Source organism: Barbus barbus (genome assembly GCF_936440315.1).
Source record: "Barbus barbus genome assembly, chromosome: 48".
NCBI classification, from domain to species: Eukaryota; Metazoa; Chordata; class Actinopteri; order Cypriniformes; family Cyprinidae; genus Barbus; species Barbus barbus.
In genome coordinates, this window is record NC_136726.1 from 2,994,501 (window position 1) to 3,066,589 (window position 72,089).

The 72,089-nt window shown below is 39.0% G+C and overlaps 2 protein-coding genes across 3 annotated transcripts; both read left to right on the forward strand.

Annotated features, from left to right (window-relative positions):
- The first annotated feature begins 3,817 nt into the window (after nt 1-3,817).
- Nucleotides 3,818-38,338, forward strand: LOC306866430 (anoctamin-5-like). Of its 2 annotated transcripts, XM_079411644.1 has the most exons (20): nt 3,818-4,075; nt 6,900-6,961; nt 16,570-16,677; nt 18,322-18,390; nt 18,504-18,788; nt 18,898-19,008; nt 19,126-19,241; nt 19,823-19,957; nt 20,179-20,284; nt 20,386-20,446; nt 20,954-21,105; nt 25,163-25,237; nt 26,856-27,084; nt 27,616-27,785; nt 28,035-28,132; nt 28,323-28,453; nt 30,420-30,625; nt 33,272-33,474; nt 33,573-33,678; nt 35,960-38,338. In XM_079411644.1, exons 1-20 carry the CDS (start codon nt 4,009-4,011, stop codon nt 36,194-36,196), a joined length of 2,727 nt encoding a protein of 908 aa, XP_079267770.1. In that variant the 5' UTR covers nt 3,818-4,008; the 3' UTR covers nt 36,197-38,338. The 2 variants fall into 2 exon arrangements, with proteins under 2 accessions (XP_079267770.1, XP_079267771.1); XM_079411645.1 differs by lacking the exons at nt 3,818-4,075; nt 6,900-6,961 and adding an exon at nt 13,443-13,551.
- A 9,075-nt stretch (nt 38,339-47,413) lies between these two features.
- On the forward strand, nt 47,414-62,340 carry LOC306866443 (vesicular glutamate transporter 2.2-like; the record flags this gene model as incomplete). Its single annotated transcript, XM_079411662.1, has 12 exons — nt 47,414-47,499; nt 48,881-49,136; nt 49,393-49,511; nt 50,582-50,696; nt 53,192-53,279; nt 53,358-53,444; nt 53,536-53,678; nt 54,890-55,039; nt 57,746-57,878; nt 57,985-58,095; nt 58,223-58,350; nt 61,993-62,340. The coding sequence occupies 12 exons, from the start codon at nt 47,414-47,416 to the stop codon at nt 62,338-62,340; spliced, it is 1,764 nt and encodes a 587-aa protein (XP_079267788.1).
- Nucleotides 62,341-72,089: the final 9,749 nt, after the last annotated feature.

Consider the following 72,089-nt stretch of genomic DNA (forward strand, 5'->3'; position numbering starts at 1 on the left):
CATAAAAAAGTTTATTCAAATTTATTTTTAAAATAGCCTTATGAAATATTTTCTTTTTCCTCATAAATTCTGTGTTCTGTATCTGGTTTTCAAATGAAGGCATAAAACATGAATTCCATTTATCTTAATTATTGAAAATGAAACTTTTATTTATTTTGTCAAACAAAGGGGGTTTACTATTAAAATTAAAACCTGGAAGAAATGTTGAGTGATCCTTACTTAAAAAAAAAAAAAAGTTTTAATAATTTTATTAGTAGCCTAGTAGTAGCAGTATCACTGTAAAAAAAAAAAAAAGTTGAGCCAACTTAAAATTTTAAGGCAACCAGCTTCAGCAGATTTTTGAGTTCTCTTTAACATTTTAACATTTTATTAAAAAGTGTTCCAACATTTCCGGAATTCAGGTTGTACATAGTTATTTACATCCTTACACTGTTTCTGTACTCCAAAATGAATGTATATATATATATAAATATATATATATATATATATAAATATATATATATACGTATATATATATATATATATATATATATATATATATATATATATATATATATATACACAGTGCCCTCCAAAAGTATTGTAACAGTAAGGCCAATTCCTTTATTTTTGCTGTAGACTGAAACATTTGGGTTTGACATCAAAAGATGAATATGAGATGAGAGATTATCATTTCAGCTTTTATTTACAGGTATTTTCATCTGGATCTGATACACAACTTAGAAGATAGCACCTTTTGTTTGAACCCAACCATATTTCATGTTACCAAAAGTATTGGAACAGATAGAATTAACAGATTAAAGTGAAAAAGACTTAATATTTAGTTGCAAATCCTTTGCTTTCAATAACTGCATCAAGCCTGTGACCCATTGATCACCAAACTTTTGCATTCTTCTTTTGTGATGCTTTTCCAGGCTTTCACCGCAGCCTGTTTCAGTTTTGGGGGGTTACTCCCTTCAGTCTCTTCTTTAGCAGGTAAAATGCATCCTCTACAGGGTTTAAGTGTGGAGATTGACTTGGCCAGTCTAAAACCTTCCACTTCTGCCCCTGATGAACTCCTTTGTTGTTGTGGCACTATGTTTTGGGTCATTATCTTGCTGCATGATGAAGGATCTCCCAATCAATCAGTTTGGTTGCATCTTTCTGTAAATTGTCAGACAGAATATTTCTGTAGACTCCTGAGTTAATTTTGCTGCTGCCATCATGTGTTACATCATTAATGAAGACTAATGAGCCTGTCCCAGAAGCAGCGATGAAAGCCCAAGGCATTACATTACTTGTGTAATGTGTACTATAATGTACACCTGTGTACACTGTGTTTCAGATGAGCTTGTATGTTTGGGATCATGAGCAGATCCTTTCTTTCTCCAAACTTTAGCCTTTCCATCACTTTGGTCCATAAAATCAGTCCATAAAACCTTGTCCCAGAATTCTTGAGGCTCGTCTCCTATTCTTCTTGCTAATGAGTGGTTTGCATCTTCTGGTGTAGCCTCTGTACTTTTGTGCATGAAGTCTTCTGCGAACAGTAGATTGTGATGCCTTCACTCCTGCCCTCTGGAGGTTGTTGCTGATGTCACTAACAGTTGTTTTAGGGTCTTTCTTTACAGCTGTCACAATGTTTCTGTCATCAACTGCAGATGTTTTCCTTGATCTACCCGTTTGAGGTGTTACTCAGTACACCAGTGGTTTCTTTCTTCCTCAGGAGATGCCAAATGGTTGTACTTGCTATTGCCAGTGTTTGTGCAATGGTTTGATTGATTTTTCATCTTCTCTCAGCTTCACAATTGCATGTTTTTCACCCATAGACACCTCTCTGGTTTTCATGTTGGTTACACGTCTAACTAACTATAAATGCAGTCTGCACGGATCTGAAACTGAGCGCAGACATTCAGTGCTATTTATTGTTTGAATAATCAATTAATAGGACACACCAGGGCAACAAAACACACCTGTCAGCCACATGTTAACATACTTCTGGTAACATGAAAAATGGGTGGGTTCAAACAAAAGGTGCTATCTTCTAAGTTGTGTATCAGATCCAGATGAAAATACCTGTAAATAAAAGCTGAAATGTTAATCTCTCATCTCATATTCATCTTTTGATGTCAAACCCAAATGTTTACAGTCTACAGCAAAAATAAAGGAATTGGCCTCACTGTTCCAATACTTTTAGGGGGCACTGTATAAATAAGGCTGGCCTAATCTTGTTACTTCTCAGTATGAATGTCTTATAATTTACAAGTTACTGGTTTGACGTTTCACTGGCTATCTAATTATGTGAGCTCAAATGACACATCTCACAATCTCCTCTGTAATCTTATGATTAAACATAATCTGCTCTTGTCCTATTACTTTGGTCCCACCCCTACAGACCATATAGGCCTCAGAAAGGAGGCTCCCACCCCATGCGTCTACCACCTTCACATACGGCTGACGAATGATGAATCTCAGATTGCAGACGGTAAGGTTTGGGAAATAGGCAGCTATGTTTCTGTCCCACTGCCACACCCGGACAGAAGTGCATGTGTAATTGCTAGAGTGAAGGGCTGTGGTAACCACTCGAAGGGTGGCCCAGGCCAGAAGAGTCTATATTGGGCTACACAGGCTCGTTTAGTTACACGCCTGGTGGGGCTGGAACAAGCCAACAGACGTGGAGAATTATTTGCAAGCAGCTTTAGTAAAAGCATTTTCTCCTGAAAAGCTGTGTGTGAGAGTATATTTTTTTATGACATTCAGACGATTAACTGATATATTAGCTTGTCTTTGTGCTACAAAACCCAGCTGATAAACAAGTCATATAATGTCTGTCCAAAATCCACTGACAACTTTGTTAATGACCCCTGCACATTTTCTGTTGTCATATTTTTGTTCTCGTAATTTCAGCGGTCTCTCCACTCTCAATACCATGACTGAGGTGAGACCCTTGAGCAAGGCACTGAACCCCCAACTGCTCCCCGGGTGCTGCAGCATAAATGGCTGCCCACTGCTCCGTGTGTGTGTTCACGGTGTGTGTGTGCACTTTGGATGGGTTAAATGCAGATCACGAATTCTGAGTATGGGTCACCATACTCGGCCATATGTCACATCACTTTCATATATACATACATATATATATATATATATTTGGGTTAGTGTGTATGACTGACATTATAAATATGACCCAGCTCTAGTTATTGGTCTCAGAATTGGCCATTAAAAAACCAATAGTGATCAACCACCAATGCAAACAATAAATGCTCAACAGAATGTTAAACATAGTTTCATATGGTGAACTGTATTTTTGTTGTTTAACAGTTCTGTAATGTCAGAGACTATCGACACATTCTTATTTTTCAGTCCTTGAAAGGACAGGAAGGCAGTGCTTATCTTCGGTTCATCTCAAACAACTTAATTCCTTTATGAAGAGTCTCCAGAGCCTGCACTACAAGGAACTTGTACTTCTATTACTTTTATACTGACCAGGTGACCAAACAATATTTTCCAACCTCTAACCCTAAACCCAGCCCCTTACAGAAAAACATGTGTATAAGATACACCATAAGATAGAAAATGATTTTAAAAAGGCTAAAGCAGTCACTTATATTAAGCTGTTCTTCAAGCTTTAAGAGAAGGTAAAGAATCATGGGCATCTCTTTGTAGTTTGCCGACAAAATTGCGGTCATTTTATCTCACTCCCCTTTAAAGCGAGAGAGCGCGTTTCCGAATCCAACTACGTGGAAGGTTTGGCTCATGAATATTAAAAATCCCTGCTTTTAATATTAATTATTCAATGATGACGTTTTGTTTAACCGTCCAATAGCGAAGTCCCTGTTCCTTCATATTAATGAGGAGGTATTCTCATAGCCATAGTAGGGATCGTAATTTCTCGGCGGAGACCCAAGACAAACCCGAGTGGGCAAATCACGGTCATTCCTCGCAGGGCGTGGGCTCGGACTGAGCCCGGCGGAGACAGCTACAAATATAACACATTCACATTTAATAAAGGCTATAACAGGACACTTTATTAAAATGAATCGTGGAAAGTCGAGTGATGAGACGCTTATAGAGATGGACCGAACTGCTTGGTCCGGAGGAGGTAAGTGTCCGTAACGCCTTTACGCGCTTCCACACATGGCTATTGTTTAAAAAATACTCACTAATGCTCAGCTTTGTGTTTCTTTCAAAAGTTAGCACCACTTTTGTTTGTCATTTATCTTATTCAAAATGAGTTAATGGCCTGAAGAATATTTTACAAATGCGCACATGCGTTGAGTCTGAATTGTTTTTTTTACGCTTGAATTTATTTATAGTAATAGTTTTAAATGAAGTTTAAACTAGTACTGTATGAATTAGTTCGTGTTTCTGAAGTTTACATTGCATTACAGTCAGTGAAGTTCAATATGTGAACTTCAAAATATGTGTATAGCTGTTAATCAGCAGGGGACTAAATATACACATTGATATAAAAGTTATACTGTAATATAGTATGATTTATCATTAATTAATAATTCTGTTTTAAATATGAGTTGTGGGTGGACAGACACTCTCATGAACTCTTACACAGCTGTTGTGTCTCTGTTAAACAAAGTAGACTGAGATACTTGTCAACTTCCCCTTTAAAATCCTTGATTTGAAGTTTCTCCTTAAAATGGTCATGTACTTTCCCTTCACTCTGTCATAATCTCTGTGCATGCCAACAGCCAAAGCAGTTGTTTTCAGGGAAGATGATGGCTACAGAACGAATACGAGACTCGCTGAACAGCTCAAATCTCTGAGGCTGGACTGTGGTCAGATAAAAACACTGGCGTATAATAGGTTTTAAACAGCTTGATGATGACTTTGAACAGGTCAAGTGTGTGTAAAAAATCATAGTATGATTGATAGTGAATCCAAATATGACTTGTCACATTTGCATATCACAGCCTGTCTGAATGTAGCTCACTTCAGTTTGTCTTCTTTTCAGGAGATCCCTGATAAGCTGATAAATTATCCCTTCTGCTACTTTTATGTTTCCACGTTAGTTACATGCCATTTGACCCGATGCAAGATTAAGTAGTTTTATTAATCTATAGATGTTTTTTTGTGTTTGTTTGTTTTTGGCACTTGAAGTATATAAAGACTAACCACAACACGTGTCGCATGTGCTTCGTGTTCATAGTTTCCTGTGTCGGCACACATTCTCACCAACAGTTTCACATCCTGCTGTACCTAAAATGACTTGTTTTGTTGCAGCGATCAAGAAAAAAAGATCTTGATTACCTGGTTCAAATGTAGATCTCTAGAAACATCACAACGTGTACGATTTCTGTTTCTCAAGAGCATGGTGCTAGCAACAAAGGTCATGGGTTCAGTTCACACAGAACATAAAATACTATACCTTCAAAACAATCCAAGTCACTTTGGATAGATATAATGCAATTCAATGTCAATCAAAAGTAAGTAATCTTAAATATTATTAGGCAGCTTCATTTGAAATGAATCCTGGCTTGTTTGAAAGACCATGTCACAAAGGCTATAGCTGCACACAGTTATAAACCGTTATCTGAAAGTGTGTATAAATCATTGGTTTGATAACACACGCTGTTACATGATTTTATGAGTTCTGTCAAAGCTGTGATCAGCTGCCTTTCTTCTGAATGAGAGACAGAAACAGTGTCTGCTTAATGTGGACAGGAGATACACAAAGAAGATTAGTGACAACATTCTCGTATTGTTCAGTGAATCACGTCTTTTGTGTTTGAGATTGATTTGAGTAGTGAAGGAAATAATTAAAAATTAAGTTTTGATATATTTAGACAATTTACAAAATATCTAAATGGGACATGAATCAATCATTTTGACATTGTATTTTTGGCTGTTGCTACAATTGTACCCCAGCGACATATAAGACTGGTTTTGTGGTGAAATAGCCTATGATGCTGACATGGCATTAAATAAATATACTACTACTCTAATACTATATGTGCCATAAAAGCCTCTTGTATGATTATTTTGTCTAAATGTTCAATAAACTGCTCCATTTCAAGAAACTGTTCATGTAGGTTTTGTATGTACGAAAATAAATATGCAGCTAAAATATCTCCTCAGATGTCTCTGTTTAGAAGGTCCAGCATGTTATTAGCTCTGGTGTTCAAGACTGTAGGGAGTTCACCGTGGTTTACAGGAAACCCGTCTTATACACGAGCTGGGCCTGCAGTCATTTTAGCCAAATCTGACGAGAAACCTTCTAGTATTCCAACTGTATTTAGACGCAAGAGCTGTTTTCAGACTGTGTGGCTACATACTGACAGCTGTATTTACTATTAAGTGTGATTTGACAATTGAACAACAGACATAAGTACAACTTTTTATTTCTTCATGGAGACATAACCATAGTATCACTTTTCAAGATGCTCCCACTGTGTTAATCCTCTTCTGTATATGGTCTTAAATTCGTATGATACAGTATAAAACAATATAATATTCTATGATATCAACAATAATAATAATAATAAACTATACAAATGTGTTGGTCATTATGGAAAAGATCAGCCGCAGAGTTTTCCGCTCCCATCGGCGCTTTTATGGGATGCTGTTGCACTAATTCGCCCTGTTTAATAAATCTGGCTCCTTACTTGTTAATTTGATGATAAGTGATATTTGGTTTAGTGTGAGGAGAAGCTAAACAAGGGTTTGTTGTATGAGATAAGTCAGCATGTCTGTTTGGACAATTGAGACAGTCACCTGATTTATTTTATCCCCAAAAGTGTGACAAAATGGCAAATGGTTGCGGAACAGTTCATTTTTTCTTAGTTTTATCAGAAGGAATTTACACTGATTTCACAACAGCTCTTTTTTTTGAAGACACAACTAGACACAATTTGCTGAAGTCAAATGAATATCTATTAACACCCTATATATTGTAATTGTTTCTGTTCCAGAAGAAAACAACGGCTTCCATTCCAGTTCGGATAAGGAGACTCTTCAACTTGAAAATGCAGAGGTAAAAACCCTTAAACATTCAGTCCTTCTGTGCCTCAGTTTCTTGAATAATTTGATAGTGCTAATAGTCTCAATACCGTCACAACCCAGTATGAATTTCCATGCCGGTCCAGGCTGATTTATGCTGGTTAGTGGTGGTTTCGTGCCGGTCTAGCTAGTGGTTGCTATTTACCGCCAGATAATCTGGTCAACCCTCATGGTCTTTATAGTCTTAACTTGAATCACCAAGGAAATCTCGCTGGTTAAGGAGCCTGCTGGGAATACCAGCTTTAAAAAACACAACACGACCAGCAATGCTGGTGTTTTTAGCAGGTGAATGTTTCTCTAACCTCATTAAGATGTTAAAAACTCCATAGACTTACATTAAAGATATACAACATCCTTGTAACAGCATAGCAACAAACTTATGAAACCTCAGCAACAGCAAAGCAATGCCCTGGGCAACCACCCACAACACACTGGCATTGCTTTTAATCTAATATTGTACATCCCAATCAATAGAAATCAGAAGCAGGTGTCATATAGCAGGTTATGTGCTAATTACACAAGTCTGTGCATTATTAAAAAAAAATCCAGCATTGTTGAGATGAATAGATAAACAGATATGCTGATTTTCAAAGAAATGCATTTATATATGTCCTGTGAACAAAGTGTGTATTATCAAAGGATATTGCGTTAATAAAGAGCTGCTTATGTTAATTATATGTACATGACACAGGCAGACAAACAGTGCATGGAATTTCATAAATATCCACATATACTTTATGAGCGCATATTGATGCTCAGTGGTCAGATTGTGTTTGTCAAGACAGGTGCTCTACTATCATGACACATTCATTCAAATCAGCTCAGGTTTCCCCATACACACCTATTAGTTTGCATATGAAAAACAAGGTGTACTCGTTCCCAGGTTTGTTAAACCTTGTTCTGGTTTACAGTTTTAAAGTTTGCTTTCAGAAACTTTCTTTCAGATCTACTTTAGATGGTTTAGTTCATCCAAAAATCAGCATTCGTTTGCTCATCCACATGCTGTGAAACTTCACAGAGCCATATGAAGTGCCACACGATGTTCATGCTGCTGTTTTGCATGGAATGAAAGTGATTGTGGCTCTGAAAAGGACAAAACGGCAACATAAAGTTAAATTTTGATCAGTTTCTTAGAAGACTTGGAATATGAGTTGAATTGACTAATCTTATCAGACTGTTATTGTGCTTTTTCCCCTTTTGGAGCTTAACAAACCACCATTCACTTTTATTCATTCACTTTCATTGTATGGAAATGAGCAGAGTGAACATTCCTCAACATTTCTCCATTTGTGTTTCACAGAAGAAATAAAATAATGCATTAAGGTGCAGATATAAGTATTTTGGCTGAACTATTCGGTTAACTGTTCCCCCTTCTCAAATTCCTCTCAGATGAAATAGTTTGAGTTTTGCTGATGTCAACAAGAAAGACTGAAGTTCACTCCACATTGCCTGTTATCTGTCCACCACCCTTTTCCTGGCCTTTATGTTTTTATGATTTAACCTTCTTAGACTCCCATCAGTTTTAATAACATCAAAACACACCGAATCAAGATAAGCACACCCCGGTGCTCATCTGTGACTGTTGCCCTTTCTCTTCTCTCTATCTCTGTACTCTCTGTGTAGTCCATGCTGAGTGTTGTGTCTGAATGCACAAGCGCTGTGTCTGTTTGCTCAAGTCATTCTTCAGTGACTGCGTGTGAACAGTGTGAGAGAGAACACACTGAACCACAGCAGCACCTCACCAGCTTTAAAGGGGTAAGAAGGGAGTGTGTTTGTGTTGTGAGTCAGTTTGAAGTGTGTCTTAAAGGGGCCATAGCATGAAAACCAATCGATATATATATATATATAAGTAAAAAAAAATAGCACAGATGGAATGAAGGAGCAGATTGTGAAATGCAGTTATACAATTGTGAATTGTAGGCCAACGATATGAAGATAAACAACAGCTGTGTCCAAAAATGCTGGGTTAAACACAACACAACTTTGGTTATTTGGCAACTCAGCGCTGGGTAAATATTGGACAGAACACATGCTGGGTTATTTTGACCCAGCTGGTTGGATTAAACATTTTACCCACCATGCTGGGTTGTTTAATTTAAGTCATCTATCGTTTAAAAATTATTATATCGCTGGCTTATAATGGGCTGGAAATTAAAAATCACACACATAATAATTACTTTAGGCAACAGCAATAATCAAAAGATGAGCATTTGTTATTAAGCAAGAACACACATGGACAAAATACAATGCGGTATTGATAAATGCAATGAATTAATGTAGGCTAATTAATTAGTCTTAATGTTTAAATAAAAATGTTTCCAGCATACATTTTACTACATATGCCATTTACAAACCTTTAGTAACATTTTAAGTGGACTTATAAGATGTACAATATGGCCCCTTTTAAAAACGCGTTTGCATGCCCTGTGACTTTAGATGCTCAAAGTGATGGGCGTTCACGCGCTGCTGCTTTTGTTGATGACTTGTACCAAAGGTGTCATGCAGATAAGACGATCTGTGTTCTTGAAACTTAATGCATGGGACCGTGGTAATATTATTATATTGCTGCTGATAACATGCTTATCAGATAATTTTTTTATTTAGGGAGTTCATCTGGATTCATTATTACAATATCAAATGGACTTTCTCCTGGATGGTTTATTGTGTCGTGTGAGCAGATGCCATAGACCTGTCATTGACATTTGTGTGCTTGTGTGTGTATTTCAGTGTCTTTATCCTCACAACATGCTCAATTCATCCACAGATCTGGAGAAAGAGAGCTTTATTTCTGAAGTACCGCTCTAGGGTACGCCACGGTAAAGAGGGCTGAACTGTGTCCGTGTGTGCTTGCTGTGTGTGGTCATATCAGATTTTATTATGTTATTGTGTTGTTGTGGGCAACATGAAACGCATGGCAACACGACTGGTTTCTGTAATGTGACTTACGAGTGAAAAACGGAATATTATGTGGGAAATAATGTAGAATAAATGAATAAAGGTGACTAGGGTGGGACCTAATTTTATCCATCTGTATGTATTGGGTTGATCGTGTTTGCTAAGTGGTGTTTACTATTGTTAATGCTAATACTTAGGATTAGAGGCTTGCTTAAATAACTAACCTTAAGTATTAAACTTCAGGTTGTAACTCGTTCTGCACCATTTGTGCTACATGCATGAATAAATGAAGTCATGTGGCTTTTTAAGGAAAATGCTATGACTATGACTTGAGGAAGAAGTGTGCTATAATTTTTAGTAAAATTAAAGGGGTCATGACTGGGGAAATCAGATTGGCCTTGATCTTTTGTTCACAAATAAACATTTGTTAAAAGATGAAGTGGTACCAGATCTGACTGCAGCTACATCACAAACCCATGGGCAGTTGTGGCCTAATGGATAGAGAGTTGGACTTGTAACCTGAAGGTTGTGGGTTCGAGTCTCGGCCCGGCAGGGATTGTAGGTGGGGGGAGTGAATAACCAGCACTCTCTCCACCCTCAATACCACGACTGAGGTGCCCTTGAGCAAGACACCGAACCCCCAACTGCTCCCCGGGCGCCGCAGCATTGCCTGCCCGCTGCTCCGGGAGTGTGTTCACTACTGAGTGTACACTTGGATGGGTTAAATGCAGAGCACTAATTCTGAGTATGGGTCACCATACTTGGCCACACACCACTTCCCTTTCCCTTAAGTAAATGATTTCATAATGCTTTGTCTGGAAATGATCTTTTTTTATCCTGTTGTCTAAACACTCACATGCAATAGCAAGGGGGCGTCGATACTGTTTCCTATGCAATGACGTTAGCCAATCATAACAGTGGCTGATACATGAGAAGCCTTAAAGGACCTGTCCCTTAAAACAGGTTGTTTCAGAGAGGTCATTATATTTACATTTAGTCATCTGGCAGACACTTTTATCCAAAGCGACTTACAATTGGGGAATACAAGAGGCGATTCATCTTGAAGAGGCAGAGGTCATAATGAGGGTTGAAAATAATCATTTTTATTTATTAACATTATAACTGAAACTCAAGGAACATATAAAAAAAATCCATGTCATGACCCCTAAATATTTAGAAAACTCTATAAATACACATTTTAAACCCACAATTTTATCCCAAAGCTTGGTCAGGCTAACCTAATAAAGTTGTCCGAGCAAACAGTTTGATATTGAAGAATCTTAATATATGCTTTCCCATTACTAAAAACAGCTGAGAGATTAAATTGGTTTATTTTACCTTGATTTTTGAAACTTCCTTAACATTGAAGATTAGTGGCTGCATGAGAAACACGAGTTTCTAAATAAAGACTATGTTTCTTCCCCTGTATGAACATTAGCTGTCTGAGTCTCTAATTGTGTCACGTTATATAATTATATATCTGTGTTTGAGATACAGTTTTTTGTGGATGAAGACTGTGCAGCTCAATCGGTCCCAGCTCCATTTACTAAACCGCACATATACTTACTCTATATGTCAGCGCAGGAGTGTACGGCTATTATTGCCTGCTTTTTCTAACATATGTTCATGTGTATGATCTCCAGCTTGTAATTACAGGAAATGAAAGAGGGAGAGACCTGTAGCTCTGCCAGGTCAAACAGACTCCTGCTCGCATAGAGAGACAGCGGGGTGTTATTTTAGAAGATGTTTGCGCAGAAGAGTATTTCTATGTGTGCCAGTGAGATTTGTTTATAAAGAGATCAGGCTATGTCGCTCTTAAAGGGGCAGTTCCCCCCAAAAAATACATTTCTGTCATCATCTGTTTCACCACGGCAGGAAGAAATTCGTACAGATTGTGAACAACATGATGCGAGTGTGTAAATAATGCCAGAATTTGAACTAAAAAGACGTTGGAAAAGTACAAGACAGATGTGAGGTGAATGAGATTCAATTTACATGCTGCTGTGACTCTGTGATGCTGAGGTTTGGTGCTTTTGGAAATGTCACGATCTGTAAATGGGTTTTATGTTTGACATGCAAATGACAGTAGAGATAGCATGGCTGTGGAAAATTTCATTGCTCAGCTCATTGCTTTCATAGCTCAGCTTAATAGGCTTGTTGTACTAGATTTGACTGTTCTGTCCATTTTACTGACTTGCTTAATCTATCATGTAAATTGGAAAAAGAAAGAATGAATCCCCCAGATTTACATTTGGTATATCATTGCCTTGAAGGTGGGCTTTTTAGCCCAATGCCATAGTAGCCATAAAACAATTGCGTTGCTCAAAACACCTTAGCAACCGCATAGCAACGCCCTAACAACCACCCCTGCATCCACATAGAAGGCAGGGCATGTGTATTCATATAGCGCACAACACACAATAGTAATTCAACTTGATTTAACTGTCACGAACATAGAATGCATTATACTTAAATGCTTGTAATTCATGAACGATTTGAAATACAGACCTAAGATCGGTCTCTTTTTAAAGAAGATAATCAGAGAATGATTGCTGAAGTAAAAGCATTTTTAAAAATGGTGTAAAAATGCATATAAGTTTAGGTTTACTGCTTGAAAATGTTTTATTTATATAAAATAAATATTGCTATAAAAGCCTCAATTACATAAAACAAAGTCATGTGTCCAATTAAGCTATATTCCAAATTTGAAGTTGATATCTCAAAAATTGAGGATTTTGTATTATTATTATTATTATTATTGTTGTTGTTGTTTTTGTCGATACTATTTTAATAATTTTCCTGTCACAAATTTATACATTTCTCTCACAATATTTCTTCAGTAACAAACTGGTGACCCAAAATGCAATCTTGAGACTCTTCGAACTCTATCTGTTTTGTCAAGATTAGAAAAAGCTTTTATTATAAAATATTGTAGTGTATTTTGAAATATGACACTTGACACCGCACACTAAAAAAAAAGATTTAAAGGGATAATTCACCCAAAAATTAAAATTATATCATCATTTATTCACCCTCAAGTAGTTCCAAACCTGTATGAATGTCTTTGTTCTGAACACAAAGGAAGAGATCCTGAAGAAAGTTTGTAACGAGGCCGTTTGGGGCACCATTGACTTCCATAGTAGGACAAATTCAAACAGGTTTGGAACTACTTGAGGGTGAATAAATGATGATAGGATTTTAATTTTTGGGGTGAACATGTGAAGGGGAAAAAGACAATAAAAAGAGCTAGTGGGATGCTGACAGTTATATGGTTAAAGAAAAAGATAAGAACATAAACCAAACAGTACCCTAGCAACTCCATAGCAACGGGCTAAAAAAAAAATGTAAGGGCACCTCAGCATCCACACAGCAGTAGCAAACCACAACACTCCAGCACCGCCCCTGTTTCTTCAGAACATGTTTGAATCTAGTTTAGCGTTGTGTTTACATTAGCAGGACAGCGCCCGCCCTGCTGGCACGATTATGAAGTCATCTCTGTGAGCCCCCTGCTCTCTGTCTCTCTCTATCCGCTCTGTTAAAGACGGGGCGCGCGTGTGTGTGTGTGTGTGTGTGTGTGATTAGCTGGACTGCTGGAGGAAGGGAGGTGGTCTCCGCCTCTGGAGACTCCCAGAATCGTGAATGATGCAGCACTTGATAGACGGATTGGAGGTAAAGTCTTTCTCTTTTATCCGTTTCATCTCCCGTCTGCTGTTTATGGAATAATCCCTGGGAAATTTGATACTCAGGGGTCCTGCCATTACTATGGATGTACTAATGGATGTTGGTGTGTATTACTTTAGCAGGGAAGCGCCAGCCGTAGGCTGCTGGTAGTCATCTGGAGGTTTTGTTTGTAGGAGCGGCCTAAGAAAATCAGCGGTGTTAGCCTTGTTTGGCTTGGTCACATCTCTGGAAGTGGCCGTGAGAGAATGTAGAGGTGTTTTACGCCCCGGCCTGGCTTTGTGGTCACTGGCGGCATTTGTTTGTGTTATGCATTGTGTGTAAGTTATTTTTAGCTGCTGGTGAACAGCTGCAGACTGACAGGCCTGGAGCAGCACTGCACTGCTGTTCCTGCCGAGGTATTTTCCTGGCTCCGGCTTGTTTAGCTTTGGCCAATGTCATTGCTATAGCCTCTCTCAGGGCTGATCTGAGGTCAGTGCTGTCATGCACCTAGTAGACTGTGATTAACATACAGTTTAAGAAAGATTTTCAAGACTCTTGTCTGGTGTAAAAGACGTGTATCTCTGAAGAGGCTTTATGTGTTTTTATTGATAGACAGTCAGACGGTCCTGAACACTAGGTGGCAGCAAACTGTATAACTGCTGTATAATTCACTACTTTGAACTGTAGAAGAGGAAGGCTGTGCCATTTCAATATAATTCAACCCAGGGGTTCTCAAACTTGTCAAGGGTGTATATTTGCTTTTGACATTATGGGGACATAACAGCAGAACTGCACATGCTCTTATTTCAGTGTTGTTTTTAATAGTGCTGTCAAATGATTAATCGCATCCAAAATAAAAGTTTTTGTTTGCATAATAAATGTATGTGTACTGTGTATATTTATTATGTTTATATAAAGACACACACATACAGCATATATTTTGAAAATATTTACATGTATATATTTATATTCATATATATTTAATATATAAACGTATATTTTTCTTAAATATATACATGCATGTGTATGTGTATATTTATACATAATAAATATGCACAGTGCACACATATTATGTAAAAAAATATATATTTTGGATTAATCGCGATTAATTGTTTGACAGCACTAGTTTTTAATTTTGTGGATATTTCAGCTAACACTTTGCTTTGTAGGCCTACCTTTAATTTAACATTTGATCGCTGTTTAAAATCCTGCAGCACCACAGAGCGCTACTCGCATATACTTGTCCATAAAATCACAATATGTGTCCTAAATTATTGTTTAATGTACATAATGACTTCATCCTTTAGGCTGGAAGTCTGTGTGTGCATCTTTCAGCAAAACATTGTGCAGGCAACGCTGTATATAGCCTAGAGAGCTAACCCCATACTTCAAACTCATCGACTCACTTTGTTAATTCCTGAAGTGATCTTTTAAATGAACTGTTTTGGACTGCTGTGTTTAACTCGGTGCAATACCTGTGAGGCTTTTCACCTTACATTCTTACTCTGCTAATGTATTAAATATGCATCCTTGAAAGCGCACAGTCTTCTAACGTGTTTAACTTCTTAGGTAATATCACTTGTTTAATAAATTCAGATTGCATCTGAAATGACAAAAACATAACTGTTTGATCAAAGAAATCGCTAGGGATAATTTGGTAGTTGCTGGATATGGTATTGGATATTTGTGCTGTGCACATTGAGGACCACTAATTCAACCTAATTCTTCAGCATCACATTAAAATATGTGTCATTTTTGTCACTCACCGACTCAAGTTATTCCAAACCTGTACAAGTTTCTTTCTTCTGAACACAAAATAAGATCATTTGTAAAATGTGTAATCAAACTGGTCCACATGGAGTATTTCCAATGTTAACCCACATTCTTCAAAATATCTTTATATATCAATTATTATTTTGCACATTTCTACCTCCGGATGCTGTTAAGGTCATATATAAACATATACTACTACATACCTCACTGTATAATGCACCTTCTGTTTATACTTCCTTACAACCTAAGATGCATGTACAGTCATTTGCACTGAGCTAGTCTCTACCCCTCTACCTCATAACTTGCACTATATGTCATAAAACTTAATACACATTTTTATATTTATTTATATACTTTGTTATCTGCACTTCTGGTTAGATGCTAACTGCATTTCATCGGCTCTGTACTTGTACTCTGCACAGTGACAATAAAGTTAAATCTAATCTAATCTTAATATATAAATAAAGAAATTGCCAAATTGCCATCGACAGCCGATCAGAATCAACCTAATTTTAAAGAGCTTGATATTTAAAGCGACAGACGCAGTAACCACAGCTCAAAACAGAAGAAATGTGAATAGGCGTTTAGTTCTTGCACGACCTCTAATGGACCTTGAAAGCTTTTCAGACACAAATGCTTCATCATTTGAGTAAAGGTGCGGTCACATTAGGGGGATTTGACAGGTAAAAATACGGCCATGCATGAAGCACAGCTCATATAGAAGTCACGCGAAATTACGTGATCCACTTAAAACTGTTGCAAAAGCTGCAAATCTTTCCAACCAGAATTCCCATTTTTATACAGTTCAATTGAAATGACTGGATTTCACCCACAAAAATGAGCTGAACATCAGTGACCAGGATTTATACATGCTTTAAGCATGGATGTGTGTGTGTGTGTGTGTGTGTGTGTGTGTGTGTGTGTGTGTGTGTGTGTGTGGCAGGATGCTGGTGTTGTTTTTGTGGAAGTTAGACAACATGAACTGGTTTGAAATATTGAAACTGCATTAAGACGGCCATGTTTAATTCTGAATAAGCCCTCATGACATAAAAAAGATCTCGGTGTCTGAACATGCATCCAGCTGTGTTTCCAAATATCCGTTAAGGTGATGATATTTTATATATATCTTAATATTATGTATGGATTAGCTTTACTACCTTTTCAAGACATTTGAGAGTTAAAAAAACATTATGAAGCTTCAGTACTTCACAGAAAATCTTGACTTTGTGCCAATAAATGCTCATGCGTGTGCAGGTGGATAAGCAGCAGCAGAGTAAGGACTCTGTGTGCTTCAGAGATGGCGTGCGGAGGATAGATTTCGTTCTGTCTTACATCGACGACAAGGATGGAGAAAAGAAACAGGTGTGTCATCCATTCAGTTTTATAGTTTTATATTCATATGATAACAATTTCTGTTTTACAGGTTTATATTCATATGATAACATTTGGCATCCTTCTGTGAGTTGTGAGATAATTAAAAAAAAAATAATAATTTGCCTAAACAAATTACTAAGTCATAATAGCCATCCTTCAAAACTATTTTTCCTATCCCTTAGAAGTGGTAATTTGCATCGAGTCAGAGCCGCTTATGTAAGAACTTGTTAGCAAATGTAACTTATCACGGGTCAAATGAGTTGCTGTGTGGTTTAATCTCTCGATAGATCTGTTGAAAGCTTATCTGATTGTGCATCCCTTCACACACTGCTGATAATAACACTAGCTGTCATAAAACTGAAGGCGTCCTAGATATGTTTATCTTCCACAAAGGTAGTTGATGTTGTTGTAGGAGTTAGATTTGGTCTATTAAAACTTGTATGTCATGTATTTGTAATTACTCATTATAATTAATGATAGAGTTGCAATTTAGCACATTTAAAATTAGTGCTGTCAAACGATTAATCGCGATTAATCAAATCCAAAATAAAAGTTTTTGTTTGCATAATATATGTGTGTGTACTGTGTATATTTAAACACACACACATGCATGTATATATGAAAATATGTTACGTTTATATATTAAATATGTTTATATATTAATATAAATTTGTACATGTAAAACGTAAATATTTTCAAAATGTTTGTGTATTTATAAATGCATAATAAATATATAGAATACACGCACATGTATTATGTAAACAAAAACGTTTATTTTGGATTAATCGCGATTTTTAAAAGTGCTTCTTTAAATCATAACAAAATATTTAAATGTACTTTAAAGTAAAACTTTTAATTTGACATTATTACAAATTGCACTTTTTAAAAGTACTTTAAAAGGTGAAACATGAATGGCACTTTTACACGTTTAACAATGTAAGCATGTGTGGGGAAGTTGTGGCCTAATGGTTAGAGAGTCGGACTCGTAATCCAAAGGTTGTGGGTTCGAGTCTCGGGCCGGCAGGGATTGTAGGTGGGGGGAGGGAATGTCCAGCGCTCTCTCCACCCTCAATACCACGACTGAGGTGCCCTTGAGCAAGGCACCGAACCCCCAACTGCTCCCCGGGCGCACTTTTCACGTCACTTTCACTTTCACCGGCATTGTGCTCTGACAAGTCTCGCACTGCTTTGTATGTATGTATGTGTGTGTGTCAGAGGTGAGAGTCTGTATGCATTTCCAGGTTCTTGTCACTCACAAAGTATGTGCTTTACCAGGCCTGGGCAGGAAGTCACACACACATGCAGCTCTGCAGACACAAATATTGATCTCCAAAAGCTTTACAGTCTGTTTGTCTGTCATAAACAGACTTTCCTGTTGCTCAAATAGTAGAGCATGGTGCTAGCAACGCTAAGGTTATGGGTTCGATTCCCAGGGAAAGCAAGAGCTGATAAAATGTAAAAACTGTAACTTGAATGCAATGTAAGTCGCTTTGGATAAAAGTGTCTGCTAAATGCATTAATGTAAATGTAAATGTAAATAAACGGTTACCAGAAACCCTTCTTGTCCTGTGCACAGTATGCACTGCAGCAGAAGCACAAATCAGTCAGATGTGTTACTGATCTTTCATGCAGGATCGAAGGAAGGAGTTTGAGGCTAACTTAGAGAAAGCTGGACTTGAGCTGGAGACGGAGGACAAATCTGTGAGTGAAACATCTGAAATCACAAATGACTCCAGAAACCCCATCAGGACATTGATATATATTATCGATGAAACTGTATTAGTAACACTAGTCACACACGGTTGTCTTTCCAGGAGTCTGAAGATGGGATGACGTACTTCCTGAAGATCCACGTCCCCTGGGAAGTGCTGGCAACATATGCAGATGTTCTGAAAATCAAAGTGCCTTTTAAAACCAACGATATTCCAGATAAAAAAGACATGCCCATGAGCTGGCTCTGTACGCCCTACCGTCTGCCCGAGCATGTGATGCAACCTGAGCCCGACTACTTCACCACCACCTTTGACAAGAGCAAGACTGACTTCTTCCTCATCAATGATAAAGACACCTTCTTTCCTCCATCCACACGGAACAGGATTGTAAGAAAACTAGACCAATTGCCAAGAATATTAGAAGATGTTACATTATAGTAGCTTACATTTTACTGCCTTGTAACCAAAGGCTTGGTTTATTTTCTTCTCCATGTAGGTCTATTACATCCTTTCCCGATGTCCGTACAGTAAAGAAGACAAGGATAAGAAGGGCATCAAGAGGCTTCTGAACAACGGGACCTACGCAGCTGCCTTCCCTCTGCATGACGTAAGTCTTTAACCGAGTGCATCCAGTGGCACAATCCTATCGACTAGTAGATGTTTCTCTAGAGACTTATGATTCAGAAGGTTTAATAACAATAAAGTTAATGTCTGTTTTTTGTAGTGTAGATACTGGACCAGGTCTTGTGATGCTAACTGTGACAGCGAACGCTATTCCTTGTATAAATACTGGGCTCGTTTCAGCAGCTTTTACAAGGAGCAGCCGCTCAACCTCATACGGTGAGACCATTCCTTCATTCAAAAACACACAAAAAAAATGAGGCATCCTAGATAAATGTATATTCCAATGGTAAATTTTCCACCAAGGCAGTTATTGTTGCATGAGTTAGTTTTGGTCTATTAAAACGTATGTATGTCATGTATTCAAATGTATTGATAGAGTTGCAATATAGCACACTTAAAATATATTAACATTATATATGATATCAAATAACAAACTGCAGGTAAAATTGCAATCATGCCCCCCCCCCCCCCCCCCCCCCCCTCCATGTGTTTTAGTATGTTAGCTAACACATCAAAATAAGTTTACTTTTTAAGTGCTTTAAATCATGAAAATCACACATCTTGTCTAATGATGTATAGAGAAATTAATGGCATTTTGAAAACACTGCCATATTTTGTATCATTACTCAAATAGGTTGATGCATATTTTGCACTGTTTTTGTTGAAGAAATGAACTCAAGTTTAATTTTAAAATAAATGATCACTAAATAGATGAAATCTAGAGAATGTGAGGTGTTGCTGACACTTTGAGCAAGTAGATGGACGTTTCCTTGAAGATTGTGTTTCCTGTACCACAGGAAGTACTATGGAGAGAAGATCGGCATCTACTTCGCTTGGCTGGGTTTCTACACAGAGATGCTGTCCTATGCCGCAGTTGTTGGTCTGCTCTGTTTCATCTACGGTGTGGCCAGCTTCGACGAAAACGTCTGGAGGTGAGGATAAGACAAGAAAACTGAGCAGAGAAGACAGTGTTATAGCGCCCCTTGTGGCACTGCTAAGAATGCAATTAATGCATTTTGAATTCTCTGACATTTTTCAGAAACGCAATGACATGTGATCTAAGGCTTGAGGCCTACAACTCAAGTCAAGTGTAGTAATTTTGAGACTGGGTTCACAGAAACTATTTCTGAGCGCGCTTTGTTGTCTTATGCAGTAAAGAGATCTGTAATGACACCATTGGTGGACAGATTGTCATGTGTCCTCTCTGTGATAAGAAATGTGGCTACTGGAAGCTCAGCACAACCTGTAGCTCCTCATGGGTGAGTGAAAAAATAACTCCATCTTTTATTTATTTACTTATGGAGCATGATTTTGTGTATTTATTCACGTAAAGTTAAACCTTCGTCTGATTGCCTTTTAGCAATCGTATCTGTTTGACAACACAGCGACGGTGTTCTTTGCGATATTCATGGGAATATGGGGTGAGTAGAGCCTCTTGTAACTGTTCTAGAATTGTATCTGTTGTTGTCACCATTTGTTACATAATCCACATAATTAAACAATCGTAATATGCATATAATGCACAAGTGGGGCGTTTCAATAGAGAGCTGCATTGATTGTGTTTTTATAAACCAACCCAGAAGTCAGCATCACTTCTGTCGACAAAAACCATTAGACTTTGAAATATGCAGAAAATAAGCTCTGTGACCAACACAAGTTTACGATTCAGTGAAAGCTTTAAAAAAAAAAGAGGCTATTACTGATGTATTTTATGGTGTAGAATTAACATGAAAATATAAGCTGCTTATGTCAAACACAGACCTTATTTCAGACATTTATCAAAAAATACATAAAAAAAACCATTGACTTCAGGACAATGGGATCAGAATTGCTCAAATACAAAAATGCACCATCCTTGCAGTGCTCTATGCATCCAGGAAACAGACACTGTGTATGAGTTTTAAGTTGTAATTTTTCTCCGCCGTCAGTGACTCTGTTCCTGGAGTTCTGGAAGCGGCGTCAGGCTCGACTGGAGTACGAGTGGGATCTGGTGGACATGGAGGAAGAGCAGCAACATCTGCAGCTCAGACCTGAATACGAGACCAAGTGCACCCACCGCCGACTCAACCCCGTCACACAAGTACACATACATATCTAATGACCTTTTGACCCAGAGATTTTTCAGTGTGTACTTTCACCAGGAATAACTATGTTAAAGCAAATATTAGTTTTGATCATATAGAGTTAGGTTCTTCATTCCTGGTCTCCGAAAGATGTGTACCTTTACACCCCCTATTATGTATACATGACTGTATCAACAAGAGAAAGTAATGCAGCTGTTTTGGGAAAAATTAATAAAAGTTTAAAGATTATGGCCTGCCCGACAGAAACTCGAGTATCAAAATTAGGTATTAGTTTCCCAGTAGTAAATACTACTTGAGAGGCCGGTTTCTGACTAGGATAACTCATATTTACAATACTTACGTTTGCACATGAAGGCAGCATACACTCTGAAAGAAAACAGCTTTCAGGATCACGAATGTGGATCCTTGATATAAAGCATGAGTAATTGGCTTTTGTAATTCTACAGACAATTTTCAGCTTATTGTTTACTTATTATAAATGTTCATTGCAAAATTTTCTTGAATTACACCCTTTGTTCTGAATTTAATTGTTTGATAAACATATTATTTTATCTTACTTTTCTATTAGACCGTATTTCAAGTAAAGCAAGTCAAAAAGATTACTAGGCTAGTGAGAAAACGTTTATCTAGACTGAGTGGTTATGTGGCTCATATTGGACCCATTTTAGTTTAATATCAGTTGAGTTTTTTCATTCCAGTGTGCTACTTTTCCATTGTTTTTCTATATAAACATGCACTAGATGGACGTATGACCATTGCACTCACGTCTTGCATCTCGTGCAGCGTCTCACACATGAGCACCATATTTTTAAGACGGGAATTTCAACTTTTACACTCAGTGCCGCTCATCAATGTCAGCTCCAAACCAGTGGACCAATCAGAAGCCTGCAGAGGCGGGGCAAACAGTGCAAGATTTTGTTTAAATTAGCAAGTTGCCATTGCAACATTTTATTTGACAGCAACATGGCAGAAGAGGCATTCTGCCATGCGCTTTTTTAAAAACCATTCCTGAGTGCTGCGTCTCGCGTTTTTAGACACAAAGATATATTCTGTCTGAACAAGAAGTTCTAAGTAAAAAATCTGTACACTGCAAAAAATTATTTTCTTACTTAGTATTTTTGTCTTGTTTTCTATCATAAATATATAACAATTATTGTATCGAGATGAATTTACTTGACAAGTACAATGAGTTAAGATATTATGTCTTGTTATCTGAAGAAATTATTAAAATTTTGTTTAGTTTTAAAACAAGCAAAAATATCTGCCAATCACACATGTAAAATCATCTTGTTTAGCCTTTGAATTAAAATTATTTTTCTTACCCCATCGGCAGATACGTTTGCTTGTTTTAAGCAAAAACTAACACAATTTTGGTAATTTCTTTGGAAAAGAAGACATAATATTGCAACTCATTTTACTTAAGTAAATTTTACATTTACTCAAGTAAATGCATCAAATTTTTCGGACAGCGCTGCCTAGCATCCATCTAGCGAATCTCCTCTCTCTACCAAACAAAACGGACAAACTCCTTCTGCTCTCCCGGACAAATAAGGATTTTTCAAACTCTGCTGCTCTGTGTTTCATGGAAACCTGGCTGAGTGATGCCATTCCGGACAGCGCGTTAAGTCTGCAGTGCTTTCAGCTGTTCAGAGCGGACCACGACGCAGAATCAATGGGGAAAACGCGTGGCAGTGGCATGCTTTTACATCAAACAGTGTTAAAGAAGACGTGCTGTCCCGATCTAGATGCGCTTTTCATTAACTGTAAGCCGTTCTATTCGCCGCGGGAGTTTTGCTCGTTCATTCTCGTGAGTGTTTACATTCCTCAAGCGCACGAGAGCTCAGCTTTAAATAAATGCTCTGATCAGATCACAGTGACTGAACAACAACACCCGGACTCTGTTTTAATCATTTTTGGGGACTTTAATAAAGCAAATCTCTCCCCTGAACTGCCAAAATACAGACAGCATGTTACATGTCCCACCAGAAACAGTAATATGTTGGATCACTGTTAGACAGCAATAAAAGATGCATATCACTCTGTCCACGCTTTAGGACTCTGCTTTAGGACTCTGATCACTGTTTGGTTCATCTTATACCGACCTACAGGCAGAAACTGAAATCAGCTAAACCTGTTTTAAGATCTGTTAAAATATGGACTAATGAAGCAGAGCCGGATTTAAGAGCCTGTTTTGACCTCACTGATTGGATTGTTTTTGAAGCTGCTGCCAATGATCTGGATGAGCTCACAGAGACTGTAACATCTTATATCAGTTTCTGTGAAGATATGTGCATTCCTACCAGAACTCATCTAATTTACAACAACGACAAACCGTGGTTCACTGCAAAACTCAGACAGCTCCATTAGGCCAAAGAAGATGCTTACAGGAAATGTCTTGTATAAACAGGCCGAATACACACTGGAAAAGGAGATCAGAGTGGCAAAGACGAATTATTCTGAAAAACTAAGAATTCAGTTCACTTCCAGCGACTCAGCATCAGTATGGAAAGGTCTGAAAGACATCGCCAATTACAAGACACCTTTCCCTAGCACTGTGGAGAATAAACAACTGGCAGACGACCTGAATGAGTTCTACTGCAGGTTTGAAAAAACACCCCACACCCGCCCTGAACACCTCTCCACACAACCATTAACACCTCCAACAACCCCCCTCTCCCCCACACCTACACTTCAGATCAGTGAAGATAATGTGCGCCAGGCCTTCCAAAAGCACAAAAGGAAAAAAGCACCAGGCCCAGATTGTGTTACACCAGTCTGTCTGAAATCCTGTGCTGACCAGCTGGCCCCCATCGTCACACAGATCTTCAACAGATCGCTGGAGCCGTGCGAAGTCCCTTCATGCTTCAAACACTCCACCATCCTCCACATTCCAAAGAAATCCAAAATGTCAGGACTAAATGACTACAGACCTGTGGCTCTAACATCTGTGGTCATAAAGTCATTTGAAAAACTGGTGCTGGTCCACCTGAAGGACATTACTAGACCCTTGCTGGATCCTCTTCAGTTTGCCTACAGAGCAAACAGGTCTGTGGATGATGCAGTCAACATGGGACTGCATTATGTTCTGCAACATCTAGACAGACCAGGGACTTATGTGAGGATCCTGTTTGTGGACTTCAGCTTGGCCTTTAACCCCACTCTCCAAGAACTGTACTCATCCAGAATGAGCAAAGGGGCTGGCAATATCACTCTGGACATCTGGTCTGACGCTACAGAGCTCTGAGCACCAGAAGGGCCAGGCACAGAAACAGTTTCTTCCCTCAGGCTATCCATCTCATGAACACTTGTCAATAATTGTGGAACACACACTATTTATACACTTATACACTTATTTATCTAACACACATACTTAGTCTACATTTTAATTTGCACATAATATACCTGTACATACAAAAACCGTCTATTGTAATATACCTGTACATACAATTGTCAATTTGTATATTGTTATTCCTTATTTACTTGTCCTATTTTTATTATCTGTGTTTTTCTCCTGTCACTGTCATTCTGGAATTCCTCGTATGTGTAAACATACCTGGCAATAAAGCTCATTCTGATTCTGAATATGAATATGAAGCTACAGAGTTGCTTTAGGTGTTGTCATGTCACAAACGGAGGTTGGGTCGGTAGTCAATGTTAGTTTATCCAGCAGCCAACCGAGAAACTAGATAATATGCGTTTGTGTTTGGCTTTGTTCGTATTGTGTAGGAACTGGAGTGGGTTCTAGAACAGACCCCAGCTGATAAAGCAGGCAGGTTTATCCTGTGCTGGGCCACAGTTGTCTTGTGGGTAAGGCAGGCACAGGACGACGATACTCTAGATTGGATAGCTGTGTGTGTGAGAGTGTGTAGTATTAGCAGCCTGCTTGCAGTGTGATCGCAGCTTTTGAAAGGCTGTAGTCATAGAATTAATGACTCATTAGGAACAGGAAGAGTCCTCACAGACAGCCGTGTGGACCGTGCTAGATTAGGGCTCCTGTGCCAGGTGTGAGGTGGTGGTTGCTCATGATCCCTGCTTTGCTTGCTTGCTGTGTAGGAGATGGAGCCTTATTTACCTCTAACAACCAAGTGTGCTCGTTCAATACTGTCCGGGGCCACCGTCCTCTTCTGGGTGAGCATCAAAACTGTATTCTACTTTTAGTATAATAATTTCATTATATATATATATATATTAGTGCTGTCAAACGATTAATCACATCGATTTGGTTTACACAATATATGTGTATACTGTGTATATTTATTATTTATATATAAATACAAACACGTGCATGTATATATTTAAGAAAAATAAGTTATGTTTATATATATTTATATATAAAATATAAGAATATAAATATATAATTGTATATACATATACTGTACCGTATGTGTGTGTATTTATATATACATAATAAATATACACATACATATACTGTATTATTTAAACAAAAACTTCTATTTTGGATGCGATTTAATGGATTTAAAAACTTCTATTTTGGATGCGATTAATCGTTTGACAGCACTATATATATATATATATATATATATATATATATATATATAGTGAAGAACAAATGATGTCTTATTGTTAAGCTCCTTTTTATTTTAGCACATAATGCCAGCAATGTACAAAAATACAGTGGGGTCCACAAGTCCTAGACAACAATGAAGAACTTGAGGTTGTGTTTAGCCATTAAAGCAAAAGAGAGGCACACCAAATACAAGATTTTTTTTTTGTTTTTGTTTTGTTTGTTTGTTGTTGTTTAAAAAAAAAAAATATATATATATAAATATATATATATGTATATGTTTATATATATATTAAAAACTATATATATATAAAATATATATGTATATATATATATATATATATATATATATATATATATATATATATATATATATATATACAGAAGCATTTTCATTTGTGGTCTCAGATTTTTGAACCCCACTGAATATATTAGCTCTGTTCCAGTGGTTAGTGAGTTACCTACATACAACAACAATTTAGGACATCAAATACGAGTATGTTATTAATAACTAAATATAGCTAGAAAATTATGTAGCAGTTGACTGTTTACTTTCATGCTTATTAGAGTTGCTGAGTATTAAATTATATATTATATTGTATTTATTGTCTTTCATTGTGCAGTGGTCCAAATTAGGATTTTAAAAGGTTCCCCTGTAGTAAGGATACTGCCTATATTGGTAGTATAGATTAAAATAATATTATTATTATTTATTTATTTATGTGTATATTCCAGGCTTTTTAAATGCACTCTTTCTTTTTAGAATTTAATGTAAACACACTATACATAAAAAAACAAACGAACAAAAAAAGGCATAGAATAGTGCAAAAGTATGCGAATTTGGACAGGCGTATAGTTTTGGAACAGAGCTAATATATACAAATACTATACTGTATAGCAGATAGGTTATTGCATGATATATGGGTAAGACTCAATATTGAATGTTAAGTCGCTGGACTGTATGGACACAGAATCACACATCAGTAAGTAAGTTAAATCAGTAAATTTGATGTTTACTGTAGAACATTTTACCTGAGGATGCATGTTTTTACCAGCATGTAGCATTTTACTGTTTTGACGTGTCCTAGTGCATGTTCATAATTTAGTTTTTCTTTTTTAACACTATATTTGAATGGATATTTGAGTAGTACTGAGTAGTAATAGTAACTGCAGCGAGTGAGTTTTGTGTATGACGTGTACCTCTCTCACTCCCAAACCCAGATCTCTCTGATTATCGCCAGTATAATCGGTGTGATTGCGTACCGTCTGGCGGTGTTTGCGGCGTTTGCCAGCATCATGAAGGACAGCCCCACCAGTAAGCTGGATGTGGTTGGAAGCCTCATCACGCCGCAGTTCGCCACATCCGTAACGGCTTCCTGCATCAACTTTGTCATCATCATGATTCTGAACTTCCTGTATGAGCGTGTAGCCATAAAGATCACTGATATGGGTGAGTCTTTAGCAAGCATATGTGACTCCCAGACTCTTTTTCCACCTAAAACCTTTAAAACATTTCAAATGTAAATCAATAAATACAATAACTAAAAAATTAATATTGTAGATTATTTTTTGTTGTTGTTGGTTTTTGTTTTATTTGACCTCGGCACATTCTGATTTCTGATTTGTTCCAGTCAACTCATTTGTGTTCTGTATCTTGTAATAAACAATAAGAGTAAAGGTAATTGCACACTGAGTCCGAAATTTTCATATGCGTTTTTTCGTATTCGTCATCCTTTCCAATCAAAATGCTTGCTACGGAGGCGAAAACGCAGAAAATCGAACCGGATCTGAATTTTTTATGACGGACGAAAGTTTCGGAGGCAGTGTGTAAACGTGATTGGCACCACATGAGGTCGTATTGCAAAATTTTCGGACTCGGTGTGCAATGGCCTTAACAATCATATATTCAGTTAATAAAGTATTTCCATAATGTAAAGATTTTTGTGCACTGATTTTAATTCACTTATTCTTCTGTCTGCAGAGGTTCCCAGAACACATGTGGAGTACGAGAACAAGCTAACGGTGAAGATGTTCCTCTTCCAGTTTGTCAACTACTATTCCTCTTGCTTCTACGTCGCCTTTTTCAAGGGCAAATTTGTGGGCTACCCTGGAGACTATGCCTACATGTTTGGCAAGTGGAGAAATGAAGAGGTAGACCTGAGATCCTGCTTTTAAAGTTTTAGAGGGTTTTTTTATTTTCATGACATTATTTGATTTATTAAGTCATTGTTATGCATTTGTTATTGCTAATGGATCTCTATTTTATATTAATTGAGCATAGAGTTTAAGAATAAGAGTAAATACATTCATGAAAATGTATATTATCGTTTAATATTACACTTATTAGTAGATCGTTTTTAAGTAATTGTTTATTTATGATCATTATAATTGTGTTTTCAGTGTGAGCCAGGCGGCTGTTTGGTCGAGTTAACCACTCAGTTAGTGATCGTGATGGTGGGTAAACAGGTGTGGGGGAACATACAGGAAGCTCTCGTCCCGTAAGTCCACATGACATGACATAATCACACAATCATAATCAGTTGCATGACCAGGGTATATAGTGCATGTAGTGTCTATTTTGATGATAATAAACGGAGAAAGTGAATGATTCAGATCCACGTAATATGTGTTCCTGTGCATTTTCATGTGTTAGTGGGTGGTGTTTTATATATCTCTCTCTGTGTGTAGCTGGCTGTGTAACTGGTGGGTGAGCAGAAGTGCCCGGAAACACCCGGAGAGTCTGTACAGCCGCTGGGAGCAGGACCATGACCTGCAGAGCTTCGGTCAGCTCGGACTCTTCTATGAGTACCTGGAGATGGGTGAGTATCCGGCAGCTAAAGTACATCAGTGCTGAAAAATGTTTAACCACATTATCATATAATATACTGTATAACATGATATATAACAATTCATAAAGTATCCACCTCATTTTTCTACGCAGAAGTAAGCCATTTTCTGTGACTGTGCGAGACTTCCGGTTCATTAGCCGCTTTAGGGTAATAAAGTGCTATAAACGGTATAACTGTTTGCACTAATAACCAGTGAGTAAGATAATACATTAAAATAAAATTGTAAGACACACCAATTTGTAGTATCAAGCAGCAAAACAAGCTGTTTTGTATAGCTAAAAATAGCTGGAATTGGATGAGATCGGAACGTCCGAGCCCCCTCTTACGGGACAAATAAGGTGGCTATATAAAAATTAAAATCAATATATTGTTTTAAATTATTACACAGATCTCTGGAATACTTTGTACTTGATATTTTTATGGTTTCTACAAGAAAGGTAATAATTTCAGGTCAAAACAATATGTCATGCCCATTTGATTGCGCTGGGGTCCCGATCACTGTCAGTGCTTATTATTTTATAATGATCTGTAAAGGATCTGTACAAACCCTTTACAGTGCTTCATTTAAGGGCTTTTCTCAGCAAATATTGTGCAATTAAAAATTTAAATGTATTTTTTTTTTTTATTATTATTGGAAAGCCCTGATTCAAATTTTAATCTGTCACCCTAATTGAGGTCCTTGTTGTTTTTGTGCCCAATTAATATTGTCCAGCTTTTAAGTAAGTTATGATCTGCTCTACACTTAAGTCAGGGTAGACACCATATAAAATAAGGCTGTGAGGGATGAACTTACTGTCTTTGCAGTGGCATACGCTGATCTTAGTTTTCAAAGTTTTATGAACTTTTTGTCTATTGAACGTTTTTTTGGAAAGACGTCAGCTGATCAGTTGGCATGTTGTTAAACAACAGTACAATCCACTGTCCATCACAGCCTCCCTAACATATTAATGGCTAAAGTCTGATTATGCTGTATTCCGCACAAACTGTGCTACAATAATATGTAAGCAACATGTCCAAGTTTATGTGTGTTTTTTGCATGGTTAGTGAAAAAATCTATTTTTTAAGTCACTGAAAGAAGGCCAGAAAACGCATACAGAACATTTGTTCACAAGACTTTTGAGAACTGGATGTGGTAGACTAGAGTTGTTGCTACACAAATATGTGAGAATATGCTGCTACCCTAACTAACATCTGTAAATGGTTCAAATATTTCCTGTTTTCTTGTTGTTAGTCTTGTAAAACTTTTAGTGCTGCTAATCACTTTATAAAAAGTATATTTAAAGGTAAGTATCTTCAATGTAGCTTAACTAATACTGATTTACTTTAACTCACCACCACAGAGCCCCAGACGTGACATGCAGGAAAAAAAATTATAAAAATATGGCCAAAAATGAACAATTATTTCCCACGACTTACTAATTTATCACCTCCTTTTAAGTACATCATGAGTAAAACTTACTAATTTGTCCTTGTTTTAAGTACATCATGCGTACAATGTACTAATCTGTTCTGTTTGTTGAATGATTTGTGAATATCTGAATGCACCCTCTTTGAGAATAGGCTACATCCCCGTTACAGTCCTGGCATACTTTCTTCATAACAGCAGCAATAGCAGTCTTTTCTCACTACCCAAAAAAGGACAGGGTTTATGAAATTGCTGACAGTGAATACACATGAATTCACTACTTTACTGATGAATTAGTAAAACATGCACGATTTACATAAATGTGGGAATGAATTAGTAAAACGTGCTGATGTATTAGTAAGTCATGGGAACTAATTGTTAGTTAATGTATAAATATTTTTCCTCCCGCATGTCACGTCTGGGGCTCCATACACCATCACCTTCTATTATGAACAAACGTTCAGCCTGCAGTAACTCAGTCTTACTCACAGATGGTGCTGTAGCTTGTCTTTATGTGTCTTTGTTTTGCAGTTATCCAGTTTGGCTTCATCACCCTGTTCGTGGCCTCTTTCCCGCTGGCTCCTCTGCTGGCTCTGATGAATAATATCTTGGAAGTGCGAGTGGACGCCTGGAAATTCACCACTCAGTTCCGTCGGCCCGTGGCAGCCAAAGCGCACAGCATCGGCGCATGGGATGAGATCCTCAACATGATTGCCGTTTTCTCAGTGGTCACCAATGTGAGTCTGTAGTAATAATGAGTCAGGAACCACTTTGACGTTAGTTGAACAATTCAAAACGATAGTTCATTGAGTCTTTTGGACTGATTCAAAATAAGCTTATATGAATTTGTTTGTAGACCTACATCTAGGGCTGTCACGATTCCTCGATTCATTCAAGTACTCGATTTAAAAAAAATCCTTGATTGCATTTTGCCTGTGTCGAGTAATCGGCAAAATACCGGAAGTGGCGCATTCCACAGACGAGAATCCATTAAATGCATTATTAGCAGGGGTGCACATAAGTTTTTCAGCCTGGTTTTCATATGAGAACCTGGAGATTTGGTTTGGTCCACACGGCCACAGCATGTAGTGTGACCCATAAAATATAACTATAAACATTTTTATTAATAATAGTGAACTAAATAATCAAGTGTGATTAATACTATTTTATTTTAAAATAAAAAGTTAGTATTATATACAAATACTATTATTTTATAGTAAACTTAAAAATAAAATGCTAATGTTTTATATCATATATTATTATTATTATTATGTTAATTTTAATTTTCATCATTTTTAAACGTAAAATCAGCAAGTAAGTATATGCGCTTTTGGGTTTAGCCAACGCTATCTCACGGCAATTCGTACATATTTTACAAGGTGGCTAATTCGTACGAATTCATACGACATCACTCGACATACGACATCTAAACCCCAGTGACGGGTAGGTTTAGGGGCGGGGATAGATGTAGGTCATTCGTACAAATTCATACGAATTGGCAACTCGTAAAATACGTACGATTAAGCAAAACTGTGACATTTCATTCACTGACGCTCTTCAATCAGCAGCGCTAAACCAGCCTAATTCCTCAGCCACCTCGTAAAATATGTACGAATTGGCGTGAGATCGGGCTGATTGAAGAGCGTCAGTGAATGAAATGTCACAGTTTTGCTTTGAAAACGGCAGCGGCTAGCCTAGATTATGCTTTCAGTTTGAATAGAAATCATATACAGTACAATTTGTCGATCTAAAATAGTAATTGTGCATTAACAGCTGTCATCCATGTCGGTACGCAAATGTGCTGTCAGAACTTATTTATACAGCGCATTTTTAATTTTGGTCACGCATGCGGACCACTTATGTGCATCCCTGATTATTAGACCATTTTCCAAGGCTGCACGATATATTAAAGGGATAGTTCACCCAAAAATGAAAATTTTGTCATTAATTACTCACCCTCATGTCGTTTCAAACCCGTGAGACCTCTTCATGTTTTTGATGGAATCTGAGAGCTTTCGGACCCTCCACAGACAGCAAGGATCCTTACACGATCAAGGTCCAGAAACATAGCAAGGAGATGAGTAAAATAATCCATGTGATATCAGGGTTTCAACTGTAATTTTACGAAGCTAAACACAGTTTCCGTCCAGCGGATATTCTCCAAAATGACGCTACGCTGACGTAGAGGAGACGAACTGTTGAATAAAGTCGTTATTTTTGTTTTCTTTGCGTACAAAAAGTATTCTCGTACCTTTGTAAAATTACGGTTGAACCTCTGATGTCACATGGACTATTTTACAGATGTCCTTGCTATGTTTCTGTGCATTGATCGTGATAGTATCCTTGCTGTCTATGGAGGGTCAGACAGCTAAACCGAAGATGAATGGAGGTCTCACGGGTTTGAAACGACATGAGGGAGTAATTGATGACAGAATTTTCATTTTTGGGTGAACTAACCTTTTAAACACATTTAAAAATCACAATAAATGCTATTGTGGATTCACAAACACTATGATTCCATTAAATAAATATATGCGATGCAGGTTTAGGTACGTTCGTCTCAGAGCGGCTCCAAACTGTTATCATTTACATGCGTGGAGCATCTCAAACTCCATCTCTGCATATTGTTGTGAGTTTGGGTTTATTATAACGATAATCTGGGAATTAACACAACGTGCGCCATTTCATCAGATTTGTAAGGTAAATCATTTATAGATCTATGCAAACCCAGGAGAATACATCAATATCTTTCTCAAGATGCTAACTGTTGGTCGTGATTTCAAAATAAAAGTTTAAACTTTCACTGAGTTATTCAAGAAACTACAGTGGCTGTAGCAATTCTGTCGTGACTTGTGAAGAAATGGCCAAATATTAAAGAGTAAGAGGACGTTTGAATTAAATGTTCTTTAGTCAGTATCATGCAAGGTAAATTAAAGTGTAAAAACAATTGTCAGGCCGTTGGCACCCTCTGCACGAATTTGTGATAATGTATAATGTAGCTCTTTTGTTTATGATAAATTGTGTATTTTAACAGTTTTGTTCAATAAAACCATATGATTACTCGCTTTTGATACTTTATTTGAACTAATTATTGCCTCATTACTATTATATATGTACTGTATTTAAGTAATCTTAAGAGCTATTGTTCGCTTAGGTCTATTTTTATAATTATCCGATTACTCGGTTAATCGTCAAAATACTCAACTGATTACTCGATTACTTAAGTAATTGTTAATGACAGCCTTACTTACAGCCTTACTGTATTATTTTCAATAATTCTATAGCCTTTAATTTGCTTATAAACTGGTAATGAAGCTTAGCCTGAATAGAAATATCAAAGTAGGTTGTGGAACCGCATTAAATGTCATTTATTTGTCTTTCAGGCTTTCATTGTCGCATTCACTTCTGACATGATCCCTCGGCTGGTGTATAAGTACGCGTATAGCCCGGGTTCTCAGAGCACGATGGAAGGATACATCAACGACAGCCTTTCAGTCTTCAACATCTCTGAGTTCAAACAGACAAACCGTCCAGACGATGGTGAAAACCCAGATTGGTTTTATGGCTCCAACATCACCACCTGCAGGTACTGTTGTGTTTCTTTGTACTGTATCTTTTAATTGACAGATTTATTGTGACACTGGTAAATGTGTAATAAACATGAATGCTGTGTGGATGCTATAGGTACCGTGACTACCGCTACCCTCCAGGACATGAGAAACAGTACACTCATACCATGCAGTTCTGGCACATTCTCGCTGCCAAATTAGCCTTTATCATCATTATGGAGGTATGAGCTCTTAAATTCTCTTCATTCCTGTGTCAAAAATAACTTTAAAAATGCTTTATAAGATATACATACTTACAAACTGAATTGAAAATGTATTCGAAATGTATTATAAAATAAAAATGTATTTTAGTTAACTGAAGTTGAACCTCTTAAGTAGAACTGAAATACTTCTTTATATGTAATTTCATAATTACTTTTGAAATATGGTTAAAATGTACTGCTGAATGTACTGACAGCATTTATGGTGAAGTTAAATATTCTTTAATATAATTTATATTGACTTTTTTGCCCATTTGAAATAAGCCTGTTTTAATTTAGTACATTTAAAATGTGATACCTTCAAATGTAATATTAAATACACTACAGTTAAAACTATTAAAGTTTTCATGTTCTTTAATATATTAGTAAACATTGCAAAATAAGTATCCTTTAAAGCATGATAAAATATCAATAGCATCGTGGGACCAAGCCGACATATAACGCAGTTATGCTATGGGTGTCCCAAGTTCGAATCCTGGCTCGAGGACCTTTCCCAGTCACGCCCCCCTCTCTTCTCCGACTTTGCTTCTGTTATGTCTACACTGTGCTATGATAATAAAGTGAAAATATGACAAAAATAAAAATAAAAGTAAAATAATGAATTCATAGTAAAACAATTAATTTGATATTACAACGTGATATTTTCCAAATTGTATTCAAGTATGTTAAGAGTTAAGTCATAAGTACACTTAAGTGTTTTTTTTTTCATTAATATTATATTATCTATCTGTCTATTAATATATGTTAGTAGAAGTTAGGGCTGTATACCTTGGAGAACCTGGCGATACGATACATACCTCGATACACAGGTCACGATTCGATACGTACCTCGATACAGAGCTGTCTCGATACGATTTGATACAATGTGACACGATTCGATACGATTCAATAAAAATACATGGGCCAGAGCCAATTAGTTAATGCTGAACACATTTACTCAACAAACAGAACTCTGCATTTTTCTTCAATTTATTGAAGACAAAAGTGCATTATAACTGCATTTTGCTTAAATATTTGCAACTTTAAGTGCTCTGATTAATTGTACACAAATTGTATTAATCTGGAAATTACCACAAGTCAACATTTAACTTTCCAAGGGTACAGTCTGAGCTCACACAAGCACAAAATCTTCTTCTTATTATTCTTAACTTCTTATTAAATCTTCTTATAATTCTTTTTTGTGACACCATGTACTGCCATAACATATTTCACTATGAAATCACTTAAATGCTACATCTTGCTTTAACATTTTCCATGGATTTTTTGAAACTCGCGGGCGCCGCTGCGCCCCCTAATGGCTGGGCGGAGTATCGATACTAAGGGCTAGAATATCGATACTGTATCTTTTTTTATTATATCGGTATGTATCTAAGAATCGATATTTTGAGCACACCCCTAGTAGAAGTAGTAGTTGTTTTAAAAGTTTGCTTTTAAGATTTGAAATACAAGTGCAGTTAGTTCACAATTTAATTAATGTTAACAGAATAGACTTTAAAATGTTAATTATTTTTTACTTGTAATAGTAAATTTTTTATTTTTTATTAATTTCAACATTTACTATTACAGTCACATACTGGGCAAAAGCACAGTGCTGCATCTAGGAGAACTCGCAGTTATCACAAACACCAGACGCGTCATGTTCAACTTGAGCGGCGGTCTAAAGCAGTTGATTTAATAAAAAAAAAAACAGGAAAAGTTTACTTCAAGAATGAACAATGTGACATAGATGAGTTTGAAGTTCAGTGTTTAAAAAAAAAACAGAGCAAACAGAAAGAGAAACACATTATAGCACTAAATTATAGCTCTGACGAATTCAGACTTTATTAGACAAAATGTAAACCCATGTCTGAAGCCAGCGCGCAGCTTCATGTGTCAAAACAAACAGCACATGGTGTTCATTTCCGCCTCGTAATATATAACATATGTTATATAATATATATCATATATAACAGCAGACCTTTCCAGCAACGGAAGCAACGGGTAAAACTATCAGCATAGATTTTTGCCGATAGCCGATAATTCCATCAATCAACTATCGGTGCCGATTAATTGGCAAAACCAACACATCGGTCAACCTCTATTTAAAATAGTAATAACAATATGATAAAGAAGTTACACCCTGACTAACTGCTTCATTAATTCTCTATATTTATCGATTTATCACATTTTGATCTTCGATACATTTATGTCATCAGTGCTGAAATAAGTACTAAACTTGTCCTAATACTCTTCTTCTCTCCAGCATGTGGTGTTTGTGGTGAAGTTCTTTGTGGCGTGGTTAATCCCAGACGTGCCGTCAGAAGTGAAAGCCCGTATAAAGCGCGAACGCTACCTCATCCAGGAGTACCTGCACAACTATGAGCTGGAAAAACTCAAAATCCAGCTCAGCCAGAACGGCCCAAACATCGAGCAGTGCACGTGTCCCGCCACAGCCGCCACACCAGTGAAGATGGAGGTGTTGTCAGACTGTCTGACCTAACACAGGCCTGCCTGTCCTCTCCTGACCTTGACACTAGCACATGAAAGCTTTCAGTTAGCACATGTCTCAAATCAGTCCTCTCTATTTCAACACAAAATCACATGCCACTGCTTCCTAATATCTCACGGTTTATGTTAGATAATCTTTTCACACCACATCCTCTGTTTTGGGGTTTTCCTCGATCATGATATGTTTCCCAGATCACTCATTTTCAGTCATGTGACCTCTGATATATGCCTACATAAACGAAGTTTGTAATATAATAAGAGATAATAGATAATAGAATAAGAGATATGAAGTATAATAACGTTTAAATGTATTTAGATCTACCTAAAGCCACCTGAGATGTAACTCAGTTTCTGTCAATGCATAATGACACTTGCACTCTTCAAGAACAGTTAGGATTTTCTCACGCTTTCCATTATTGTTCTCTATTGGTGTTGCCCATGTTTCTATAAGACACTACAAACATAAGACTGTTTATGATCTGTATGAAACACTGTGTGAAAGTCTGGCAGCTAAAATGTCAGTCAAAACGTCAAGCTTAGATTTCAGCCCAAAACTAAACTGGGTGAAATATAAACTGGACGTTTCAGGTTTTGTGTGATTTACTCTGAATTACCGCATAGATGAGTGTCTCTTTCACACCGCGTCAAAATGCAAGTACTCAGTGACAAACTTTATTGTTCAGAATGGCTTTAAGCTACCAAAGATAAAAAGCCTTAACACATAGACATATGCATGGATCCTTTACGTTATTTAAAACGAGATATAAATATTAAACACTTCTATTTACTGTATGTTCTGAGTTAATGTGTAAAGAAATTCTAAAAAGGGTTTTCAGGTAAAATAGATTTTTTTTTTTTCAATTGCAAACTAGCGCGTTTCTTTTTTTAGTAAATTTAGTGTATTTTCTTTTTTGGTCAAAATTGTACAATATTTAAGACAAACTGGCACTGTTATTTTGCAGTATTATATCGTGGCTTAATGCAGCACCAAAACTGATTTTTAAAGCATCCTATAATGCTAGATTTATTTTATTTGCTGGAAATTGTATGCAAAAAAAAAAAAGAGAGAGATTCTATGCCAAACACGAGAAGATGCGTATATAAATATGCACACTAACTACACTCTTGCTGTTATCAGTAGCTGGGCAGTTTGGGTGATGGAGGTGCTGAATCTTCACTCACGCTATTTATAAAGCAGTTATCACTCTGTGTTCATAAGAAAATCTGCACTTTGAAGCTTTACATTGATGAACAGGAAACAATATCTTCTCAAAGCCAAAGTTGCTCTGGGGATTTGAATTGCAAAGCTAATATATGTGCCTTTATCGAAATACAAACTCCATGCTGAGTGTTTATTTGTGCTTCCTTTCCAATTGATTTACCGTGTTGTCCTAGTCAGAACGCCAGTGTCACTTTGAGTTTATGTTTTGCACAAAGCACTTAATGTGGAGTAATTTATCTCAGTGTTATTGAAGGAAGATGTGTGACTAACAACCCTTCGAATCTGCAAAATTAAGCACGTCATTATTCATTTATAATATGCCAATCTGATCATTCATTTGGCATTGGACTACTTCAAATCAAAAAGTTAGAATGAGGACCATGAACAGCTGGCAGTTTGACATGTATATATGCTAATGATGATGAAAAAACATATGCATTTGCTGTTATTTGTAACTTGAATATTTAAGTTGAAAATCATATTTTGTGTAAATGTTTTGTTTTCAGTCTCTGGTTCAAATATGAAGAATTTAGTCACTGTTTCTCATAATCAGAACTGTTATTCATAAAGAAAATGTATGCTGTTTGAATATTTCACTGTTGGTTTATGTAGCTGACAATCTGCAAGCTGTGCTATGAGGTGAAAAGCCATTTATTAGTAAAACATTATCTGTCCTGACATTTTAGTTCTAGAGCTGTTCTGGGTGATCAAATGATCAGTGATTATGCCTTAACCTTTACCTGTGTTTTTCTTTACAATTAAGTTGATTTTTATGCCTGTTTTAATGCATGGTTATTTTGGATGTGGATATGAATCCAAGTGTGTTTTTCTGTACTGCTAATGTAACAGAAACATACTCAGTTTTTCATACTCTAGTCGAACTGTTGTCAACCAAATAAACTATTGAATACACCAGAAGACACTCGCGTGTTTAATTTTTATGGACTTTGCTTTGATTCTTATGTCAATTTCAGGGGTTTTGAGAAACGGTAATAATATTTCAAATACATGATAAAGTTTGCTTCATAGTTCCTCCTTAAGACTGATGGGTCAGTACTGCAGATATCAATAGCAGCATCGGTGGATGGGCTATCGTCCTCCGAAGATGAAGATTCAGTGGGGCTGCTCCCCATGGGTGTTGTCGCCACTACCGTATCGGACGCAAAGTTGACGACCATGCTTGCCCAGGGAACCGTGAGTATCGGGCTGGAGGTGTGCAGTCGGAAGTCCTCACAGCTGGATGATTGGTTTCTTGATGCAGGCCATGGCTCTTGACCACGTTCAGCCTCGGTTCCTTTCTTCCCAGAGGTGCATGAGGAAGTGACAAAGTCATGGATGGCCACTTTTACAGTCAGAAACCACTCGTCTCCTTCCTCCGTCCTCACTACCCTCAATGGCAGGGCGGCTAGGGGGTACATTGACATTCCCCAGGTGGAGAGAGCGATTGCGGTCCTCATCTCCCTTCCAAAGCCTATAAGCTGTCGCCGGCTCTCGCTGTGGGCCAGGCCACCTCTGCCCTGCATGCCATGGCGATCCTTCAGGTTCACCAAAACAAAGCACTAAACCAAATGCACGAGGATAGTACTGACCAGCATTTCTTGGCAGTACAGAAGCAAACTGAGGTTATCCAGCACATCCTGCCCTGACGTGATCTTCTCAGTCTGCTCATCGCTGTGGGCATCCTCTTGTGTCCTCCAGACCCGCTCCGCTCTGTGCTGAGACAAACTCAAGGCCAGCGTGTCGAGCCTCTCACAGGAGTGTGGCACCCCTGTGTCCCAGCCAGCCCCTTAGACTGCTAAAAAGTCGACAAAGTGGCCCTGACACCGGAAACCCAGAGATGTGGGAAGCTGCTCTTTCTCAGGAAATGGCGAGAACAGTGACATTCCTTCACCCGGGGGAGGGCCGGGCGGAGAATCTTTCATTCTGTTTTAAAAAAAAAAAAAAGCACTTTCCGTTTCTTCCGGGTTACCAGGCTCGTGGGTTGACAGTAAGCAATACGCCGCCTCCTCACTCCCTATGGGAAGTGGCAGCTATCCAGCATGACTCCTCACCGCTGCACCACTGCAGGTATGTTGATTGTCCCTTTGATGCCACTCGCATGGGGTGTGGCTTACGCTACCCAGCTTGTCCCGCTGGCTCAATCGGACAGTTCGACTTGGCTACAAAATTCAGTTTGCTAGGCGACACCCCTCCCCCAATTTCAGCATCTTCGGTGCCAGTCCGAGACACCCTGTCCTTTGCAAGAAGATTGCTGTCCTGCTGGCGAAGGATGTAATCGATCCTGTCCCTCCAGCCGAGATGAGGCATGGGTTTTAAAGCCCTTACTTCATCGTGCCCAAGAAAGCCTACTCTCACGTTGTCCTGAGACCCCGGCCTAGATACGTGCCCAAGGTTCCCACCACTCCTTTCACAGATCAGGTGGTGAACCTGCAAGCACTGCCTTCTGAGGAAGCAGATCCAACTTGGGCATTGCTGTGTCCCGTAAGAGAGTTGTGCATATACGTGGACCACAACCGGAGCTTCAGAAGCTCTGAGCAGCTCTTTGTCTGCTACGGAGGTCAGCAGAAAGGGAAGGCTCTCTCTAAGCAGAGGTTGGCCCACTGGATAGTGAATGCCATTGCCTTGACGTACCAGTTGCAAGGCGAGCCGTGCACCCTGGGGGTGAGAGCTCCCTCCACCCGGAGTGTTGGATGCTCCCTCCACATCTATGCGTTGGCGCATGACACCTCTCTGGCAGACATTTGTAGAGCTGCAGGCTGGACGACACCTAATACTTTTGCAAGGTTTTACAGCCTCCGCTATGAGCTGGTTTCTTCCCGTATGTTGGGTAACAGGCAATTTGCGGGAAGATCTTGCTTGGTGTCATTCTTTCTGCGCCATTCCCCTCACACTCGGATGCGAGCGCCTTTTTCTTCTCCCAGTGAGTTTCCCAGACGGCAAACCTGGGTGAGCATCCTCCAGCACCCCTGGCAGTCAGACTTTGTGGAGCAGTCTGATGGCAGGCCCAGTACTTCTGTTAGCAATCCCGGAGTCCCGGTCAGCCCCTATACTGGGCTAAGTGTCCATGTGGCTTGATTCCCTGTGGGCAATCCCATATGTGTATTTTTGTGGGAATTCTATTATAGGAATTCTACTTCCCTTGACAGGCTTGCTCTGTTAGTCTCTTCTGGCAGTTTTTCCATCCCTACTCTCAAGATTCAAGATTTTTATTCGTCACATACACAATTATACAGAGTATAACCAGCAGTGAAATGTAAGTCAGGTCCGCTCCAAGGACAGTGCAATTGTATAGAATACAAATATTAAGAAAAAGAAAAGTAGAAAAAATAAAGAGAATAAAATAAAAGATAAGATAAAAAAATATAAATATAAATGTGCAGGTCAGTATGTTGTTGGCATAAATAGTAATATAACAGGAATGTGCAAAAAAGTTGTACAGGGTATTTAATTAGCAGCAATATGAGGTAGAAAAAATTATGAATAGCTTATTGATATAGTGATATTTACATGGAGTCAAGTGATGTTATGACACAGAGTTAGAGTTTAGGAGCCTGATGGCCTGGGGGAAGAAGCTCCTCCTAAGTCTCTCAGTTTTTGCCATCAGGCTACGGAAGCGCTTACCAGATGGAAGCAAAGTAAATAGATGATTTTGACAGCTCTATTTTTGCAGCGTTTGAGGTAGATGTCCTGCAGAGAGGGGAGAGCAGACCCTGAGATGCGCTCAGCTAAGTGCACAACTCTCTGTAGTGCTTTGCAGTCCTTTGGAGTCCATTGGAGCTGTTTCCATACCACACTGAGATGCACTGAGTCATTACACTTTCTATGGTCCCTGCATAGAAAGTTTTCAGGATTGCTGGTGAGACCCTGAATTTCCTCAGCTGTCGCAGATGGTACAGTCTTTGCCTGGCTTTCTTAACCTGTGTTTGGATGTGTGTAGTCCAAGTCAGGTTCTCTGAGATGTTTACACCGAGGTACTTGAAGCTACTCACCCTCTCCACAGGGGTCCCACTGATCATAAGAGGAGTGTAGGACTGCTGCTGTCTCTTCCTAAAGTCCATGATCAGCTCTTTAGTTTTGCTCACATTCAGAGAGAGACAGTTGTCCTGGCACCATGATGTGAGTCTCTCTACCTCATCCAAGTATGCGGTCTCATCGTTGTTGGAGATGAGGCCCAGAACCACAGTATCATCAGCAAATTTGATAATAGATGTGGAGCTGTGAGAGGACACGCAGTCATGCGTGTAGAGAGAGTAGAGCAGGGGACTCAGGACACAGCCCTGTGGGGCTCCTACGTTCAGGGTGATGGAGTTTGAGGTGAACTGGCCAACTTTCACCACTTGAGGTCTGCCGGTGAGGAAGTCTTGAATCCAGTCACAGAGTGAGGAGTTTAGGCCGAGGTCTGTGAGTTTAGAAGCCAGCTTGATGGGGACTATAGTGTTGAAAGCTGAGCTATAGTCAATGAATAGCAGCCTTACATAATTCCCATTGTTGCTGTCCAAGTGTGTGAGAGAAGAGTGGAGGACGTGAGAGATGGCATCGTCCGTAGATCTGTTTGGGCGATAGGCAAACTGAAGAGGGTCCAAAGTATCAGGTATGGAGGAGCAGATGTGGCTCTTTACAAGTCTCTCAAAAACCTTCATGACTATAGATGTGAGGGCAACTGGGCGATAGTCATTCAGGCAAGAGGGTTTATTGTTCTTAGGCACAGGGATTATTACAGATTTTTTAAATGAGGTGGGAACCACGGAGGTAGCAAGGGACTCATTAAAGATAGATGTGAACAAACCAGCGAGCTGATCAGCGCAGGACCTCAGAACACGGCCGGTTATCCCATCAGGTCTGGCTGCTTTCCTGACATTCACTTTCTTTAGCACCCCCCGAACCTCATTCATCCGACACGGTGATTACAGGATCATCGCTGCTCTGCCTGCTGCTTCCTTAAGCGCTGGACGGCAGAGACGCTGTTGCAATCGAAGTGGCCGAAGAAGGTCTTTAACTCGTCGGCCAGCAACGGATCTGCTCTCACCTCCGCGGAGGATTTGTTTCCGAAGGCACAGATGGTCCTCAGTCCCTGCCACATCCATCGAGAGTCATTGAGCTGGAAATGAGACTCAATTATCTCTCTGTATCTGTGTTTAGCGGCTCTTACTGCGCGTCGGAGAGCATAGCACGATGCTTTGTACTCGCTCATATTCCCGGTCAGAAGAGCCTCATTGTAAGCGGCAGTGCGTGTGTTAACCGCAGCACGGATTGTTCTGTCCACCCACGGTTTCTGGTTGGAGAATGTCCTTATCGTTATTGCTTCTGTAGCTTGCTCGGTTAGCATGTTTACAAAGCTCAATGATACATCCGTGAACTCGCTGACGTTAGAAGAACTCGCCCGGAACATGTCCCAGTCAACATCATCAAGAGCCGCCTGCAGCCTAGCCTCTGAGTGGGAGGACCAGCCACTACTCTCTGCACTGGAGGATCCTGAACAAGCCTTTGTTTGTATTCCGGTGTGAGGAAAATGGCGGCATGGTCCAATTTGCCAAAAGCCGGTAGTGAGCGGGCTTTGTAGGCATTCTTGAACTGAGTGTAGCAATGATCCAGTGTATTTGGTCCTCTAGTTGGACAGGATACATTTTGGTGAAAGTTCGGCATGACCCGTCTGAGATTAGCTTTATTAAAGTCCCCCGCGATGATAAAGACAGCGTCAGGATGTTTGTTGATGTAGCCGCTGAGCACATCGTGGAGCTTAGACAAAGCCAAGCCGGTGTCTGCCTGTGGTGGAATGTACACAGCAGTAACTATGATCGATGAAAACTCCCGGGGCAGATAAAATGGGCGGCAAATAATGGAAAGATGTTCCAGATGAGGCGAGCAGGAACGCGACAGAATGGAGATATTTCTGGGATCACACCATTTCTTGTTAATCATGAAACACACTCCTCCACCCCTGGATTTACCGGCCTCTGCTGTTCTGTCCGTCTGAAAAACAGAGAAGTTATCAATTGGCATTACAGCAGTGTCCGGGACCATGGACGAAAGCCACGTTTCTGACAAACAAAGGATGTTACAGTCCCTTATGTCCCGTTGGAAACTAATCCTGGCTCTAAGATCGCCCATCTTATTCTCCAAGGATTGGACATTTGCGAGCAGAATGCTCGGAAGAGGAGGACTGTGAGCCCTTTTCCTGAGTCTATCTTGAATCCCAGTGCGTTTCCCGCGGTGTTTCTTGATCCTTCGCCTCAGGGGGTTATTGTTCATCTCTGCGTTCCGAAGAATCTCCAGAGGCCATGCTGGATTCCTGGATAAAGTGTCCTGGAACAGGTTGCTGTAGCGGTTTCCAATGTCCAAAAGTGTTTCTTTGTTATAGGTGATCAGTGCCGACATGAGATGTGTAAAAAGAGAAAGTAAAACTAAGTAAAAAAGTAGATAAAAACACAATCTTAGCGGAGCGACCTGGACGGCGTCCGAACAAAGCGGTGCCATCTTGAAAGGTAACCTGAGAGTACTTGAAAGGTACTCTCAGGTAAGACCTACCTCAGAGACCCATAGACCCCCAATGTTGTCACAACATAACTTGTAGTGGCCGACAGATAGGAAATGTCTCGGTTATGTACATAACTGAGACTCAGTCAGATTGAGAGCTGGGTGATTTGAAGGACAAGGCACGCTTCTCAAACCATTCCTGAACAATTTATCCTGCTGAAAGAGGCCATTGCCATCAGGGAACACCACTGGTGTGTAGGTGGTCTCGTCGACCAGTCAGCCGCTACCTTAGGCATTTTAGCAGTTCAAGCTGCAGTAGCTCCTCTGTGTGATCATGACAGACAGGCTAGCCTTTACTCCCCATGTGTATCAATAAGCCTTGGGCACCCATAACCCTTATGCTGGAGTCTTTTCTTGCAGTACTTTTGGTTGGTACTATCCACTGCACTGAACACCCCAAAACCTGCTGTTTTGGAGATGCTTTGTCCAAGTTGTCTAGCTATTACTAATTCCCCTTGTCAAAGTCACTCATATGTTTTTTTTCTTGCCAATATTTCCTGCATCCAACACATGAAATTCAAGAACTGACTGTTCACTTGATGCCTTATATATCCCTCTACTTGATGGGTGCCATTGTAACAATATAATCAATGTGATTCACTTCACCTGTTTTAATGTATTGTGGCTCATCAGTGTTTAAAGAAAGTGGTGTGAAGTTTTCTTCGAGTTGCTGAGTTTCACCTGAACAACTTAAGATTTAAAAAAAACATGACTGTAACACATATGAAGTTTTACAGGGTTTGTTTTATGATTTTCTTGTCACATAACAGTATAGCTTCCTGCATGTTGGTTATGCCACTGACTTTGATTTGTTTATAAAACTTATCCACAAATAACACTCTCTAAAGAAAAAGCACAAATAAGTCAATAAATAATATTGTATCAGTTTACATCAGTGTTGATGAGTGCTGATGTGTATAAAACTGGCTGTATACTTTAAAAAAATTAATAAATACAAATTGCAATAAACATTAGGGTCTTAAGTGAAAATTCCTGTTTATACTTATACCGTTTTTTGCAATCATTTTGTCACCGATTTCAAAACATTGATGTAATTTTTCAATACTCTAGAGACACAAAACTCAAAAAAGTCATTATTTGTAACACAAACCCAATATTTGTCACAAATCCAATGGTTGTCCATTGTTCAAAACTTTGCATGTTGCATTCATATCTTTAAAGAAGCCTTGCATTTGCACAGTCATTGGATCAAATAACTCATTTATCATGAAATATCATAGGAGCATTACATTAGATCACCCACAGACAACAACAATTTTAGATGAGGAAAAAAAAAATACAGTAGAATAAAATGTCAACTGGATTCTTTCTCACTGCACTTCTGTGTTTTATCAACCCTGTTTTGTGGATTGGGTCACAGGTTCTCATCCACATGACAATGGATGTTTTCATTAGCTAAACATCTTTGAAAAAATCTTCTGGCATGGCAAATCTAGGCCTGACATTGGTCTTCTCTTGTGAAGTGATATTGCACGCATCATCTGTGAACCTTCAACCTCCATGTGGAGAAACATATTTTGGTTACAGTAAGGGAAGGGGAGCATGGGGGTAAATACAAGGTGATAAACTGTGGATGGGCCTGAAACCATGATTGCTCTCAGTGCCGTCGCTAGGAATTCTGGGCCCATTGCAGTGATCTTGTTATGGGGCTCTTTGTTTTTTCCCCCAACAACAGGCATCTTGAAACTGATCATACCTGAACATGCTCAGTATATATGCTCAGCATTACTTCCATAATCTAAACATGTAATATTTGTTTTTACCATTTTCCATAAAAACTATGTCTCAAGAGTAATGCAACAGCTATTTAGCAATTTGAGCAGATGTATCAATTGATAGTTAGATCATTATAATGAAATGAATATAGACACTCAAGTTATAATAGACACTCAGATGTAATGTGTGAGTTGAATTTTAAAATAGCAATATTAAGTTGTGTTAATTTGAACCGGTGATTTTAGTTCAATGAACAAATGATCTTAGGTTTGTGTGTGTTATATCCAAGAATTTGGAAAAAGTGCATTTTGATCATTGGTTGTGAATTATTTTTCTAGAGTTTTGAAAAATTACATAAAGGTTTCAATATTAGTACAAAAATAATTGTAAAAAAAAAAAAAACTGTAATATGCAACTAAACATTGATTAACAAAATGCTTTACAAATTGTAAAACGTCCATTTAAAACTGATTTAGTTTTTGTTTATGGTGACATTAAGTTGTAAAAAGCCAAAAATACATCTTATATTCACCTACATTAAGTAAAGTTTTGGCTTGTGTGTTCTGAATAAATATGGTAAATAATCTTTTTACTTTGCGTGAATGTTTGTTTTAAATTTACATAAGAAGCTGAAATAGAAAAGCATGCTAATTTCATACAAAAACGTTTTTGCACGAATTGCAATGTTTATATATTTATGAATAATTTAACAGATAAGGCAAAAACCGGCATTGCCTCCAGTATGTGCCGACCTGTCTTTGAGCGCCCGCTTGTGGTCTTTATTGGTATCACAAAAGAAAAGAGTCTTTTTTTTATACCCTACCCCAGTGGTTTTAAAAGCTCTCCATGAAGTACCCCCAGCACTGCACATTTTGTACGTCTCCCTATGTCTGACACACCCACTTCAGGTCTTGCCGTCTCCACTAATGAGCTGATGAGTTGAATCAGGTGTGATAGATGAGGGAGACATACAAAATGTGCAGGGCTGGGGGTTTGAGAACCACTGCCCTACTCTAAATTATTAAACCAACTGGATTCGGTGTGATCTTCTACGATGAATTTTCCTGAATAAATGAAATGATAAAATATAAATAAATAAATATTTGACCCCGCACCGATATCCTACTCTACTGTCTCGTCCCCAAGAGCCCATAGTGCCAGTGAAAACTGATTACTTGAAGGTATATGTTTGAAAAATAAAAAGCACTCAGTGCATCTAATATAATATGACTCATCCATATTGCTCTTTGTTAATAGCTCGATGTCAGTACATGTTATTTTAGCAGCTGATGAGTGAAAGAGGGGAGCGCGCAGGTGTGGAGCGCGCAGATCACTCGCTGGACGGACGCGCGCCTTCTCTCTCGCCAGAGTCCTCTTCGCGCTGTTTCTTTGTCATTTTCCTGCTTTCGGAGGTGAATTCTGGTGGAATATTCTCGTTTATAGTTGAAAATAGGTCGGCAAAATGGAAAACCGAAGAATTACAGAAGTCGAAGGAAAGGGAGTTTCAAAGGACATTTCAGTGACTGTGAATCAAGCTTGTAACTGATTGATAATCTTGGTGGTTTATAGGTCGTCTGCGAGGAATAAAACAGCAGTTTTTACTGGGTCTAAAAATACTGCTCAGGTTTCCACACGCAAGGAATATGCTGAAATATCTTACAGCCAATTCAAATTAAAATTTCTTATTAATATCGAGTGGAATATATATTTTTGGAGATGGATACGGTGAAGGAACGAGTTCTGGCCCCCGGTAAGGAACGACTGAGGAATCTGGCCGGGAAAACCCTGGGACACATGCACAGGTATCAAACCCTTTCATTCAATAAATTAGACAAAAAAAACGAATGATCTCTACAAAAACATTATTCGTTTATTATCTTGATGTCCAAGTACAATTTAGACTACATGTCTGAGATTCAAATGATTTCCCTTCCTGCGATAAAGGATGGCTATATATCACATAATTCATAATCATTCATCAATCTGTGATGTAGCACGTTGTTTTCGACATTTTTCGTTTCGAGAAAATACGACAGAAAGGACTATAGGCGTTAAAGATCGTGTATGGATCTAGAGATGAAAGAATTCCTCGGAGGATGCTTCCTCTGCCCACAGCGCTCCTGACTCTATTAATAATTCATCAAAAGAAAGTCGTGACGTGAAGAGCTAAGCATAAGTCCGTTTAATTCAATTATTATTATTAATAATTTTGATATTTATCTGTGAACAATAAAAAAAAACAATGTAGCCTAATGATCACAAACCGATGTCAGATTTGAGAATAATAATTATTTATTTTTTTCGTTTACCTTGTCAAAATCGTCTAAATTCGTTGTGTTTTATGAAAACAGTAATTTTTTAACAGTTAATTTCGGAGCGTTTTGTGCATTTTTGTTTATTGCATTTATGCCAGAGATTATGAAACGATCAGAGTCAGAACGGAACAGTGAATGCTTTCCATCACAGGAAAAAAAAAACCTTCACTTTGATCCGATGCACAACACTTAATAATACGTCACAACGTCATATAAAATCATATTTCTTATATTTCGTTTCGTGTAGTATATTATTTAGATTTTTTATTTTATTCTGTAGATTAATATCTTGAAGCAGCCACAAAAAAAAAAATGTTATCAACGAAAAAAAAATTAAAAAACTATACCAAGATATGGTCCCTCCTGCTTCTATGAGCTATAGGAATGCATTTCGATAAAAATGCTGCAATGCAGTTCAAATAACTCAGTTTGCCAAGTCGTGACCAAATAGATCAGAACAGAGATATTCAATAGAATTCTGCCAGTCCTCGTCTTTTCCTGAATGACTGATGAATTTAGCCTAATTATTAAATAAATCAAAACATATTTGATAATATCCTCTTCGCAGACTAAGAAAAAAATAATCTATGTATCTATTAGCAAACAGAACGTTCCGTCTTTTTTTTTTTTTTTTTTTGCCTTAAATCGATTAAATTCAACGTTCCACGAACTTTCTATAGCCTATATTGTTTTCGTCGACGCTATACAGGGACGTTTTTTTGTGTGATGATCAAATAGTCAAAATGTTCTTAATGGTTATTTATAATGCTCCAGAAAAAAAGAACCAAAAAAAAAAAAGAAAGAAAGAAAAAGAAAGAAAGGTGCTGCTGCCGTTGAGAGGTTTGTTTGAGGAGGTTTGTCCTCTTAGGGTGATGGAGAAGAAGCAGAAACCGGGTGAGGTGATCGAGCTGACGGAGGAAGGGCGGCCCGCGCCGCTGCAGCAGAAGAAAGCGCCGCTGTGCGACTGCACGTGTTTCGGGCTCCCGCGCCGCTATATCATCGCCATCATGAGCGGCCTCGGCTTCTGCATCTCGTTCGGGATCCGCTGCAACCTCGGAGTCGCCATCGTCGGCATGGTCAATAACAGCACCATTCACCGGGGCGGCAAGATCATCATCACAGAGGTGCGAGTGAGGGCCAGAGCTCCTCGAGAGCCTCCTGAGAGTCAGAGCATCTCAGCATCTCACTCCTTTATATAACTGTCCAACATTCACTGTTAGCTACACAAAATAAAAAATAAAATAAATGCAAAATGTTGCTTTCAAAGCGTTTAACATGATATATATATATATATATATATATATATAGGTCTATATATATGTTTTTTTTTTTTTTTTTTACATGTTTATGAATGAATACCGTGCTTTTTTCCCCCATAAGAAAGCGAAGTTTAACTGGGATCCGGAGACGGTGGGAATGATCCACGGCTCGTTTTTCTGGGGCTATATAGTGACACAGATCCCAGGAGGATATATATGCTCTCGACTCGCTGCCAACAGGTAATTCACATTGCGCATTGATCTCCATATTAAAAATGGTTTAATAGGCTACATTTAATGTCTTACAAATTATAACAAATATTTGTTTACCTATGTTTTATTTGATTAGATATGGTTTATATCTGGCAACAGTATAAATGTTTTTTTTAAAGGGCAAATGATGTCTTTTGTGTGCTTTATTTGGTTGCCATGAACCCTGAATGCAGAAGAGCAGACATGCTTTCCTCTGGAGAGCTCATTAACCAGCAGACAGACTCACATGCTCTGTGTGCTCACTGTGAGACACATCCTGATTCAATAAAACACCCTCTGACTGAAATAGACTCATATTTTTAGACACCTATTATTCATTGACACCTAAAATGCTATATATATATGAATGAATCAAATTATGTAAATTGCATTCTAAAATGTTGTAAATGCACAAAATTGTAGTGAGATGTAATCTGTTTAGTAACCTTCATTTAGCCTATATAGTGCTGAATACAATACATAAAGTTTAAAAGCAGCTTCACATTAATAAACAGGATAATAACCGAATCAATGATGCAGACGTCTTCAAATGTGAGATAAATTCAAATTTGTCTGTAAAGCAGCTCTACAGAGGACAGAAGAACTGCATTATACAAATACTATAGGAAAGACAACAGACACATAAAAGCATCAAGTCTGTCTGAGAGCCTGTTAAATCCAGCTTCTGGGCTTTGAGAAGGTTGAGATCTCCATTGCACTCACATGAATTTGATTTCACACATTAAAACAGATGGCTGCAGTCTATGCAAATTAGATCTCACACACATTAAATAAAATATGTGTTTTCCTGCCTTTCAGCATTGTTAGAATGATTTCTCTACTAGACACTGGTGCCCTCGGCTACTATTGTCTACTCAGTTAATGTTATTTACTATCGCTCTTGTCTTTTATTTCTTGCTCAGGGTTTTTAATTGATTTAATTTTTGCATCTGCTCTACAGATATGCCTTCAGTCAGTGTAAGGTTGCTGCTGATCGGATCCAGTTAAATCTATGATTTCAAACCATTAGAAGCCAACAGTGAATTCTTTCTGTGCAGGGTGTTTGGTGCTGCTATCCTGCTCACGTCGACTCTCAACATGTTCATCCCCTCTGCTGCGCGTGCACACTACGGCTGTGTCATCTTCGTCAGGATACTGCAGGGCCTCGTCGAAGTGAGACGCTCTCCTCTCTTTAACTACATACAGCATTTATTCATTTGCTGATTAGTCATTTAACAGGTGTTTAACACTAATCATATTACAGGTTCAGCCCCACCAGAGCAGCCAGATGTTGGAATATTATCATCGGGGCAAGTTTAGTTTGAAAGTATTTGTAGCATAGACAGTAATTTCAACTCTTAGTTTAAAATGAACAAAACTAGTGTTTATGATAATTAACTTACAATGAAAGTCTGGATGAATGTTAAAACACAATTGAAGTATAAAGTATAGGCATCAGATTTGAACATTATACGTGTTAACATGAATAAATTCTGTATTAATAACATTTAGCAGGACGTCACATCAAGTTCAGGTGTGTTATCCTGCTGACTGTACATCAGCACAACAGAAACACTGAAAACACAGGAGTGACAGATGTTTTATTGTAAGCACAGTAGCTTGTGTTGTGTGTATTGACATTAGCTCTGTGGATATGCTCTCCTCTGCTGGCCGCAGCAATTTGTGTCTATCAGTGACTGATTGTGTGACAATTAGCTGCTAATGAAGATTTAATGGGCGGCATTAGCGTGTTTGTGGTGAATCAGATCTGATCAGACTGTGTTTGTGCACGTCTGCATGGATCATTAATCCTTATTTGAAATGCGATTGTATGTGTTAGTGTTCATTTGTTAAAGGTTAGACTGCTGTCTGTTTTTTATGACCCATGTAAGGGATTTCATGTAAGATTTTCAATATTTTATTACACAGTAAATGTCAATTTAAATATAGTTATATAACAATGCCCTGCATCTTGAAAATAAAAAAGAGCTAATATTATCTGATCTGACAATATAATATTATAATAACACTGCTGTGTGTGTGTGTGTTCACTGCTGTGTGTGTGTGTGTGTGTGTTCACTGCTGTGTGTGTGTGTGTGTGTGTGTGTGTGTGTTCACTGCTGTGTGTGTGTGTGTGTGTGTGTGTGTGTGTGTGTGTGTGTGTGTGTTCACTGCTGTGTGTGTGTTCACTGCTGTGTGTGTGTGTGTGTGTGTGTGTGTGTGTGTTCACTGCTGTGTGTGTGTGTGTGTGTGTTCACTGCTGTGTGTGTGTGTGTGTGTGTGTTCACTGCTGTGTGTGTGTGTGTGTTCACTGCTGTGTGTATGTTCACGGTGTGTGTGTTCACTGCTGTGTGTGTGTGTGTGTGTGTGTGTGTGTTCACTGCTGTGTGTGTGTGTGTGTTCACTGCTGTGTGTGTGTGTGTGTGTGTGTGTGCACTGCTGTGTGTGTGTGTGATGACTGCTGTGTGTGTGTTCACTGCTGTGTGTGTGTGTGTGTGTGTTCACTGCTGTGTGTGTGTGTGTGTGTGTGTGTGTGTTCACTGCTGTGTGTGTGTGTGTGTTCACTGCTGTGTGTGTGTGTGTGTGTGTTCACTGCTGTGTGTGTGTTCACTGCTGTGTGTGTGTTCACTGCTGTGTGTGTGTGTGTGTATGTGTTCACTACTGTGTGTGTGTGTGTGTGTTCACTGCTGTGTGTGTGTGTGTGTGTGTGTGTGTGTGTTCACTGCTGTGTGTGTGTGTGTGTTCACTGCTGTGTGTGCACTGCTGTGTGTGTGTGTGTTGACTGCTGTGTGTGTGTTCACTGCAGTGTGTGTGTGTGTGTGTGTGTGTGTGTTCACTGCTGTGTGTGTGTGTTTGTGTGTTCACTGCTGTGTGTGTGTGTGTGTGTTCACTGCTGTGTGTGTGTGTGTGTGTGTGTGTGTTCACTGCTGTGTGTGTGTTCACTGCTGTGTGTGTGTGTGTGTGTGTGTGTGTGTGTGTGTTCACTGCTGTGTGTGTGTGTGTGTTCACTGCTGTGTGTGTGTGTGTTCACTGCTGTGTGTGTGTGTGTTCACTGCTGTGTGTGTGTGTGTGTTCACTGCTGTGTGTGTGTGTGTTCACTGCTGTGTGTGTGTGTGTGTGTTCACTGCTGTGTGTGTGTGTGTGTTCACTGCTGTGTGTGTGTGTTCACTGCTGTGTGTGTGTGTGTGTATGTGTTCACTGCTGTGTGTGTGTGTTCACTGCTGTGTGTGTGTGTGTGTGTGTGTGTTCACTGCTGTGTGTGTGTGTGTGTGTGTTCACTGCTGTGTGTGTGCACGTTGGATGGGTTACATGCAGAGCACGAATTCTGAGTATGGGTCACTATACTTGGCAGTATGTCACTTCACTTCACTATATATTATTACTATATATTATTAATGTATTATATGTGACATTTGACAATTTGATTATATATATATATATATCAGTTACAAATCGGTTTAAAAAGTGGAAATGTATTAGGAATAAATTATGCATTCAGAATTATTCATAAAAATTGTCTAAGAATTAAACAATTTGTAAGTTGTCTGACAAAGCATTATTCTTTAAATCAATGCCCTCAAAATTTGTAAGAAATTAGACATAAGATGGATTTATTTAAATAAAAAATATATTAAAGCAATTACTGACGGTTTGACATGTGTGTCCAGGGTGTGACTTACCCAGCATGCCATGGGATCTGGAGCAAGTGGGCTCCGCCCCTCGAGAGAAGTCGTTTAGCCACCACCTCTTTTTGTGGTAAATACAATTTCCCTTTTAAAAGTCCACCTAACACAGAATTCCCAGAATAAAAGTTGTGAAAACACCCTGTTTCAGGATCATACGCGGGTGCTGTGGTGGCCATGCCGTTGGCTGGGATATTAGTGCAGTACTCAGGCTGGTCTTCTGTCTTCTACATATATGGTAGGCTTATGATCTTGAAATGATTACAGACTTTTCTTTTTTGGGTGTTTGATTTCTTGACTGTTCTTGTTTTTTCTCCGTTGGGCTGCAGGCTGTTTTGGGATTGTGTGGTACATGTTTTGGATTCTGGTTTCATATGAGAGCCCAGCAGATCATCCCACCATTACAGATGAAGAGAGGACTTACATAGAGGAGAGTATTGGAGAAAGTGCCAGTCTAATGGGGGCGACTGAGGTACGTTCCCTAGTGTGGACACATCTGAAGGTCCCATGAAATCACATGTGGGGTTTTCTGGGTGTTAGTCAAGTCACCTTTATTTATATAGCGCTTTTAACTATACAAATTGTGTCAAAGCAGCTTTCCAGTATTAAACAAGGAAATAGCATGTCGATGATGCAAAAGGACAATAGTAAAGTCTACATTTTTCAATTAAAGCCATCATTGATTCAGTGATGTCATCATCCTGCCCAGTTCGGTTCTGTGCGATCAAGTCGACTACATCACTGGAAATTAAAATTATTATCTTTAAGGCCATTTTTAAAAAGAAATGAATATGCTCAGCAAGGATGCATTAAATTGATCAAACGTTAAAGATATTTATAATGCTGTTCATTTTAGCTTTTTAAGTTTTTAAATAAACCTGAAAAAGAAAATGGAACATGGTTTCCACAAAAATATTAAACAGCACAACTGTTTTCAACATTGATAATAATCAGAAATGTTTCTTGAGCAGCAAATCAACATTTTAGAACGATTTCTTAAAGATCATGTGACTGAATATTCAGCATTGCATCACAGGAATAAATTACATTTTAAAATATATTCATATAGAAAACCTTTATTTTACATTTTAATAATATTTCACAATTTTTACTGTTCTTTCTGTATTTTTAATCAAATAACTGCAGCCTTGGTGAACATAAAAGTCGTCATGAATAATAATAATAGTAATAATAATAATAATAATAATAAAATCGACCCCCTAACTAGTGTGAAATTAACAAAAACTTTTAGCAGAAAATACTACTTTTTTAGCAGAAAGATATTAGCAATAAAAAGTCGCAAATCATGTTTTTTCTCAAGAGCTTTTGCCCCTGGAGAACGATTGAGAATCTCAATGGCAGTTGCTCAGTTTGGGGATAGAAATCCATTACATAATTTTACATACGCAAATAAATAAACAAATATATTTTTTGGTAAAAATCAGGAACTGGTCTTTGTTTCTTACCATCAATATATTTGTTCCAAACCTTTTTTCTTCATCAGAATGCAACTTTTTAATGTCCAGTAATGGAGAGACTGTAGATGGAAGTAATGATAAAATCATGTTTGAAGGGATCTTTAAGCACCCTGTGAAATGGTTGCTCAAGATCTCCATGCTAGATGTGTCCTATAGACTTTCCCTTCTCAATTTTTAACCTGAATTTTTTTTTTTTCTCCTACAGAAATTCAAGACGCCCTGGAGGAAGTTCTTCACCTCCATGCCGGTCTATGCAATCATCGTGGCCAACTTCTGCAGGAGCTGGACCTTCTATCTCCTGCTCATCAGTCAGCCAGCGTACTTTGAAGAAGTGTTTGGCTTTGAAATCAGTAAGGTGAGAGAAGCAGAGGAAATATTTTTACATTAATCAGATCTCAGGCACGTCATTGTGCTTTTGCGTTTGCTGTATGAATTGGTTTCATGTGCAATTCTTTCTCATGCCTCATTTGAATCGTTACTATCGGTCGTGTTTGACCCTCATTCACTGTTGTCATGCACTGAGTCGCCCGCATTGGATTGTATTTGAGATGTTGGCCATTCAGAAATGTGTGTTCACAGTGGCGTGCATAAATAAAACCTGACACTGTTATTGATCTTCGACTTCAGAGCTGAAAGAGTGGCATAAATCCTGCAGGCCTGACAGGTGTAATTGAACCACTGTTTGATTCTGCTGGTCAGAACAGCCTCATAGTGCAGCTTGGGAGATTGGATTTGTTTAGAGGTGTTATCAGTCAGGGCTTGTTTAGGATTTCAATATAGTGATTTAGTGTTAGTATTTCTAGTTTTTACTATATAGTAATTTTGAGCTATTTTATTTTTGAGCCACACATTTTGTATCAAGTATGTTAAATAAATAACATTGCATAGGTTTGCATTGTTTTATTTGATAAGAGAAAAAATGCCAATTCTGTCATCATTTACTCACCCTTAAGTTGTTCCAAACCTGTATGTTTTTTTGTTTTTTTTCTGCTGAAGAAGACATTTTGAAGAATGTGGGTAAACAAACAGTTGCTGGCCCAAATTGACTTCAGTAAAAACACTATACAAGTCGATGGGGATCAGAAATGGTTTGGTTACTAATATTATTCAAACAAATCTTCTTTTGTGTTCAGTGGAAGAAAGAAATTCATGCAGGTTTGGAGGATGATTGTAAGATGGCAGACGTTTGGGTAAACTATGCCTTTAAGAGTGATTTTTGACACTTTATTAGAATGTAAGTACATCTATATACATGTAATTTAATAAATATTGTTTGTACTGTTCGTTTTTGAAATATGGCTGAAGTTTACTGCCGAATGTACAACAATCTTATTGTAAACCAAAATCTTCTTACGTCATTAAAGTCAACTCACCATTTTTTTTTACTTTTAAGATTTGAAGTGCACTAAAAGTGCACACTTCAGTTCAGTTCAATTCAATATTATTTGAATGGCGCTTTTAATGATACAAAATCGTTGCAAAGCAGTTTTACAGAAAATGTAAGTTTCTATATTCTATTTAAGAGTAGCTTTTCAGTGGTGACTATGTCAAGTTGAAATGTACAGTAAAAATCATGCAGTTAGTTACTGACGTAATCAAACAGACGGTGAACACTATTAACAGCAATAATTAAATGTTGCGGTCAAACATAGTCAAATTTGGTAGTTTTGGATGTTGTTTCTGGAATGGCATCTGAGGGGTCAGCATCATCTCTTCTCAGGTGTTCGGTCATCTCGATCTTGTGTCTGAACCCCGAACGTTATCAGGAAGGCTATTCCAGAGTTTGGGAGCCAAATATGAAGAAGCTCTACCTCCTTTAGTGAACTTTGCCATCCTAGGTACTACCAAGAGTCCAGAATTTTGCAACTTTACGGAGTGTGATTGACTGTGATAGAAGACTAGTTAGGTACGCAGGAGCTAAACCATTAAGGGCCTTAAAAGTAAGTAGTAATATTTTGTAACTGATACAGAACTTAATAGGTAGCCAGTGCAGAGATTGTAAAATTGGAGTAATATGATCATATTTTTTTGACCTGGTAAGAAATCTAACAGTTGCATTTTGGACTAACTATAGCTTGTTTATTGAAGATGCAGGGCAACCAGCTAGCAGTGCATTACAATAGTCCAGTTTAGAGGTCATGAATGCATGAACTAGCTTTTCTGCATCAGAAACACGTAGCATGCTCCGTAGCTTGGCAAAGTTTCTAAGATGGAAAAATGCTGTTTTTGTAACATGGGAAATATGATTTTCAAAAGACAAGTTGCTGTCTAATACTAAACCCACATTTTTGACTGTAGAGGAAATAACAGTGCATCCGTCTAGATGCAAATTGTAATCTAAGAGATTCTGATCTAAGAGTCCAATAAATAACATCTCTGGAAAAAATTATTGGTCATCCAATTTTTAACACTCTGTTAGCTTAGATCATTTAGAAGTTTCATATGGTCTTGTCAAAATATATACAGTAGTTGAGTATCATCAGCATAACATTGGAAATTAATCCCATATTTTCTTATAATATTACCAAGCGACAACATGTATATTGAAAATAGCAGAGGGCCTAGGGCAGATCCTTGTGGCACTCCCTACTTTACTGGTGTTAATTGAGATGATTCCCCATTTAAATAGACAATGTGATAACAATCGAACAGGTAGGATCTAAACCATCTTAAAGCCTGCCTTTGAATACCGGTATAGTTTTGTAATCGATCTATAAGAATGTCATGATTTATAGGGCCGAACGCAGCACTAAGCTCAAGTAAAACTAATAATGAGATGCAGCCTTGGTCTGACACAAGAAAGAAGTCATTTGTAAATTTAATAAGTCCCGTTTCTGTGCTATGATGTCCATAAAAATCATAAAAAAAATCACCATTAAATTAAATTGTATTAAAAAATGTGGCTCAGGGATTCTTCAACATTTTTCCTTTGTGTTTAATGAAAAAACATAAATCATATGTGTCTTTGTATATATTTTTTTCTTCCAAATTTGTCATCATTTTGGCGAAGTATCCTGTGAAGTGAAGTCATGAGGACTGATGTTTTGTGTGGTGTTGTCAGGTCGGTATGGTCTCTGCTCTGCCTCACCTTGTCATGACCATCATAGTGCCAATCGGCGGTCAACTGGCTGACTTCCTGCGCAGCAAAAACATCTTATCCACCACCACCGTCAGGAAAATCATGAACTGTGGAGGTAAGAGTAACCACATTTCATTAGAGTAATTTTATCTTATATTTGGAATTAATAGAAAACATTACAGTATGGTGTGACCTTTGACCCACACATCATTTGGTTGTAGGGTTTGGAATGGAGGCCACTCTGCTGTTAGTGGTTGGTTTCTCTCACAGTAAAGGTGTGGCCATCTCTTTTCTGGTGCTAGCTGTTGGTTTTAGCGGCTTTGCTATATCAGGTGAGACACTCACACACAGACAGGCATCATGTTTTGAAATTTACTTGCATTCAACAATATCTAAAATAGATTTATATTTCTAGCCCCAATATTTCTAATTTCTCCTCTTATCCTGTCCCTCTTAAAGGTTTTAATGTCAACCACTTGGACATTGCGCCGAGGTACGCCAGCATACTGATGGGTATTTCTAATGGAGTGGGCACTCTCTCTGGTATGGTCTGCCCTCTCATTGTAGGTGCTATGACCAAAAACAAGGTGAGAAATCCTGAAATTAGCCCTACTTTCATTATCAAATGTTTCATTATCAAACTCGGCAAAATCTAACATATGAAACAATAGTAAGAAAAATGTTACTTTTTTTAAAGGAACAGTTTATAGTTTACACTATGTTTGTATATCAAAACAATTACTGGTGTGTTTTTTTTTTTTTTTGCAAACTACCATACTCTACATAAGCATACCTGCAACGCATTTCACAAAATGTGCAGGGTATGACAGAACACACACTGAATTATTAAATGGATGACCCAAACCCTTCCCAATACTTTATTTTCAACTTTTCGGCAAAAGGCAGATTCGAACGTGGGTTGATTGCATCATAAAAAAAAACGTGTTCAGCACTTTATCATTTATGCTACCGAAGCCGTCGATTAATGGCCATCTTTTGTTATGTTGTCCAGTCCAATCACACGTCGGTGGGCGGAGTTAGTAAAAATAGCTTAGTGTAAATAGACACTCCAAATATTTATTGTTGCGTGACACATTATTCCCTTTCAGTCGGTCACTCCGAGTCACATCGGATGACCGACGAAATTGGGATCTCGCCAGAGAGACCAATCCACTTCAAGTGTAACTAAACGAGCCAATGGACATTGGCATGCGATCACTGCATCCAGCTGCCGCTGATCACAGCGTGAGCATAAGAGGCAGCAGGTGCACCGCATTAATTCATCCTTTCGCTTCGGAGCCGAGCGGTAGTGGTGAAGCTACTACTCTCCCCTTCCAGAGAGTGTTTCTGCGAGCGAGTGCGAGCATTACAGCGCAGCAGCGGTGGTCAAGTTGGACGGGAGAAAAAGATCATCTTCCGGCTGACAGCCACACTAAGAGTGTGCGGTGGCCAGCTCCCCTGCGTGCTTCGGCACTAAAAGAGCTTTTCTCTGAAAGAACAATTTCTCTAAGAGTAACACGGGTGATCGGGTCTTTTTAAAGATGTCTTATCACCCGTGCGTTTCTGGGTGTGGTCGTTTCCTGGCGCCTCAGGACGGTCACGATTGCTGCCTCACGTGTCTGGGCATTCAGCACGCTGAGGAAGCTTTCGTGGATGGTTCATGTTCTTCTTGTGGGGACATGACCATCTCGGAGTTACGTAATAGACTCCGTTTTGTCAAACATGGCAGAGTCTAACTGGCAGTGCTTATAGAGCCTGTGGGGAGGCGGCTTCTGCCCTCTGCCCTTATTGCAGGTCCACCACGCCAAAGCCCTGAAAGACCTGCATGAGGGTGGTCACGACCTGGCAGTTCTACATGAGCTGCGTGCTGCGACGGACCTTGCGCTTCGAGCGACGAAGTTGACCGCACAGTCTCTGGGTCTAGTGGTCCAGGATCGTCATCTCTGGCTGTGTCTCGCTGACATGGAGCAGGAGAAGGTACAGTTCCTGAATGCTCCCGTGTCACAGACCGGCCTCTTCGGCGACGCTGTCGAGAGCTTTGCCCAGCAGTTCTCGGCAGCACAGAAGCAGACTGAGGCGATCAAACACATCATGCGCCGGAGGAAACCTGCTGCTTCCACCCCGACTGCAGCCCCTCAGCCTGCTCGTCGCCGTGGGTGCCCCCCTGCGGCCGCCCGCGCAGCCACAGCAGCCTTCCACCAGGCATGGCGTGGTGGAGCCGGTCTTAGGCAGGATGCTCAGCCCGTCCAGGCCCCCGCCAAACCTGGCGGCAAACGCAAGTGCAAGAGGGTCTGAGACGGGCGACCGAGAGATGGAGGAGACTGCTCATCGAGAGATGGTGACCGCACCACTCCCTCCCCCGGAGGAGGGCCGGGTGGAGAATCTATTGTTTCGTTTTGCTTTTGGTACCCAAAACATCAATTAAAGAGCGATTTCCTCAATCTCTGGGTCTCAAGAGAAGGAGAGTGGTGAACCGTGCATCACGGGATCACTTCCCTCCTCCTCTCTCGCCAGGCAGTGGGTGGTTGCCCAAGAGCACCCCTCCTGCCCATTCGTGGAACCAGGTAAGGCCGGTAGCACTCGAGTCCCCGCATCAAGTCGTCAAACGCCGGGCTGTCACAAGCCTCAAGCCGGGTTCCTGTGTTTCCTCCCGCACGAGGAGGAATCAGGTGAGTGGTACACTACACACCCAGACCCCACCCCCTGCCGTCACAGGCCCAAGGGCGGGTCCCTGTGTTCCACCTCGCAGCCCCTCCGCGGGTACGTCGGTGGCCCCGCTGGCACGGTCTCTCTGAGCCTGGCTAGCGCTCCCCAGTCCGTCTCGGTGGCTCCTGCGGACCATCAGACTCAGCTACGCGATTCAGTTCACCCGGCATCCCCCCAAGTTCAGGGGCATGCGGTTCACTTCAGTCAAGGCCGTCGATGCCCCTGTCTTGCGTGCGGAAATCGCAGTCCAGCTGGCGAAGGACGCGATAGAGCCGGTCCCTCCAGCCGATATGAAGTCGGGGTTTTACAGCTCTTACTTCATTGTGCCCAAGAAAAGCGGTGGGTTACGACCGATCTTGGATCTGTGAGTTTCGAACCGTGCACTTCACAAGATGCCATTCAAGATGTTGACGCAGAAACGCATTTTCGGGTGCGTCCTTCCCCTAGATTGGTTTGCAGCGATCGACCTGAAGGACGCGTACTTTCATGTCTCGATTCTCCCGCGACACAGGCCATTCCTGCGGTTTGCGTTCGAGGGTCGGGCATATCAGTACAAGGTCCTGCCCTTCGGGCTGTCCCTTTCGCCTCGCGTCTTCACCAAAGTCGCAGAGAGAAACACCAAAGTCGTTCCCCTGAGAGAACGGGGTGTGCGCATCCTCAACTATCTCGACGACTGGCTCATACTTGCACAGTCTCGAGAGCAGTTGTGCGCACACAGGGACCTGGTACTCAGGCACCTCAGCCAGTTGGGCCTTCGGGTCAATTGGGAAAAGAGCAAACTCGTGCCAACGCAGAGGATCTCTTTTCTCGGCATGGAGTTGGATTCGGTCAACCAGACAGCACGCCTCACCCAGGAACGTGCTCAGTCGGTCCATTGGCTCGTTTAGTTACACTCGAAGTGGATTGGTCTCTCTGGCGAGATCCCAATTTCGTCGGTCATCCGACGTGACGTCTCCGTTCCCTCCTTCAGGGAACGAGGGTTACATACGTAACTGAGACGTTTCACATGCTGTTTTTCAAATATTGGAGAAAATATACAGTGTATCTCATTTCTGTGCATTTTGTGATGAGCAGTAGACAGGCATTTCATTCGAAATGTAGCCACAGAGAATTACATAATAAAAGTCAAAAGACTGCATTCCTGAATTGTGACCCTGGACCACAAAACCAGTCATAAGGGTCCATTTTTCAAAATTGAGATTTATACATCATCTGAAACCTGAATACATAATCTTTCCATTGATATATGGTTTGTCATGATAGGATAATATTTGGCCGATATTACTATATTACTATTAATTAATATTGCATATTACAAATCAAAAATGTAATTTGTATATATTTACAATAGGAAATTTGCAAAATATCTTCATGGAACATGATCTTTACTAAATACCCTAATGATTTTTGCCATAAAATAAAAATCTATAATTTTAACCCCTACTATTGCTACAAATATACCCCAGCGACTTAAGACTGGTTTTGTGGTCCAGGGTCACAATTTGTCTTTTCTTGCCCGTCAGACTCGTGAGGAATGGCAGAACGTGTTCCTGATCGCTGCGCTGGTGCATTACGGCGGCGTGGTCTTCTACGGGATTTTTGCGTCTGGCGAGAAGCAGCCGTGGGCTGATCCGGAGGAGACCAGCGAGGAGAAGTGCGGCTTCATAGATGAAGACGAGTTAGCAGAGGAGACGGGTGACATCACGCTGAGCAGCGCTCCTTTCGGGGGCCAGGCCACTTTTGGGGGCCCCGCCAAAACATATGGGGCCACGACGCAGCTGAACGGGGGATGGGCTAAAGGCTGGGAGAAAACCGAGGAATACATCCAGGAGGATGCCAAGCAGACGTATACGGGAGACGGGTACTCCTAGATCTTTATTCGCAATGAGTCAAAGCAAATCTTAAAAAAAATAAAAGCAAAAAGAGATATGAGTCATTATAGACACTGTACTTAACACGCATAGCTACAGGAGTCAGAGATGTTTTTGAAAAGAGTCTTAATAGAGAAGCGAATAGAGAAGATATTTAAAAGGAATAATGTATTCAGAGATATTGATAGTAATTATATGAAAAGGTCATATTTAGGATTATATAAAGAATATATATGGCTATGTAAATGTTTCCTTTAAAAATACAGATATGTTGAGTTATTACTGTGGTTTATGACATTTAATTAACTGACAATATTTAATAGCACAGACATCTGTAATCAAAGCACAGGTCTTGGCTGTTTTTTTTGCAGGTTTAGACTAGTTTTGTGACTTCTACTGTAACTTTAGGAGATGAGTAGTTTAGATTAATCGGTCAGGACCAATGAGAGTAGTTTAGATCAATGTCGTTTTGTTCAGAAGAAACAAGTGTTTCACTCTGGTTTACAGAGCTCTTGCCATTGACCTTACAGAAAATATGCAAAATTTGGGTTATTTAACTATATTATATAAACTTTCAAAGAATGCTGTTTATCATTATGTACGTGTACTATATTAGACTTTATAAACTAGTCCCTTTATTTGGGACATAAATCATAAAACAGAAGGTAGAGCAAAATAGACATTTACTGTTTGATGCAAAGAAAGAATCTAAAATAGCACAAATTTGCAAAACATACCTTCTATATCTGAATGATGATGTGTATTAAAATAAATGTGAAATATATGGATAAACCTTTAAATGTTGAAACATCCTAAAGTATACTTGAGAACTTTTTAAAGTGCAATCTTGTCTAAGTTTTGTTCAGCTATAGTTACATCAACAATACATTCAAGTGTGTGCTTGGCAATACGGTCCTGTAGTTTAAGTGGTATTAAGCTGGTCTTCATTTAAAATGTTCTGTTTTAACCAACATATAATGACAAACCGGTCATTTTCTAAGATACTTTGAATGCACTGACATGTTGTTATTTGGGAAAACAAGTAATTTCTATCTTAAGTATGTGTTTTGACATGGATTTACTGTTTCTGTGAGACTGTTGTGAATCTGGGTCAGTGATATCTGTGCTTACTGTTCTTACTGGGCCATATTTATCATAGAAACTGGCATTAAAAAGTGAGGCTGATCATTTGGGATGTATATTGTGATGCCATTGAGATAATTCCATGCGTATGATCAAATCCCGATCATCTGATGTATTTAAGTGTTGCCATGCAAAGCTGATGTAATATTTTGAGTGAATTTCACAAAATCTGTCAGGATATGCAGGTTCCATCTCACCTAAAAATAAAATTGTACATCGCATTAAGAAAATTAAGCCTGCTTTTAGGATACAATTCAGCCCCCCCAAAAATAATAAAATAAAATGTATAAATAAATACTATCAATGTTGTCAATGTAATAATAATAATAATTTGAAAATTGTGCTTGTTTTTGTGAGATTCACTCTAATTCTTCATTCATGACACAAACCAGTGTGTTGTGTTTAGTCAACCAGCAGTAATCTAAGATGATGTGACAGTCTTAAAAAACACCTGTTAAGAACACGTACTGCAATAATTTACTGATGACATCAGCAATCTTGTTATATTCAACATCTAATTCATTCAAGAAATCTGAATTGTGTTTACGGAGTCATTCGAATTGTTGCGAAAGTCTTACTGAAACATCAGCTTATGTTTGTTCTGGTCAGAACATTCAAGGCCATTTTCAGAGGTTGGAATCTGAGCCATGCTTTAATTTGTTCTGAAACTCAGCTAGATGTTTTCTAGATTTGTGTATTTTGTGGTGAATTTATCACAAACCTAAAGCTCTTTTTATGGCCTCTTGCCTGAGACTGAAGTGCACAAGTGATTGTTGTATTCTATTGTTGTGTCGAATAGAGCGATTTGTTGATGTCAAAAAGTGTTAAACTGTATGAATTGCTCACTAAGTGTGATTTTATATACAATTATTCAAATCAAGACATTATTATGTCTTTCCTTTGATTTTTGCAACTGGTGGACCAAAATTTAAAGGCAATTTTCTGATTTTGAGAAGATAAAGAGTTGATGTTCTTTATAGAGTGTGATGATTATTTTTGCATGATATAGTCATTAAAATCATCCTGGACATTGATTTGAAATGGTTGTGTGTCTCTTTGTGAAGATCTAACAGACATGTTTGTCCCTGTAACAAGTAAGCTTCTCTTAGAAATATCAGCTTGATAAAGTTCAGTTAAAGTTTGCATTAAATATGAATGTAAATACATTTTTATTCTACGGAAATTATCATACAATTAAATGTCCAAAAATTACATTCAGTTCACACTGAAGTTTATTCTTTTAAAGTATACTATTTCCATAAAATGTACCCTTTTAAAACTTTTCAGAAGCCAAGAACATATACAATGGTTTGTGAAAGTGACGCTCCTGTAATGCACTTATGCAAAACGTATTTATTATCCATCAAACACTCAGCCAGGATTTCTCTAATGTGTAAAGCTTATATGTAATAGTAGATAGATCTGATTCATTACACCAGTGGATCTGACTAAAGTAAATGGCCTACAAAGGACAAATTACCGCCAGCAAATTAGATGGGGACAAATCACTAATCAATACCATTTTAAACTCCAACAGACTGCTGAGCATGCTGGTCATTCATTTGTTACTCTGCATGAGAGTATGGAACAGAATTAAAGACCAGACCCTACAACACCCAAACCAATACCAGACCACACGAAATCTGACTATACCAGGCCTTCTAAGACCCAGATGAACACCAGACCCCCAAAAATCTAAACCAGACCTTCAAAGACTAAAGCCTAGACCAACACCAGACACCCAAAGATTAAAGCCTAAACCAACACCAAACACCCAAAGACTAAAGCTTAGAATAATAGCAGCTTAGAATAATTCACCTGACAACCCTGTTGTAGAGTAGATGCGTTCAGTTTAGTTCAGTTTAGAATTGTAGTGTACATTTGCCAACTGATCTAAATTATTTTTATACAAATATACCCCCCCCCCCCCCCCCCCCCCCCCGTTGATTACGTGTAATCTCTCTTGACTGGGCAACAGTAAGCAGATATGCTGTATTGAAAATAAAGGATGGGCCGTCTCACTTTAATGACCTGGGTTGGCTTCCTCTGTGGCGTGTGCTAATGTGACAGGACACACATTGCTGTCACCAGCCGACCGGAACATGTTTTCCCACAGCCCACCGATGACACGCGTCACGCCAATTGCCTCCGTGACAAATCCACCCACATGACAACCATCAGCTTTAAACCCCCAAAATGCAGTGCATGCAGTGTGAATCTATTTATGATGGTGTATACTGATAGAAATATTGTCCATTTAAGAAATTGCTATTCTATGTTTTACCAAACAAAGAGTAATGGATCTAAATTGTGTGTGTGTGTAATAAACAAGTCTGATCCAGTGCTGCGCTTGGGGCAGCAGGTGTTGAAGGGTATCCCAGCATCTCTAGGGGCCGTGGGGCTCTAATCAGCATCCAGAATGAGTCTGTAATGGCCAAACCTCCGCAGGGCTCATGGGACACCAGGATCCAAACACAATTATTTCTGTGAACCCCTCCCAACACAACCAAACTCTCCCTAAACAGTTATTGCAAAGGCGGTTCATCAGATGTACTCTGTCATGCAGAGAGGCAAAGTAAGGTTTGCTCAAGCAGTCTGTGCACTAAAATAATGTTCTCAGCGAAACCTGCAGTCACGAATGGCTAAACGGGAATGAGTCAATGGTGACTGAGTCACACTGGGCTCTTATATTCAATCCTTCTGCTTCACATAATTGTTTTTCTCACTTTTTTGTTCTCTTTGCTAAAACAAGCATCATTATTAGTATTAACACTTTGAGTTAGCTATGTGTTAGTTATGCCTCAATGAATTTGAAGCAATGAGAAAGACAGAAAAAGACAATGTGGAAAGATTTGATGATGGAGAAAGTATTAGTGATGCCCATCTTTTTTGTTAGACAAGGAATCACTTTGACATGAAAAAAAAATCCTAAACTCTTTAATATTTGTTTTCAGTTGTTTTTTCAGGTACTTTTTTTATATGTCATCACACATATTTTCCCATATATGGAAATGTATTATTTTAAAAAATAACATTATAGTTTCCAGTATATTTTAATATATTTTTTTAGGGTACTGAGTGCCCCTTATGATGAACGCCACATTAGCAGCCACCTACCAGTTTCTAGCAACCACCCAGAACACTGTAGAAACTTCTAGTAATTATCAACTCTGCAGAACACTTTAGCAACCACATATCAATATGCTAGCAACCCCCATAACATCCTAGCAACTCCATAAAAGTCACACCGGTGACTCAGAATTACCTAACTATCATCTAGCAGTGTTCGAGTGAATTTAGCAACCTTCCATGCTACCGGTTCTGTTCAATAAGCGACAGCCAGAAAGAGAAGTAGACACGCTAACAAGGATGTTTAGCATCAGTTGTTAGCGCACCTCAGAGGAGTGAGGTTTAACTGCGCAGCACCGACTAGCTGGCCTCTGTTACACTCAGCCTCCCAAACCTCACTCCCATCCGGGTCACGGCACCAATGCAATCAGTACCGCGTAACCCATTCGACAGGAGATAGGAACGGACACAACAGCCCATGCAGCCTATAGCGTTAGTGAGCACTTGCTAGCTGTTACATTAACAACATGCCAACTATCATTTTGAACACAATTACAATTGCACAACAATGCTCTTGCAACCATATATGTAGATGCCTTATCAGATGCCTTCAGTAGATAGTTTTTTTGGTATCTGATTACGTAATCCAGATTACACGTAATCAATTACCAAGTATTGTACATATCTATGCTTACAACCACCTTTAAAACCCATTAACCTAGCAAATACTCTCAAAATCCTAACAACCGCATAAAAAAGAGAGTTACAAACTCAGAACCCACCTAGTAATGAACTATTAACCAACCCGAACATCCTAGCAACCATATAGCCATGTTTTAACAAGGACGCATGACACCCTAGTATTAAAACCCATTGACACAAAGAACGATTACTTTAATGTTAAAAATATCAGTAAAGTTTTAAGAATTATTCTAATTCTTTATGTAAATAAGTCCACAGTCAGAACAACTATAACCATAATGACACGGGAAATATATAATATATAATAATATATATAATATTTTTTTTTTTTTTTTTTTTTTTTCAGCCAATCAGTATCCATTCTGCTTTAACCAGCTTGAGCATTTAAAGAGGCAGGTGACATAACAGAATGCTATTGTACGTTGGACGTTAATATAACACTTATAACCAATATATTCATAGTAATGATTCTTGTTGTTGATGGGCTTATTTATTTATTTAAAGATAAAAATAAAAATGTAGATTCAATATATGATCAATATATGTTGTGCTAAATTACAAAGGAGGTTCCTAGGGAATATGAGGCTGGTTTCTCATCTTATGAATGTGCTTGCCAGTTGCTCCTCTCCGTCATGTTTATGAACTATTGATGCCCTGAGGCATTTATTCATGTAATTAGGTTTTAAATTACTCTCCCCACACACAGACGGAAGAAGTTTCTCTGCTGCACAAATTTCTCAAATGCTGGTTGACGTCCCTGTGTTTGAAACCCGACAGGTTAGCAGGTGAAATGAGTCCAAAAAAGCCTGGTGTCTGGTAGTATATACACAAAGGCAAAAATGAATATTTCATCACTTATCAACACTTTTCCTGTGTTTGAGAATCATCCCCTCCCCCTTCCACCGCCCTGTTTTTCACACCATCTTAAAATAGTTCGATCCTGCTGATGCCGTGGGATCTGACAGTATTTTTTCTGCCTTGAAAAAGCATCTCTGCATTGGCTCGGGTTGCCAGATCTTCTCTGTGGAGACCAGCAGTGGATTATTTAGCATTCATCCTCCTTCCTGGAGAGAGATAAGATGGAGGGACCTACTAGAAATGCGTAGTTAAGGTAACTGACTGTGTCTGTGACTGCCACTGTGAAATTAAAAGAAAAATTTCTAAATATACAGTATTGCTCTTATTATGCACATGCACACACAATGCCCAAAAATTCTGCATAAGTAAGATGCTCACTAGATTCTGAGGCAAAGCCTGCGAAAACTCAGTTTTAGAACCTCGTAGAAACATAAGGAGAATAATCTGTGAAGCAGAAGACATCAGAAAAGGTCTATTGCTCTTCATTTAATCTTATTCCTGTCTAGGAGAAACAACTGAGATGTTGAAAAGATCTACTTTGTTGATACTTTGATATTTGTCCTCTGTGTTGGGACTCAGGTGTGACTCAAGGCCTCTCACCTCTCACTTTGACAGTGATTAAGAGGAGAGAAAGCGACTTTCAGAGACAGACGGGAGAGGGAGACAGACAGAGAGCGAAAGAGCAGGAGCCAAATCCGCTTAAGCACACACCGAGAAGGGCCAACACGTCCCCAGGGGCCGACTCTCCTATTCAAAGCTGACCCTCAGCAGATGGGATCTGTGCATGTATGTGCATGACAGGCTTAGATTTTAATGAATGCTACAGCTCTCTCTCTCTCTCTCTCACACACACACACACACACATGCAGCCTTTGATTAAAATGTTATTTAGATGAAACCAGGGAGAAAAAAAAAATTAAAGAGATGAAAAGGCATGCAGGGGACTGAATCGAAATGAAAAAATCACTTGAGAAATAATGATGCTGTAATTTTGCATTCCTTGCATTCGTCTTGCATCTAGCATCTAGGATGGATGTTTTGCTTTACATTTTTAATCCGTCTCAGATGTTTGTCACACAGCTGAAGTCACCAGTTTTGTGAAAATGCTTGCCAAGACCTAGTGAACTATTCAGCATTTCAAGGCATCATGGGCACGCTTTAGACACAAAGGCTGAACAACAAGGACACTCTAAAGCCCTCAAATGAAAGTTCCAAACATAGGTTCAGGAGGAGCCTATTCATTCATTCATGCGTATCCTTCGAGGACAGCAAGCCAAGCTCATTTACAATTAAGATTGAATGGACGGGCAAACTTGTGAACTTTTATAAGACAAAGGTATAATTTCACAAGTTACGAGTGAGGAGTCGAGGTGGAGGAGGGATGCAAGAAAACTGTAGTGGCACAGAGGTTATGCCGAGTTCACACTACACGATTTTAATTCCAATTTTCACTCGGTGACAGCTTTTGCGGAATAACTGATAAATGCCGAAATCGGAGGCAAATCGGTGCTTGTTCACGTGAGTGACAATCACGCAATGTGAATTATGAAAGACACAATCTGAAAGAATCGCTGACGCGTCACCGACGCCCGTGAAATATTTGGCATGTTAAATATCTGGAAAACAGCCTCTTACCACTTCCGTTGTTAGTTCTTGGCGATTCGCATGGGACTAATATAATCACAGGACCTCAGTGTACAGCGAAATATAGTAGGTCATTTGCAGGGGAAATTTTGTTTTACAAATTACAGACATATTCAGTTTGCACGGGATTTAAATCACAGACAACCTCAACAATTACGGGGAAGTTGTGGCCTAATGGTTAGAGAGTCGGACTCGTAATCCAAAGGTTGTGGGTTTGAGTCTCGGGCCGGCAGGGATTGTAGGTGGGGGAAGTGAATGTCCAGTGCTCTCTCCACTCTCAATACCACGACTGAGGTGTCCTTGAGCAAGGCACCGAACCCCCAACTGCTCCCCGGGCGCTGCAGCATGGCTGCCCACTGCTCCGGGTGTGTGTTCACGGTGTGTGTGTGTTCACTGCCGTGTGTGTGTGTGTTCACTGCCGTGTGTGTGTGTGTTCACTGCCGTGTGTGTGTGTGTTCACTGCTGTGTGTGTGTGTGCACGTTGGATGGGTTAAATGCAGAGCACGAATTCTGAGTATGGGTCACCATACTTGGCCGTATGTCACTTCACAGATCACAGATTATTACAAATGGTTATAGGTCACCAGCTAATACTAATCCCATGCGAAAAGGGCTTTTGTTAATAAAACATAATTTAGAGCAGGGGTGCCTAATTTTGTTCCTGGACATCTACCTTCCTGCAGAGACTGGGCACTCCTGATTTAGAGGTTTAAATGTGTTCTTCCAAGTATCTCATTGCCTACTTGGCTTAATTGCATTACAATTGGAATTGAACTGCTGGTTCGTCTGGCCAGAGGAGAACTGGCCCCCCGACTGAGCCCAAGGTTTTTTTCTCCATTCTGTCACCGATGGAGTTTTGGTTCCTTGCTGCTGTCTCCTCTGGCTTGCTTAGTTGGGGACACTTCATTTCCAGTGATATCGTCGACTTGATTCCAAAGACACTATTTAAACTGAACTGAGCTGGATGATGACATCACTGAATTCAATAATGAAATGCCTTTAACTGAAAATCTTTTTTTTTATCTTTTCATTTTACATTATTGACACACTATTTTCCTTTTTTGATATTGTGTAGTTGCTTTGACACAATTTACATTGTTAAAAGCACTATATAAATAAAGGTGACTTGACTTGACAAGAGGTGTCCACGCTTATTCTTAAGGGGCAATTATACTGCAGAATTTGGCTTCAATCCTAAATAAACACACCTGAATGTCTTCAGAATTATTAGAAACTAGAAAGTGTGTTGGGGCTGGATGGAGCTAAACTCTGCAGGAAATGATCCCTCCAGGAGCAGGATTGGTCACCCTTGTTCTATATGGACACTGAAACAACCATGCCAATGATTTTTGAAGTGTAAAATTGTGATTGGTGAGCCAGAAACTACACCAGGTTTTGTCAGATTTGACCCTGTAGAGTTTAGCTCCAACCCCAATCTAAGACTTGCTAATCAAGCCAATCAAGGTCTTCAGAGTTACTAGAAATTTACACATAGTTTGAGCTAAACTCTGCAGGACACTGGTCCTCAGGGATGGATTTGAAGGACTCTAAACTACAGAGTTCATCCAACCCTGACCTTTAACCATTACTCTACCGCTACACTTCATGTTTTGCAGAACCTGACCCACTTCCTGGATTCATTACCCCAGACTGTGTGGCAAATACTCCTACCAAACCTCACAAGTTCTCACTAACAGCAGCTGCTGTGAACACACACTCTGGTCCATGTTGAGATCTATTTATATAGATATCTATCAGCAGAGGTGTCGTGGGTATTGTACGGCATCGGTTCTGCTGATGAAACCAGGCAATATAAAACGAAAGATTGGGAGCTGTTCTGAACTATTGCTACAGTACAGGAGGATAGCAAGTACTGTATCCTCTAAGAAACAATGCTTAAGACACAGACATGTTCAAGCAGTGATATGAAATTGAGTCTATGACACATCGCTGTCACACATTAGGCTCTGTGTTCTGAAATACTGAGTTTGAGTCAAACGTCAATCTCCATTTGACAGCCACCGGTCTTCATTTCATGTTCTCTTTCCTGTTCAACTCCTCTTCCCTTTCAATTTACCCTTCCTTTCTTGTTTACCTTTCTCTTTCCTCTTTGTTTTGTGATTCCCATTCCATTTCTCCTTTCACTTAATTTCCTTTCTGGTTTCTCTTCACTGTCTTCTTCCTTTTTGGTTCCCCTCTTCACTTTCCTCTTCCTTAATGGTTTGCTTTCCACTTTCTCTCTGGTCCCCTTTCTCCATCTTTCCATTGCACTTCTTCTTCCAATTCTTGTTCATCTTTCTATTGCGTTTTATCTTCACCTTCCATTTTTCTTT

Excerpts from the sequence above, each read along its gene's own strand:
- LOC306866430 (XM_079411644.1), top strand. The coding sequence starts at position 4,009 with ATGAATCGTGGAAAGTCGAGTGATGAGACGCTTATAGAGATGGACCGA. Across the intron at positions 6,962-16,569 it reads TTCAACTTGAAAATGCAGAG|GTGGATAAGCAGCAGCAGAG; the intron begins GTAAAAACCCTT and ends ATGCGTGTGCAG. Across the intron at positions 33,475-33,572 it reads TCCAACATCACCACCTGCAG|GTACCGTGACTACCGCTACC; the intron begins GTACTGTTGTGT and ends TGGATGCTATAG.